Source organism: Callospermophilus lateralis, chromosome 3, assembly GCF_048772815.1.
Source record: "Callospermophilus lateralis isolate mCalLat2 chromosome 3, mCalLat2.hap1, whole genome shotgun sequence".
Lineage (NCBI taxonomy): Eukaryota > Metazoa > Chordata > Mammalia > Rodentia > Sciuridae > Callospermophilus > Callospermophilus lateralis.
Window position 1 is genome coordinate 34,103,491 of NC_135307.1, and position 72,089 is coordinate 34,175,579.

At 37.4% G+C, this 72,089-nt stretch overlaps 2 gene segments (V, D, J or C); both read left to right on the forward strand.

Annotated features, from left to right (window-relative positions):
• The first annotated feature begins 23,902 nt into the window (after positions 1-23,902).
• On the forward strand, positions 23,903-53,596 carry LOC143641527 (T cell receptor alpha variable 13-1-like). The segment is given in 3 exon segments: positions 23,903-23,957; positions 49,932-49,949; positions 53,253-53,596. Coding segments are annotated over 3 exon segments (417 nt in total).
• A 10,573-nt stretch (positions 53,597-64,169) lies between these two features.
• Positions 64,170-64,672, forward strand: LOC143394589 (T cell receptor alpha variable 9-1-like). The segment is given in 2 exon segments: positions 64,170-64,215; positions 64,338-64,672. Coding segments are annotated over 2 exon segments (381 nt in total).
• The last annotated feature ends 7,417 nt before the right edge of the window (positions 64,673-72,089 follow it).

Sequence of the window (72,089 nt, forward strand, 5' to 3'; positions counted from 1 at the left end):
TGACAAGCAACTTGTGAAGGTTGAAACAGTGGGAGTCGCTTTATTACGGGACAGCAGAGGTATATATCCAACTAATTACACATAGCTTAACTTAATTAACATCATCTAGATACAGCAGTCAGTCATTAAGGAATCCACATCATCTTAATGGCTTGCTGGCGTTACTTCACAAACCACTCCTCCTGGCAAACTGCCAGGCGCCATCTTGACTTGGTTGTGGCCCTCAACATCTCCCCCTTTTGTTTAATTAAACAACAAGTATATGGCTTAGGGACTGTGCCTGTTTTAGGTTGTCCAATACTACATATTGTCCTTACCCATCATTGTATGGTCTGACCCCAAATCATCAGCCTCCTGTCTTAGATTGGTACCATTGTAATTGGATCTTACCCGACTTTGACTACTGGCCCAGCACACTTAGCTATACTTGTGGACAACGACCATAGTGGTTTTTACACATACACCATAAATAATCTGCTACAAGCAGAAAGGGGAGGATACAAAATGCCACGATACCAAGCAAATTGACAGCTCCTTTTGGAAAAATTGTACCACTGATGCCACCATCAGCAAAGATACCCTGGTACTACCACAATTCCTTGCATCAACAGATAGTTCACAATGCATATAAGTGATACACAGTCAAGGCAAGTTCTGCAAGCAGTTTAAAGCAGAGGAATCCATTAATATGTCCATTTCCTCCTAAAGTAAATCAACTCTTTGAGCAACACTTGTTGAGTTACATTATTCATTGATGCATCAGTTTATACAGTTTGTTGTGATAGCCATCACAGAAGCTCTAGTCGCAGCAGCAGAAACAACAACAGCTGTGATGATGGTAACTGTAATTCTGAAGTCTCCTTTGGTTTTCAGTAAAGCAGAGGAATCCATTAATATGTCCATTTTCTCTTAAAGTACATTTGAAATAGGCCTTAATGGTGCTCATTATTCATTAGCCTCCAGGTGTGGGAGAACCATTATCGCAGATGTAAGGATCTTTTTGAAATCGCTTGATCTATAGAAATCCCTTTAGTTGGTCTCTCTGGAATCCAAATTGGCTACTCTTCTGCCTGTAGAAACATACAAAGAGACCCCCGACTCCAGACGATCACTGGGTCAGGACCTTTAATGATAATAACTGTAAGCTGATGCAGCTGTGGTGAAAGCTGTAAATGCTATCACCATAATTGAAAACTGGAGTTCAGCTGTTATGGATTTGAGATATTGCTAACCCTGCATTTATCCACAGGAATAGCGAGGAGTCCCATGGAAGCACCTGCAGCAAATAGGAAAAAACTGACGACTCATTAGTTTATTAGCATTGGAAATGGTCAAACTTCAGGGACGCCGGGCGCATCTTCTGCTGCAGGCTATAGCGTACCCAGGCATATTAGAGTCTGCCAACTGAAAGTGCTGTTGAGTTCTTATAAATTCTCACTGAGTTTGTATAGTCATTCTATGAGTCCTTGAGAGTGGTATATTGAAGTCTCTGTCTATATTTTTATTTCTCCTCTCTCTTCTACCACTTTTTTCTTAAACTTAATTTTTAGCTCTGTTGGTTGGTTCATACCCTCTTAGGATTGTTATATATTCTTGAGAGCATGATCCTTTGAAAAGTATATAATTATTTTTCTGTCTCTGTTAATTTTCTTTTTTCAGAAATCTACTTTATTTGATATTGATATAGCTATTCCTACTTTCCTTTGATCACTGCATGATATATCTTCTGTACATATCTATGTCATTATATTAGAAATGAATTTCTTATAGACAATTATAATTGAGTCATGTTTTTAATCTACTTATATTTTAGCTGTTTTTTCATTGGAGTATGTTGATGAATCTCTGCATCATAATGGGTGCATGTAGATACTTAGCATTTAGTGTAATTCATATTTTAAGGCCAAATGATTTAATTTTTTGTTATTTGTTCTCTCCATTTTTTTTGTTTCCCTGTGTTTTTTGTTTGTTCCCTGATGTCCTCATTATTTGGCCTTTTCTAGAATTATATTTCAGTTATCAATACTATTTGGGATGTATCTATTTGTATAGATTTCTTCAGTGGTTGCCATGGGTATCTCATTACATACAAGTATCACAGCATACCAGTGACATCATGTTATCAATCTGAATAATGTATAAAAGCATTGTCTCCCTTTACCTCTATTTATCCTCCCTTATGATCCCCCAATACATATATAAAATTTCATCAGATACTATATTACTTTGGCTTCATCTATCAGACATAATTTAGGAAATGCATAAGGAAAAGAAAAACCTATTATTTTTACCCATATATTTTCTTATTGTGTTCTTTTTTCTTTTCTGTTATTCCAAGGTGCATTTTTGTTATTTTCTTTGTGTTTAGACAGCTACCTCTAAACGTTCTTAGAGAATAAGTCTGCTGGTGACAAATTTTCTTAGTTTGCCTTCATCTGAGAGTGACTTGATTTCATATTGATTCTTGAAGGATCAGTTTATAATTATTTCATGCTAACTGACAGTTCTCTTTTAGCACTTGAAAAATATTGGGCCACTCCTTCTGGCCTCCCTGGTTTTTGTTGAGAAATCTACCATCATTGGAATTGGTTTTTCCCTTGTGTAAGATGTCACTGTTCTCTGCTGCCTTCAAGATTTTTTTCCTCTTTTAAAAAGATTTCAGATTTGTTATGATGGCATGAATTTCTTTGGGCATAGTCTGATCAGGGTGCTTTTAGCTCCCTGAACTATACTTATAACTCTTTGTAAATCTGAAAGATGTTCTAATCAGCTTTTTTTGCTGCTGTGACTTAAGGACCCAACCAGAACTATTGCAGAGGAGAAAAACTTTATTTGGAGGCTTGTGGTTTCAGAGGTCTTGATCCCTAGACAGCCAGGTCCATTTCTGGGGGCTAAAGATGAGGCAGAACACCATGGCAGAAAAGTGTGGCAAAGGGAATCGGCTCACATGAAGATCAGATGGAGAGAGCGAGCTCCACTCTCCAGATACAATATATACATCCCATAGCTACTCCCCAAGTCACTTCCTCCAGCCATATCCCACCTGACTCCAGAATTCTAATCCCATTAAAGATTAATTCACTGATTAGGTTAAGACTATAACCCAATCATTTCTCCTCCAGGGTTCTGGTTCACTGATGCTTTTCTCTGACCTATCCATTCTGTTGTTGAGCTCATCTCCTAGTATTTCCTTACAGTTATTATACTTCCAAAAAAGTTTCATTCCTTTTCTCTTTATATATTCTTTTTCTTTCCTGAGACAATCTATTTGTAATTGCTTGTTGAAGCATTTTCAAATGGTGTCTGTTTAAAACTCTTGTCAGGCAATTGTAATATCTGAGTCACTTAGGTGTTGGTCTCTGTTGATTGAACTTTCTCATTCAGGCTGAGATTTTCCTTGTTCTTACTATGGTGAGTGATTGTTGATTGAAATAATATCAAGGTGAGGCAGAACACCATGGATATCTTGAGTATTATGTTAGGCAACTGTGGATCTTATTTAAAACTGTGTGTTTCTGTTTTTTTTTTGTTTGTTTGTTTTTTGTTTTGTGTATGTGTGTGTGTGTGTGTGTGTGTGTGTGTGGTACTGGGATTGAACCCAATGCCTCATACAAGTTAGATAAGTACTCTACCACTGGCCTACACCTTCAGTCCATAAACCTTTTAATTAGAGACCAGAATGCATCTTAAAATATGTTTTCTTAAAAGTCATCAATGCATCATTAACCCTAAAAAATATTTCTAAGTTGCATCATCTAGACAAATACTTCTCAAGTTTTAACATGCATATAAATCACATTAAAATGTAAATCCTAACTTAGAAAATCTGGGTAGGAGAGATTCTGCATTTCGGACTAGCTCCAAGGTCTCTGATGCCATTTTGTATATTCTCCTTTGTCTAAATTGGATTTCTTATCATTGTTTGTTTTTCCTTTGGCATGAAAAAGGGTTGCCCAATTATACTTAATAAGGTTTTTTAAATTAAGTTCTTTCACATTTTTCATGAAGTATTTACATTTTTAGGGTAATGTAACACACATAATACACCAATACAATAAGAATCTTAACTACTGTGGTAACAGAATTCAAAGGTGGTACCCAAATTCTCCACCCTGTTAAACACACCTAGCATCATTTCCTCCCTTGAGTGTTGTCAGGTGCCACAGTCTGGCTGCAGCAAACTAACTGGGGGGTGACAAGCAACTTGTAAAGATTGATACAGCAGGAGTGGGAGCCATTTATTGTAGGACAGTAGGGGTATATATACATAACTGAATACACAGCTTGTTCTTAATTAACATAAACTAGGTACAGCAGTCAACCAATAAGGAGTCATCATCTTATTGATTACACACAGCTTAACTTAATTGACATAATCTAGACACAGCAGTCATTAAGGAATCTATCATCTTAATGGCTCCCTGGCGTTACTTCACAAACCACTCCCTCTGGTAATGTTCCAGGTGCCATCTTGACTTGTTTACGGACCCTAAGAGTCAGGACCTGGAATACAATGGCTGTCACTCCTGTAATTAGGCTATATTTGATGGCAAAGGGGGAGGTTTTTTCAGGTATAACTAAAGTCCCTGATCAATTTGGCTTTGAGTTCACCAAAAGGGAAATCATCCTTGGTGATCCTGATCTAATCAGCTGGGCTCTTTAACAGAGGGTGTAGGCTCTTCAAATTATAAAGAGTCTCCTGCTAGAGGAAGCCAGCACCAAGAGTTCTGCAACTACAGTAGATGAGTGCTACCAACAACCTGAGCTTGAAAGAAGAGTCCCAGGCATCAGACAAGATTGTGAACTCAGCTGACTGACTGCAGCCTTGTGAGATCCAGCTTAGCCACTCCCAGGCTTCTGAGCTACAGAGACTGTGAGAAAGTGAGTGGATGCTGTTCTGTGTTCCTAGGTTTGTGGTGATGTGATCCACAGCAATGGGAAACTAATACAGACCTAATAAACTGTTCAGTGAGTGTTCTCAATACTTAGCTTTTGTTACAGCTGAAGAAAACTTGATATGCAAAGAAATCTTATATAGCACATACTAACTTGAAGGATATTTGCCCCAATCTAACCATATTTATAAAAATTTATATGACACCATCAGTGTCATATGAATTATAACACTGGAAGATGTTGGTGGGATTAAAGATGACTGCATTACATTTCTTTTCTCCCCATAGAAAATATCACAGATTGTCACATGGAGAGCCAATTAAGAAGTATGGATTCTATCCCCAGCACTGAAAAACAAAAACAAACAAAAAAAACATGGCACCAAAAAGTGAAGGAACAAAAACCATTACAGAATAATATCAAGACAATAAGTACTAAAATATCATATATTTTTCTGAATTCTATGATGTTTGTGGCTTTTATTTTACAAAAGTTCTGATTTTTAAAATTTCTTGATTGTATTTTTCATTCTAAAAATTCTTTTGTGACCATTATCAATTCATAATTTTGCATTTTTTGAAGACTCGTCATATAAGTTTTAGACCTTACAAAAGATAAATACTCTTCTATACACACTATCATAAATATTTGAAATTCAACCCTGGGAGGACTGGAAGGAGGTGTATAAAGTTCACCAAACCTGTAAATTTCTTAGCTCTCTATTTGGCCTCTGGAGGGCACTGTTGTCTCAACAGCAACTGGTTTTCCTGTAGATTGGAATAAACTCAAAACACCTTCGCTAAATTTTAAGGAAGAGCCCTATTCAACTTTTTCAGACAGCTACATATAAAGAATCTCAGAGGCCCAGAGGCAGGTAGATTTCTCAAGAGAGAGTCTCTTCCTAACAGTCCCTTCAGTACTCCCAAGATAAAATCTAAATCCTCTGTTATTCTTCCCTAACTCCAGAGCCACCTGAGTCCATGTCCCCAAGTCATCCAATTCTGTTTATGGGGAATCGCCCAGGAAGGAGCCTGCTGCTTCCTCACAGCTTCCCATGATCTTGGTGTGGTCCCTGCTGTGCTGCAGATGCCCCAGTTCCAAGGAAGTGTCATTGTGCTCTACTCCCTTGTCAGTGGATTCAACACTGTCTGAATAGAACTCTTGCATTAGCTGAGCTCAGTCCAGTCAGTGGCCCGATCAGTCTCCTACAGGAGCCCCTCCATCTGAGCCAAAGTGCAGCTACTCATCTTCTAAGTCATATTCCTACTGAGCTGTTCCAACCACGTCCTGGCCTCCAGCCTCTCTTGCGGTCCCCATCAGGAAATGGACTTGTTTCAGGCATTAAAGGTTTTGAGATGGAATTTGAGAAAAATGCAAGCTCTTTCCAACTGAGGAAACCCTGAGGTCATTGGACAGATGCCTCTGAGTACTTCTGTGCCCTGAGTCCCACCATGCAGATTAAAGAAGCAGGGTCCCAGCCTCAGTTATTTCAGGAATTTGGCATGTTCTCTGAAGGCAAGAGTACAGAGAAAGTAGAATGTTTGCAAATGTTGGATTCCTATAGAGATCTCAGTGTGTGTTTGCTGTTTTGCAAAGAAAGACCCTAAATTCTGAAAGGTAGCATTCTTGTCCTAGAGAGTCAAAATTCTACAGGGCATTAGGCTACAGGATTCTCAACAAGCTGACATGTCATTTGAGAGGGATGGAGCAAGAGAGCCTGAAGTTGGTTATGTGCCTTCGTGTGGGACAACATCAGAGGTTTGCCTTTGTCAAGTAATCAAGAAACCCAGAACAATTATTCCCCCCCACCCCCAACTGCGTTATCTCCAGATTATTTTATTGAGTATTTTGATTTCAATGGCTAAAGTTGCTCTAATGAGACTTCTTTAAAAGATTTCAGCTCACTCACTCAAGTATTTGAAACTGGGGAACTTAATTGAAGCTGGCATTAAGGGATATGTACAAGGCCACCATTCCTAGGACAATATAATAGGAAGAAAAAAAGATCTTCTTTATGCACTGGTCCTAGGAACAGGTATTCCTAGTTAAACACAAAATCCTGCCAAAGATCCAGGTGGAAACTTCAGGTTCGTTGTTTTATGAGTGGCCTGCCCTTTCTTTAACAGACCCACACAGGTCACCTCTGCATTTCCCTAATTCCCCCCATTCTCTCCTTTTTTAAAAGTCTTCTGTTTTTTGTTTGTTTGTTTCTTTTGGTGCTGTGGATGGAACCCTGGGTCTCACATATGCCAAACACATGCTGTACCATTGAGCTACAAACTAGCCTGTTTTTCTTCCTTCCAATTCAATTTCTCTCATACCTTCTGAGTAGCTAAGGACAATTAATTATTCCTTAATCCTCTTTACTTATTTCCTGCACTAGTCCTCAGCATACCTGTAGTATGCGTTGACAGTATTTTTTAAATAGTTAATCTGATATTCATTGTCTGTAGATAACTTCAATTTCTACTTCAGTGAAAATAGAAGCATCCTCATTTTCTATTACCTTTGTCTGCAAATCCATCTACAATGGATGATGATGATGTTGTTCTGGGGTCTAAATAAGAGCCTGTGCATGCTGGGAAAGCATTCTACCCCTAAGCTACTTCCCTGGCCCTTGAGATTATCCTTAAATTAGTTTAGCTTGTGAAAACACACAAAGTAAATATTTTCATGTAAACTTCCATATTCAGTTATTTTCTTTCAAAACATTAAAAAATCTATTAAATATGAAAAGCAAAATGGAAATAATACCTAAAAATCCATATTTTTAATGAAATATATTTTAATTAAACTAAAATTTTATTTCAAAATTTTAAAAATTAACTATATTTTTTTAAAAACACAATTACTCATAATTCTCATTCATATGTCTATATGATTGCTGAAGTAAATAATCAGTATCATCCACATTCAATGTACAAATATGTATAATTAAAAAATAATATTGTGTAACATATCAAAGCTTTACAGTATCATAAGCAATTAATGTGAATACTGTGTTCTTCATTAGCACCTTTCAAAAATACAGATGAGTACAGATGAGTAACAAGAAAATGCATCCTTAGACACAGTGGAAAACAATACTCCATTATGCAAAAATATCTTGTACTCATACCATCTGAGAGGGAAGATTGGGCTAGCTCACTAATTTTTATTTCTCTTCCCTAAAGTTAGTCCAGATTCTAAATCAAGGTGTCCCTTCTACATTAGCAGCACCAAACCCCTCCAAATTTCCTGATGCTCATATGTACTTTCAAGGAAAAGGGTCTGGTATGTGAAGGAGTGTTTTCCTTGAGCCTGAAGGTATGAGTACAGTGGTTGTGTAAGTGAACAGATTGTGTCTGTATGTGAGTGGCAGAGACATCTTCTGCTCTTTGGTACATTTGTGAGTGTGTTTGTGATTGGTTGGTCCTATAAAATATGGGACTCTTGCTAGAGTCTAAGGATGGCACTGTCTACATCCTTGCTCATCTTCTGTGTTCATTGTCCTTAAACAAAGTGTCACTTTTCAGACATCATCAACTCTGTTTTTATCACTGCAATTTTGTCACCTCTACAGAAGGCATTCAGCATCACCCTCTCCACTGAATTGTATAATAGAACCTTGAAGTAACATTCCTGTTCTCTGTTTTACTGCTCCTGACAAGACACATTGTTTAAGGTGTTCAAGGCACATGTTTTTTTTATGGCATCCTTTAGGTCTTTATTATATTTAAGGAGATCTTTACCTCCCCCATTACATCACATGTGCTATGAAGGAAGTTACTGTCTTATTCATTTTGCAGCCTCCAGATCTAGAACATTCTTAAATGTATTGACACAGGATCTTCTTAAACTGAGACACTCTCTTGCAAGATCTAGTAGTAAATAGTTGTTGAATGATGTTAGGAATTCTCTGAGAACGGAGGTAAAGACTAATAACAATAAAGGGGGAGAATGAGTGTGTCTGAGAAAAAACTAAATCATTATAAGAAATCTTCTTTTTGCTGAATATGCTTTCAAGTAATAACTCTGCCTTCTAAAACAATTTCAGGGACTTTTACATCAGGAGGTTTTTCTCTGATAAGTCCTCAAAGCTTACAAGTACAATGCACATACCTAATGACATTGCTATCATAACACGAATCTACATTATTAATTGTATTTCTCACAAAATATTTCCAAATCAAAGAATCTTATAAAGAAAAAATGAAAATGGAGAATTCCAAAGGACAGAAACACACTTTACTTTTATTTCTGATTTTAATTTTTTATTGTTTATTTTTTTACACACCATAGTAAAACCCAAACTTTATTATATAGGTTCAAAATTATTTCAAAACCATTTAATGTCATTTTTTCTTTAATATTCCTTCTGTTCCTTTTCAGTACCTAGAAGAAAGAGAAAGTATAAAGAAAAAGGAGAATATGGAAGTGGGATTTCAATGAAAAGAGAAAGCAGAAGGAAAAGAGGAAGAGGTGGATGAGAAAGAAAAGGGGGTTTACTGAAATTCAAGCATGAAGCCCAGGAAGCTTATATGGAAGAATAAGAAAAAAAGCATACTGCCCATCCACAGTAATAGGGAGAAATGTCTGAATTGATCCTATTTTTCTCTTCACAATTTAAATTCTTGTAAGGGCCATTTGTTTTATATATACACATAGTTTTCTTTTAACTGACATGTTAGAAGCAGAACAATTATACATATTATTTGGGTATCATGTGATGTTTCAATACATGTATTTATTGTGTAATGTTTAAATCAGTTTAAATATCTATTTCCTTAAACTTTTGCCATTTATTATTATTTTCAAACAGGGGAAGCTTCCTGTGTTCCCCAGGCTGACCTTGAATGCCTGAATTAAAGCCATCCCTCTGCCCTCAGTCTCCTGAGTAGTTAGAACTATAGGCACTGGCCACTGTGCCCAGACAGGCAATTGTCATTTCTTTATGGGGAGAACTTTTAAATCCTTTCCTCTAGCTTTTTAAAATGCACAGTACATTACTGATAGCCATAGTCACCCTACTATAAAATACCGTACCTCAAACTGCTCCTAACTGTAACTTAGTAGCCATTGATCAACCTTTCTCCATCCTTCCCTCCTATGATATGGTACTTTCTTAGAATAATATACCACAAACATTGGTTATCACAGAATAGTCCCAGTCCAAATTTTTTATGCAATAATAAGAATTCATCAAATATATACTAGATAGCTTTTATGTTGTTACTTTTGGTTGTTACTAAATTAAGTCACAGGTCAGTAGGTTATATGCCTGTTTTCTGGGTTGCAATATGTGGATGATCTTTCTGTGATCTTTCCCAGGATCTGGTTGGTCCAGTTGAGATAGTTCTCCTTTGCAGAAGCCCCACCCCTTCTTCCCCCATGTCCCTGCATACTCCTTATAATTCCAGGCTTATCAGAAAGTTTCCCTCAGGTAATATAATAATGACCTTGCTCTGTCCCCCTCACTCCATCTGGCTCTACCCAGATTCTCAGCCAGGGTTAGACTGGCAGAGGGCCTTCAGGTAGTGAGGGCTATAAAGGGATTTGCAGTATCTGGGTCTGAGCAGGGTTTGTAGATGGAGCTAATAAGTAGCAGGAGCAGAAACTGTTTCAGAGCCAAGTCCTGACACCCCTGCTCCTCTTCAGAGTCTGGTGGATATGCTCATCTTACACAACCAGGCAAAGTCAGGAAGAGGCTGCTGGGCACTCTGCTGGGGCTTTTGTGCACCCAACTTTGCTGTGAGTTGGGCTGCCTCGAATTTCGGGAATCAAAGATTTTAGCTGTTGCAGCATATGGAAGGGAGGAAGGAAAAGGGGCTCATAAATCTTGCAACCTTTCTATCATTTTCATAATCTATGGGGCATTTTCAGGGCTTTGTTGGGGATGCAGTGACCATCCACTCTGTCCGTTTTCCTTTTACTAATCAGGTGTGAGAGGGATGCAGGTGGAGCAGAGTCCTCCAGCCCTGATCCCCCATGAAGGAGCCAGTTCCACTGTGCTGTGCAATTTTTCTACCTCTGTGATCAATGTGCAATCGTTTTGCCAAAATCCTGGAGGAGGCCTCATCAACCTGTTTTACATTCCATCAGATACAAAACAGAATGGAAGACTAAAGTCCACCATGGTCTCTAAAGAACGCTGCAGTTCCTCTTCCCAGACCACAGACTCTGAGGTGGATGCCATCTGGGGTGCTGCCCAGGCACCTATAGCTGAGCAAACCCTCAGAGGGCTCGCCCCCTCCCACAGCCACAGACTCCTCAGGAGGCCTTGCAGCAGCACCTTTCAGAGTTTCCCGTCTACATTGGCAGTGTTAAGCACATATGTTTTCTGACCCGATAAGTTCTTGACTTTGGTCTTTATCTTGATTTCCCAGTGTACCCCTCCTCCTAAAATGTAAACTTCCAACTTGGAATTAGCAGTGTAGTGGATAAAAGAACTGAATCAAAATAAGCATTTAATTCACCATATGCTGGACCCCAAAAGGGTAACAGGAAAATAAATGAAAAGGAACTTAAATCATTCTAATGAAGATGTTGGCAATGACGCAGCCTTGTGGATGTCTCAGACACATCCAGGCCCACCTCACCACAGCATGCCAACCAGGCACCCACAAACACTGTACCTGCAGCCCATCTTACCTGAGCAGCAGAGAAAAGAAAAGCTTCACAGAATGCTCATATATGATAAATGGACGTGGAGATAACTTTAAAATGCATGTTCATTTCATCTATGTCCCATGCATGTTCCTGAAACTTGAGCAGCCGAGGACCTGGTCTATCCAGTAGATCTTCCCTGAATGCTGGGGAAGAATGTGTCCTGTGTTTGGTGGGTGTCTGTGAAGTCAACTTGCTTTAGAGTGTTGTTCAAATCTTCTGTTTCCTTGCTGTTATTCTATGCAGTTGTCATACCTATTATTCAAGGTGAGGTACCTGAAATCTTCAACTATTGTTGAATTGTCTGTTTTCCTCTGTAATTTTGTGATTTTGTCAGTTTTTGTTTCATCTATTTTGGGATCTATTGATTACCAATTGTTAAACTTAATAATGGACAGATTGACTTTTTTTTTTTTTTTTTTTTTTAAACCTCTTGTTCTGGGGATTGAATCCAGTGCCTCAAGCAGGAAACATAAACACTTTACCACTGAGCTACATCTCCAGCCCTAAGATTTAGTCTTTTATTATTATAAATAGTGCCTTTCTAATCTCTAGTAGTTTTTTTTTCTTTCTTTTTGTTTTTCCTTTTTGGTTCAAAATATATTTTGTCCAACCAACCATATAGCAGCTCTAGCTCTTTTATAGTTGTTTTATGCAATACAAGATTTTTCATCTTTTTAACTTATTTGTTTAGATTTAAAATATCCTCCAAAGGCCTATGTGTTAAAGGCTTAGTTCTGGGTTGGTGCTACTAGTAGATGGGGCCTTGTAGGAGGTGCTCCTATACCGCCTTAGCCAGGGTAGAGGGGACTTGCAAAATTAAATAGAATGGTGGATTTCACTGCAGTGTGTTTGTGTATGCACATAATATAATTTGATCAGTTTATTTCCCACTATCTCCCCTTGCAGTTTCCCTTCTCCTTTCCTCTGATCCCCTTCCTCAGCCCTAATGGTCTCCCTTTTATTTTCATGAGATATTTTTCATCCTCTTTTTCTCTCTAGCTTCCATCTATGAAAGAAAACATACAACACTTACCTTTCTGAGTCGAGTTTATTTTGCCTAGCATGATGCTCTACAGTTCATCTGTTTTCTTGCAAATGGCAGATTTCCATTCTCTATGACTGAATAAAACTCCATTTTGAATACTTTCCCAATTTTCTCTATCCGTTCATTCACTGACAGACACCTAGGCTATTTCCATGACTTGGATATTGTGAATTGTGCTTCAATAAACATAGGAATGCATGCATCTCTAAAGTATACTAGCGTTAGTTTTTTGGATAGATACTGAAGTTTGGTATAGCTGGATCCAATGATAGTTTCATTTTTGCTTTTTGAGGAGCCTCCTTACTGATTTCCATTTTTTGCTGAACTAATTTACATTCCTACCAACAGTGTATAAAGTTTCCTTTACCCCTGCACCTTGCCAGCCTTCAATGATATTTGTATTCTTGAAGATGGCCATTCTGACTGGAATGCAATGGAATCTTAGTATAGTTTTGATTTGCATTTCCATAACAATTAAAAATGCTGACCATCTTTTCATATAATCGTTGGCCATTTGTACTTCTTCTATGAGAAGTGTCTGTTTCCTTCATTTGCCCATTTATTTAATGGTTTATTTATATATTTGGTTGAACACAAACTTTGAAGAAGCTGTAGAAAATTGTACAGTATTACCTCTGCATATGGCCACAAGGGGCAATGCTGTTTCAGTGAAGATTCATGTTTATCTCTCTTACACATGTTTAGCAATTAGGGAGAGATCATTCCTTAAAAATCTAGTAAATTATCTCCTACTCTGCTACAATATATTTGGATATCAAACATGTAGCTGTATGTTTATCTATCCATCTACCTAAATACTATCTGTTTTTCTGGTCTCACAGGGTTGAAATTGACTAGAAAGGGAACAGTTTTTTGAAAACACATGTTGTCCTTCAAGGTCAGGGCCATATTAACTCTTCTAATGTAAGTTTATAATGTTCCCACCCATACGTGGCCCAATCTCCTGACACTCTGAGTTAACCTATGCCTAGAATTCCATATCCTTTTTTATTGAGAAATCCATTCATGGGTTAAGGCCCAATTTAAGCCCCTCCTATATCAAGACCCTTCTCTGACTGGGTTCAGAAGCAGACTTCTTCACTGTTTCCTGTGTCATTTTGTCTAGACACACATGTCTCTTTGGTGGGTTTTACTTTGCTCTTCTTGACTATTGGGACTGGCTAACTGATGATTGGGACTGTGTCTTTCATGACTGAGGTACAAGTACTATTCATTTGTAGGTATTTACTAGGCCCTCAAATAAATATTTAGCAGTCTCTTCTTATTCTCAACTTCACTCCCAGTCTTCCAGGTTCCTATAGACAACTGTTGTCTGAATATTAAATGGGAAATTCAGATATATGCAATTCATAAGTTTTAAATTGCTAACATTCTGAGCAGCATGACTAAATCTCCTCCCATCCTGCTCCATCCCACCCAGGACATGAATCAGCCCTTTGTCAGCACATTCATGCTGCATATGCCACCTGCCCATTTGTCAGTTAATAGCATCTCTGTTATCAGAATGAGCATCCAGTATCACAGTGCTCCTGTTCAAGTAAGTAATCCTTATTTTATTTAATAAGGACTCCAGAGTGCAAGAGTAGTGGTTCTGGCAATTTGGATAAGCCAAAGAAAAGTCATGAAGTGCTTCCTTTGTAGAAAAAGAGGAAAGTTTATCATAAATGTATAAATGTACAGGGAAAAAATAGTACAGAGAGAGTTCAATATTAGTTGCTGTTTCACACATATACAGGGGGTCTTGAAACATCTCCTATAGATAAATGAACACATGAGTAGATGACAAAGAAAACATCAAAACTTAAATAAGCAATAAAAAATTTAGGACATTAGAATGAAATGGGAATAGATATACAATAGACCCTTGTCTCTTATGGCACTGTGATGAAATATCTCTTTGACTAGATTTGAGAATACATAAAATATAGATACAACAAAATCCTTTGTCTAATTTGGTAATAATAATATCTTCCTTAATTTTTTAAACTTCTTTTACTTATAATTAGCCCATTCCTATGTTTTGGAATTTATTATTTATTTATTCATTATTTATTTCCTAGTTTTTTACATCAGGGTATATTCTTAGAAATATTTAACTTACCTGATCCGTGTTTTATAATACAAAGACAATGACATTTATTTAATCATTTTCTAGGGTAATGTAAAATATGGACACATTTAAATGCCCTGAGGAGAAAGGGACCATTTATTCTGTGTGTTCTGATCCATGTCTTAGCTTTCAAGGGAATATTATGCCCATTGTGTTTCCAATAAATTTTATTAATATTTGTAATAAAAATTAAATTCCTCTATTCATGCTAATCTGTGGCTTCAGGGGATTCTCTCTCTTCCACTACTGTCATATAAAATGATTTCTACTGATGTACCCAACTGTCATAGAGTATGATTTTTAATATTCCAGGAGAAATGAAGTAAAGGTAGAAGGAGATTAGCAGAGAGGAATTTTAAGCCAATCCTTATCCATGTGTAAGGAGAGGATTTTGGTTCCCCTTAAATGTATTTTCAACAATTCTAAATTTGGACAAAACAGGAAGTGCTTCCTTGTCAGAAAGGTTTCAGCAAACTTACTTGTAAAAAGGTGGAGCCTGTTGACAGAATTGCAGAGCTCTCAAACTTAGTGAAGCTCAGCTGTCTGGGGAGCCTAGAAGACCAGCTGGGTTCTCACTGGGCTGTGCTCCTGGAGGAATGGACAAGATCCTGGGAGCATCACTTTTAATCCTAGGCCTTCACCTCATCTGTGAGTTGTGGAGGAAAAGCCCCAGCTCATGTGATTAATATGGGGAAATGGAAAATTGAGACACAGACAAATCTTATAGGTAGGAGTTTTAAGAGGGAAATATAAATTTGTTGGCCTAATGACTTTTTGTCATCTTTCCAAGCAGGGGTGAGTGGCCAACAGAAGGGAAAAAGTGACCAGCAGCAAGTGAAGCAAAGTCCTCAATCTCTGACTGTCCAGGAAGGAGGGATTTCAGTGCTTGACTGTGTTTATGAGAACAGTTTATTTGACTACTTCCGATGGTACCAGCAGTTCCCTGGAAAAGGCCCAGCATTATTGGTAGCCATCAGTTCAGTTACGATAAAAGAAGAATTTGGAAGATTCACAGTTTTCTTCAACAAAAGTGCTAAACATATCTCCTTGAACATCACGAACTCTCAACCTGGAGACTCAGCCACCTACTTCTGTGCAGCAGGAGCACAGTGCTCTCCAGGCACCTGCAGCCTGAACTCAAACCTGCAGCTTGAGGCCCCAGCCAAGCCCTGCTGTAGGGCTTAGACTGACAGAAACACAGACTGGCTTTCACTTGCACAAATAGGTGATGAAGTAAATGTATGGATTCACTAGTGCAGGTGCATGGAAGGGTGGTTGTTAAAGTAAATAAAAGAAATTCAGTTTAATGATAACCAACTTGCAAAATTTATTCATTATAAATAAAGCATTTGTGTTTGTAATCACCATTCACTCAGTTCTAGGTCAAGTGGCTCTTTATACATCACTGTTAGAATACAAGTTGGTCTGACCATATTGGAAAGTCTTTTGACAGTTTTTTATACATTTTTATACTTTTTATACATCTTTGTATAAAAAGATGTGTCATATGAAAATAATTATCTACACAAGGACTTTTTTTAAGGTAGTATTATCCACAATACCCTACATTCCCAAACTGAAAACAACAAAATGTTCACTAACTGGTGAACAAAGTTATGAATTGTGGTTTATTTTTATAATAAAATCCTATTCCAACAGCAATAAAATGGGTTAAACTAATGATACAGGTAACACATGATGGATCTAAAAACGTGTATGCTTCATTGGATGAATGGAAACATATATTGTGCTACACCCATATGGTAGAAACTATTTACCAAGGACAAAGAATTGACTGTTGATAATAAAGGACATTATACTGAGCGAAAAAAGTAATGTTCTAAAGTAATTAAAAGTAACCACATAATTCGTGATTTGACTTATATAAAATAGTTAAATGGAGAAAATATAGGATTGTAGATAAGGGCAGGGGAGCCACAGTTTGTGTGTGGGAAGGATGTGCATGGGCAGTGTTTTTAGGCTGATGGAGCAGTTCCGGGTCTTGGTCTTGATTGTAGTGGTGGTTACAAAGACCTATGCATGAGACAAAGTTTCATGGAATTGTATATACACACACACACACAGACACACAAAGAGAGACAAAACCAAATGAGTCAGAATAAGGTCTGCATTTTAATGAATAATATTGTATTGATACCAATTCCTGGTTTTTATAATCGTACATAAGGGTAATGGTGTGTATCTATGGTTACATATTGTGTTATTAGTGCAGAAAAATGGATGTACAAGACCACTCTGCATTGTTTTTACACTTTCTGTGTGAATCTACAAGGATTTCAAAATCCAAAGTAAACATGTGAAACACTTAGATTCTTGTACATTTGGGCAACCATTTCGCAGATTCTTATAAAAACAATGTTAGCAAAGACACATCTATCCTAACCCAAGGATGCCACTTACATGCATTTTCTAAAAGGAATTGAAAACATGTATTTATGAAATACTTGTTTAAAAATATGCTTTATAAGAACAATCAATCAAAAGAGAAACTACCCACAAAGAAGAGATTAAATCAATTGTGGAATATTAATCAGCTCTAAAATGCTCTGAACAATTAATACACATAATTATACACAAATAAATCTCGACCACATTATGCCTAGCAAAATTGCCAGACATAAAATGATGCATACTATTTGATTCCATTTATGTCACATTCTAGAATAGGCAAACCAATTCATAGAGAAACTAATCAAAAAAGTAGTCGTATTCATGGAGCAGGAGTTGCTTGGACACGAGGGATCTTGATGGAATAAAGAAAGCAAATATTCTATTTCTTGAAAGATGTTTGTTTTTTAAAGGATGTTTGCATTTTTCAAGTCTCTTATAACTTGATACTTACCTACTTTATTTTCATGTATAATTCATACTTTGATAGAAAATAAAATGTACAGATATTAATCAAATAGGGAACAAAGCAAAATAATAGAAGGGGAAATTCAATGCTGATTATTTTTGAAGAAATAAAAAATAAATAAATATACTTGGTAATGTTGATAATGGAAATCAGAAAACAGACAATGTGATAGGCTGATAATGGCCTCTAAACTGCTCATGTCACAATCCCAAAGTCTGTGAATTTGTAGCCTTACATGGTGTATATTAGATTCCTTGGACTGTCATAACAAAGTACCACAGATGGGGTGAGTCAAAACAATAGAAATTAATCATCTCACAGTGCTGGAGGCCAGACATGTGAAATCAAGGTGCAAGCAGGTCTATCCCCCTAGAAGACTCTAGGGAAGGTCTGTTCCAACATCTCTTCTAGCTCTGGTAGTCTCAGGCTTGTAGATGCTTGTGTTCTTTCTGGGTGTCCTCCAATCCTCTTCCTTCTGTGTGTTTCCCTGCCTCATCACATAACTGCTTTTTTTAAAAAAAAATAATAATAATAAGGGCACTAGTCGTATTAGGGTTTAGTTTACTCCAGTATGACTCATTCAAACTAATTACAGCTGCAACAAATTTATTTTCAAATAATATAACACCCATAAGTACTCAAAATCAGGACTTCAACATATGAATTTGGAGGGTCACAATTCAAGAGAATAGCATATAGCAAAAGGGACTTTGCAGGTGCAATTAACTCAAAGATCTTGAGATGGAGAGATTGTCCTGGATTACCCAGTGGACCCAAACTAATCACAGGGATCCTTATAAGAAAGAGGCAGACAATAGATCAGAACAACAACAACAAAAGCCCTATAAAGAATGTGGAAATGAAGACATACTCTAAAGCCAAAAAGGCAAATACTGGATTTTTCCTTGATTTTAGCCTAATGAAACTGACTTGGATTTGTGCTCTTTAGAATACTAAGAGAATAAATTTGTGTTGTCTTGTGCCACTGAGTTGATGGTAGATTATCTTAGCAACAATGGAAAAATAATAAAAACTGTGATACAAAATACTGAAAAGCAAGACCTATATGCAGTAGAAGTTAAAATTTATTAAGAGGAAGTACATAAAATTCGAACCAATAAAATTTAAAACTCTTAGGAAAAGTAACAACTTTGAAGAAAAAAGTATATGTTACCAAAAGGAAGAGAAGTAAATTATAAAACTGAATAGATTTATACTTATTAAAATTATTTGATAATCAGAAATAAAAACCCAGTGTTTGTGAGTGATTTCAGGTCAAAACATAGCTTTCCTGAAAAATTAGAATTTTTAGTAGAATTGACTTTCTCTCCTGTCACTTCATTTATATTAAGGGACAACAGGAATGACTGTAATTTCTGCATCTCATTTCATCATGAAATGGAGAAATTACATAGAGTTCAGACACAATTAATACTGATGATCCTGGCTTTGGTTCAAGGAAAGAAATATTGCTCATCTTGGTGTTCTTTCTCCTCTCATTTTCAAATGCTGTCTTGTTTCAAAAAAATTCTGGCATCTGATTGGCCTACAAGTTTCAGAATTCATCATTGTGTTTTCTCTGGTATGCATTGGTGCATTGCATTACTTCTGAGGAAAATGGGTGAAAAGTTTAACTGTGAGATATGAGGACATGGCCCCATATGGTATTACAGCTTGCCGTAGGAACACAGCAATCAGGCCATCTCACAACATGCTGATGACCACTTTGTCACCTTGCATATATCTATCTATGCTTTGTTTAAGGTGAAGCTGAGGACATACTAGAAACAGAAAAGAGTATGCTGCAGCTGCCAAAAGGAATGATCTCTTTTGAAAGCCTTGAAAAAGCCAGAAGGGAACAGAGTAAATTTCTCATGGACAAATGAAGCAGGGTTTATCCACTGACTCTCAAAGCACAGAATTGTTGGCTTGAATCACGGTTTTTCATAATTTTTTTAAATGCTCAAGATTTTGATATAATGGATTTTATTTTGAAATAATAAAATGCAAGATGAATTTTGTTGAAATATTTTAAAATAAAGTTTATAATATTCAACACAAAATCATGGGGGTACTCCAAAAAATTTTACATTTCATATATATGTATGTTTTATAACTGTCTAAATAAAAAATAAAAAATTATAATGCCTGGAAGCAAAAAAAAAAAAAAAAAAAAGAAAGAAATAAAAACCCAGGGAATTTATAAGAAAAAGCTAATTTCTAAATCTGCCTGTGTGCCCTAGCACAAAATTGAAAACAAGACACATTCTTTTATATATTTGCCAACCACATAACCAAGATAAGAGTAGGAATTAAGCCTAGATAAGGAACTGCTATAAATAAATAAGGAAAACATTCAAATAGAAAAAAAAGAAACCCAAGATTATAAAAGGCAGTTCAAAGATGTGGAAAGAGAAATGGTTGTGATATATAAAACATTCATTTCCACAGTTATTACAAAAAATTAAAGTGAAAGAGAAGAAATTACTGTTATTTCTATCAGATAAACAAAATCAAAGTCTGATATAGTTGTCAAGCATATGGGAAGATGGGGCAGTTTTATTTTTCCAGAGGAGAAAAACAATCATATGGAGAAGAGTCTATGCAACCACTTAGGGAAACAATTAGCCTTAACTATTTAAAAAGATACAAATCTAAAAATCCAGTCAATCCAATTCCTGATATTTACTACACCAAAGAAATTCATATTTGTGAACAGGAGACAATTATGAGGATACAGTAGTATTTAAAAATAACAAGAAAAATCAATCAATAGTGGAATGGTCAAGGGTAGTTTACTCATACAATGCAAATACACAGCTATTTCAAGCAAAGAAGTAGTTTCCCACAAATTTTCATAAGATGACTCTTAAAAATATCGTGTTGAGTAAGTAATGTCAAAGAGTTATATATTGTGTGGAACTATTTAGGAGAAACCTCAAAATGCAAACACAACTCGAGGTATTGTTTAATGACAAATGGCTGTAAGGGTGAAATGTGAAAGGACCTGTAGGGAACCTTCCCAATTGTGACTAATTCTTTGGAAGAGAAGACATTCCATTAGCTCTGTCTGTAATGCTTGAGAAAACAAAACAAAATTAACTATGTATTTACTCATGTTTCTAGATAAAAAGGAGTCCATTAAGTTATTTTCTATACTTTTTTTATGTGGGACTTATGTAATAAAATTAAAAAAAACGTTAAGTGGATAGCAACAACCACAATTTTTATGATCTCTATCTGCCCACCAAATTGAGAAGGGAATCCTTATTAACTATCCTTTTGCAAGATGTATTCTCATTAGGCTACATATATATAAAAAAAGTTTTCTTTGAGAAAAAATTTTAATGAGTTTATGAATTAAAAGATATTCAGTTGGTGGGGTGGAGTGCCCCTGTAGTTCCAGCCATCCTGGAGGCCTAGCCAGGAAGATCTCAGGTCCATTGTTCCAAGGCCAGCCAGGTCAACAAAGTGAGAGCCTGTCTCAAAACAAAACAAAATGTGAAGACTGGTCCACCTGAAACACACAAACCAGAAGCTCCCTGCCCAGTCCCAGTGCACAGTTTTTTAATACACAGAAAGAGAAAATGAAAAAGAAAAACCAAATCAATTGGCTCTTACCAATAAGAGATGTACCATAGACATTGTACTGTGAAATTCCTTGACTCGCAGTTTGTTTTACAGTTTTTTCTAGGAGTTTTAAAAGTCAGATAATGAATTTGGAATAATTTTTACATATGATTGGAGTAGCTTTCATTGGTTTGAAATATATAAGAATAAAATAGGATGCAATGCTTAGTTGGAATTTGTGGTCAGCATTAGAGCTGAGGCACTACCAAGGATGTAAAAGGTGGGGAGATGTGAAAAGGTGGGGAGATTTGAGATGATCTGGGAACCTTACTACTGATTCTGTGGCTTCATTTGGTATGTGGGTTGGGAACTTTGTAAAGGAACCAGGGAGGGGCTGAGTACAGATTTCCATGGAATAAGTTAAGTGTTTCCATTTGGGCTTCTTTATGGGGCAGTCAAACAAAAGTAAATCTTTGAAATTTGGAAGTTAACAGAAACTTCTTCTCCAGATGAATTTTCAGCTTAAACTGGAGGAGAATCTTTACTCAATTCAATGTCCAAAGAAGGAAATATTTTTGTTTTGGACAATATTTACACAATTATCAGTTTTGAATGTTTCACAGATGAAATGGCATTTGGGGAGAGGTTTTGTCTCCCAGAAAACTCTAACAAGAGTAGCAGAATTGTTGCAGACCACAGACGTGCACTTGGAATCAACATGGCTGCATGTTGGGATTCAGGGGTCCACCACTCTCCCTTCCCTCTTCCTTCCAGGACTTCTAATTAAACTAAGAAAAAACAGAGTTACATTATAAATAATATGACTGTACTTCTGCTGTCATTGTCACTTCTGACACTGGAGAGATTTCAGAACCCAGGAACCTGTTGGATCTCCTTTGTCTGAGCAGATGCTGTGCCTCTGTGAAGGTTCCAGTCCCCATGGTTTGGGTGAGTGGGAAGGACAGGGCTTCTGTTGGGAAACCAAGAATTGGTAAGAGTGTTTCACCACAGGATGTGACAAGAGATCAATCAAAATGAGTGAAAATTTGCAGTCACAGCCAGAATTCATATTTTATTTCAGAGAAGTCCCTGAGATCTCAGGTTAATTAACTAATCTTATAGATTTTTCAATGATCATTTTCCTTCAAATACTTTCTTAGATATTAAGCTGTTTACTTTACCAAATACTACCTGTCAATTACATCACAAGAAAGGGCAGCACAGTGTCAAGGATGGGACAAACTCTGCAATTGAAGTGTCAGCACATCCAAACAAGACCCTCCTGGAAACCACATTTCAGAGGCAGTTGCCACTTGCTGCTGAGACCCTGCACCTCCAACTACCAGCAGCATAGAGCAGGAACAGATCAACAAAGGGTAATTCTGCAGTCATGCTGCTCTCCTGGCTTTGGTGGGCATCCCAGTGTCCACCTGCTTCAGGACAAATGCCATAAAATTGCAAACCAGCTGCTTATGCATATCTAGAGAGGAATAGGACAGAGGAGTAGAGCTCAATTTATTATACATTCTTCCCTGCACCACAAACTGATCTGATATTTAAACCTATATCCAGGAACTGGAGCTGTTTTAGAGAACATGTCTGTAACTTTCTTCTCTTTTGGCCTTTTGGTCTCTTAATATTCATTCACCCAGTAAAGCAATGGGACCAAAAGGAAGATCAACAGCTGTGTTCCACACCATCATATAGCAGCATGCAGAAATTCAGTCAAGTTCTTCGGTGTTGACTGGCCCCTAAGTCATTGCAGTCAATCAGCACATTCTGCAGGATTAGATTATAGCCTTGTGTCACAGAAAGACTTGGCATGCTTATGAGGATGTTATTTTACAAATAAAAATGTAGAAAAAATATACAAAATTTAGCAAGTGAGGGTGAATTATTCAGATCAATGGGATAGAAAGTGTGGTATAAAAACAGTTCTTCAAAACACAATATAATAAGTTAAATTCCTTTTGTGGAGGTAGCAGGATTAAACATCTTCATCTTTTTAGAATCTAGTAAATAAAATGCAACATCACATTTTGAAAAAATAATAATTTATTCCTGTTGTACTTTAACAAAAACATAATCAATGAATACTTGCTAAAAGTCAGAAGGACTGACCTTTATCATTGACTTAGATGTGTCTTTATTAATTCTAGAATTTAAATAGGCTCCAGAACTCCGTAAGGAAGAAGAAAGTGATTCTGTAACTATTTTGGTTAACATTGCCTTTCATGGAGAAAGACAGAGGCCCAGGAGGATTTTCTTCTTCTAAATTTCATTAGGTTCTCAATGGAGAAAAGTAAATATGTGTTAAATTAGTGACCTGTGAATAGATTACAAAGACAGTCCATGACTCATAATAAATTCTACTTTCAATGGATGCTCCAAATTATTCCACTGAATAACATCAACGTGTGTAAACCTGTTCTGTCTGCAGCTCCCTCAGCTCTAACCCTCAACACTAATGACTTTTCTCATGCTCCCTGTGTAGCTTCTGTCTAACTTAGTTACCAGGGAAAGAGAAGCAGGCAAAGTAACAGTTTGGGGTGAACCACAATTTTTCTCTCATCTGTGCACAGACCTTGTGGTCTATAAACGTAAGAACCCCATTTCCTATTGGGGGTATAGCATGGGAACCCAGGAAGTACATATGTACACTGCCAGGCTCTCAGGCACTGAACTCTGGGTCTGAGGCTGAAATAACACTTTTGTGCAGAGGGATATGAGCCACATGCCGCTCTCCCACCTGCTGTGGGTGTCCATGGCCTTTATCTACTCCTACTCTGGTAGGTTGGGTTCAAACATGGCTAAGGATGTTAAGGAGGAAAGGACTGCACACGGGCATATGGTGCTCCACTTGCAAGAAAGGGGGAATGCAGGAAAGCAATCTCTGGCTCCAGTTTGTTTTGGTTTTGTGTCCTATATTAGTCTAATGTTTATAATGTTTTAATCACTACATCAGAGGATCAGCCCTGTTTTCTGATTGTTCCCACAGGATTCAGTGTGGCCCAGAAAGTGATTCAAGTCCAGCCAGCCACCTCTGGTCAGGAGGGAGGAGCAGTCACCCTGGACTGTTCATATGGAACGAGTTGGAGTGCATACATTTTATTTTGGTACAAACAACTTCCCAGTGGAGAGATCATTTTCCTTATTCGTCAGGGCTCTTCTGGTGAAAATGAAATCAGAGGTCGCTATTCTGTCCAGTTCAGAAGAGCAGTTAAATCCGTCAGCCTTACCATTTCACCCTTACAGCTGGAAGACTCAGCAAAGTATTTCTGTGCTCTCTGGGAACCCACAGTGTTTGAATTGATGGTAAAAGCTGAACAAAAACTCAGGAGCTCCATGGGAGATGGGTCCTGCTGCAGAAGCCAGCTGAGATGCACCTGCAGCGCCCAGACAAGAAGGTAGTGACTGTGGCTGCCTACTCTGTGGTTTAGATCAGAAGATTCAATTCTAAGTAAAAGTTGCTTCTATCCCATTTGGAAAGAGGTCTCTGCAGCAACTTTCTTCTATGTTTGACTTAAAATAAATTATATAGAACATGCTTAAAGTTGTCTAAAGTTGAAATAACTTGCACCATCATAGTTTACAGAGGTAGTTTCACTTAAAATTGCTCACAGCATGAATCTTGATCTACATATTTGGAATAGAAAAGAAAATTTATTTTTTAGCCCTTTCCCCTTAGGCTATGTGTTAGCTATTTCATCAAAGAATAACCACCATGGATGTTGGAGAATAAGATTACTTGTAAGGATTAGATGTCAGCCAATATCTGGCTCTGGTGGTAGAGTCTGTGCAAAGCTGTTGACATTGCAACTATTATTGAGCCTCAGTTTACCAAAGGTCTGCTGGACTATATTTGGGAAGGATAGATGAAGGAGGACATGAACTTGGTTGTACTGTGACTTGTAAGGATATAGTGGATCCCCTGAGGACAATGGGAAGGTACAAGAACAAACTAAAACTTATCTGTCCCTTAACTCCTTCAGTCTTATTTGGTCTATGACTTTTAGGTGAAGCAGTTCATTTGCCATCACACTACAGGACAAAGAGGAGCTGCAGGAGGAAGTGTGGTGGGAAGTGAAGCAGCTGTGAATCCAGAGTAAGATGAGCTGGCAGATCACAGCACGTGTTTGAGCTGCCCCTGTGGCTAATTAATGCTCCAAACCTGCAGTGACTATAGGGAAGGGCTGCTGCCCACCTTCCAGGTCTTTTGCATTTCTTTTGTGGACAATGCTAAGCCAGAACAATATTGGGAAGCAAGTATTGAGAAAATATTTCCATATACTTTAGCTGAGAAAATATAAAGCTCCCATAACACCCCCTTGCCAACTTGGCATCCATATGAACCTTCTTTAATGACACTTATTGTTCAAATAGACAATGAAAAAACCATTCCACCAGTTTATATGATGTAACTACTCCTCACTCAATCAAAAACAAGCTAACCCTCTCCCCAAAGGATACAGAGTTCATTAGTCTATCTCAGGGTCATAGTTATTTCTCTTTTCTCTGTATCACACTGTTCCACTGATATTCTACAGAATAACTAATAGATATAAAAAGATATAAGATTAACTCTCTTTAGTAAATCTTATGGCGGTACACGAAAGAAAATAAAGCATGCTCTCTATATATCAGAATATATTCATGTTAAAATAAAAAATAAGTTTCACAACTCTTATAGTCCTTGGTTCCACAAATGGTCATGTGACTTGATCTGGCTTTATAATTATCTATTATCTTACCCATTCCATAATCTTTGCCCATAACCAGCATCTCCACCCACAGACAAACTTGATCTTCTTCAGTCAGGAACAATCCCATGTGTGAGATCAGAAAGTTGAATAAGAAATTCTTTAAGTACACTACTCTGGTTTTAAAAAGAGAATGAATTCAAATCCACATTTGGGGTACCCAGTTAAGACAAAATGACAACTAAAATCTTGACAACAAGGCAGAGAAAGTTTGTACAGTATATTCTCAGAAACAACATTATGAATAATGCCTGTCTTCTCATTAGAAGAAGTAGAAGTCATTGTAGAAACGTTGTTTTTGTAGAAACACTGTTTCTACAAAAAAGCATTTTTAAACTAATTAAATAAAGATAACTAAAACATTCAAGTTAACTTCCTATGAACATGAAATATGTTTTAAATTGTCTTTTGTTAGGAATTAGTCTTTAACCAGGGCACAGCAGCCCATGTTAGCATATGCCTGTGCCAGTTCAAATCCAGCCTGAATAATTTAGCCAGATTCTGTATCCAAAAAAAAAAAAATCACTTTTTTCACTTTTAAAATTAATTCATTTTAGTTATACATAATAATAGGGTTCATTTAGACATAATTATACATGCATGGAATATATTTTGCTTTAATTCAATCCCTAGTACTTTGCCTTTCCCTCCACTCCTCCTTCTCCTTGTTACTTTTCCTCCACTGATCTTTCTTCTACCTATTTATAGTTTTCTTTTTCTTGTAATTAGTGCCTTGTAGATATACATAAAGGTAAGATTCACTGTGGTATATTCATTTATGTACATAGGAAATTTGGGTCAGATACATTACACAGTTCTTCCCCTCTCCCATCTCTCCTCCTTCCCCCCAAATCCCCTTCCTGTATTCCATTGATCTCTCTTCTATTCTCACAGGATTTCCTTCTCCTCCTTTTTCTTTCCCCCCTTATTTTGGTTCAACTTCCTCATATCAGAAAAAAAACTTTTGACCTTTGACTTTCTAGGTCCAGCTTATTTCACTTAACCTGATGGTCTTCAGTTCCATCCATTTATTGGCAAATTCCATAATTTAATTTTCTTATTGCTAATACTCCATTGTATGTATATATCACATTTTCTTTATCCATCTATTGATGGGAATCTGAGTAGTTTCCATAGCTTGTTTATTGTGAATTGCTTTGCTATAAACATTGATGTGCCTGTATCCCTATAGCATGATGATTTTAGTTATTTTAGGTATGTATCAAGGTTAATACCTGTCCCATATGGTGGTTCTATTCCTTTTTTTTTTTTTTTTTGAGGAAATTCCAAACTTCTTTCTAGAGTGGTTGTACTAATTTGCAGTTTTACCAAAAATGTAGGAGTATATTCACTCCCCAACATCCTCACCTACATTTTTTTATTATTTGTATTCTTGATAATTGCCTTTCTGACTGAAATGAGATGAAATCTCAGTGTAATTTTTATTTACATTTCCCTGATTGTTAGAGATGTTGAACATTTTTTCATATATTCATTGGTCATATTTATATTTCTTCTTTTGAGATGTGTCTGTTTAGACCTTTTGCTCATTTATTAATTGTGTGTGTTGAGTTTTTTGAGTTACTTATGTATGCTGGATATTAATTACCTATATGAGGAGTAGTTGGCCTAGATCTTCCCCCAATCTGTAAGCTCTGTCTTCACACTCTTAATTGTTTCCTTTGTGGTGCAGAAGCTTTCTAATTTCATGTACCATTATGATTCTTGGTTTTATTTCTTGTGCTTTAAGAGTCTTGTTAAGGAAGTTGATACCTGTGACAAAATGTGAGCCTATGTTCACTTCTAACAGTTTCAGAATTTCCGAACTTATTCTGAGATCTTTGATTCACCTTGAATTGACTTTTGTATAGAATGACAGATAGAGGTCAAGTTTCATTCTTTACAAATAGATGTCAGTTTCCCCAGCAACATTTGTTAAAAAGGTTGTCTTTTCTCTAACATGTGTTTTTGACACCTTTATGAGCATCAGGTGACTGTATTTACATGGGTTTGTCTGTTTGTCTTCTATTCTATTCCATTGATCTTTTTAATCTGTTTTGGTGCCAGTACTATGCTGTTTTTGTTACTATAGCTCTGTAGTATAATTTGGAGTCTGGTATTGTGATGCCTTCAGTCTGGTGTTGTGATGCCTTCAGCATATTTTTGCTCAGAATTGTTAAGCTATTCTGGGTCTCTTATTTTTTTGTTTTAAAACTGTTTTTTTTTCTAGTTCTGTAAAGAATGTCATTAGTATTTTTAAAAAATATTTTTAGTTGTAGTTGTACACAATACCTTTATTTTATTTATTTATTTATTTTTATGTGGTGCTGAGGATTGAGTCCAAGGCATGTGTGAGGCAGGCACTCCATCACTGAGTTACAACCTCAGTCCACCATTGGTATTTTGATTGGAATTACATTGAATCTGTATAATGCTTTAGGTAGTACAGCCTTTTTTGACAATATTGATTCTGCCTATTCAAGAACATTGGAATTCTTTTCATCTTCTAAGGTCTTCTTTATTTTATTTCTTCAGTGTTTTATAGTTTTCATTCTAGAGGTCCTTAACTTCCATTGTTAGATCAGGTTCCAAGTATTTTATTTTTTATTATTGAAGTTATTGTGGATGGGATAGTTTTCCTAATTTCTATTTCAGCAGATTCATTATTAGAGTATGGGAAAGCAATTGATTTATTTATGTTAACTTTATAACCTTATAATTTTATAACCTGTTACTTTACTAAATTTGTTAACAAGGTGGAAAGTGCATTCATAGATTGGAAAATGGTATTTGTAATGCATCTTACTTTCTTTGTGTAAGACAGGTTCTCACTAGGTTGCCTATGATGGCCCTGAACTCCTGAGCTTAAAGAATCCTCAACCCTCACTTTCCCCAGAGACTGGATTTAGATATATAACATGCCTGCTCAGTAATGCATATTTTTGAAAAAGAACTCGACTGCAGAATGTTCTTAAAACAAATAATAAAAGAAACAATAAAAATGGCAAAATCTTAGCCATTTTAGAAACATGATCCTCAGTATCTTATAAGTATACACAAGCACCAATTATTACCCATTGGGGAAATGAAAATAAAACTCCATTTGAGTGTTCATCTGTGTTCTTTCAATATCCTGAGTGTATTTGTGTAGTCAGGAGGAAACTGAGACCCCAATAAGATAGGGAAAAATAATGATGACCTTCAAGGGAAGGTTTTCCAGATGCTTCCAACATAAGGAAAGATGAAAAGAACAGTAGCAAACCATAGAGTTGGGCAGGTTTTACTAAGAAAAAACAATGTTGATGTTTGTTGAGCTACTAAATGTGAGGCACTGTATGTATTACACATTTCAGAATCATTATCTAATTTACACATTAAAACCCTATGTAATAGGTTTTATTTTTCCTATCTTTAATATTTTGGAGACAAAAACTAACTCTTCCTGATTTTGAAGAGCACCTCTAAATTTTCTTGTCATCTAGAGTGTCGCATCTTGGAGGGCTCCTGAAGAGCAAAATTTGGCTATAGAGAACCAGTGTCTCCACAGCAGACGGCTGGATGTTTCAGTGATGGTAATATTACTGATTTCAAAAGGATCTCAAGGGAATTGGAGAAAAAGATGCCAAACCAGGTACAAATTCCCCAAAGGGAACTGTGAGCCCCTAAATAAATCTTCCTCCTTTATAATTGTTCTGGTTGGGTCCTTTAGTCATTGTAGTGAAAAAGTTGACTAAAACACTGGGCAAGACATGTCACCTCTCACATATTCAATTTCATTTTCTTTAAGGAACCTGTCACTTTCTGTGGGCACTGGGCTACGCATTGACATTCATCATCTTTTTGCTTCATTTTGGTTTATACTACCAATACCCACAGGAGAAATGAAGAAATCAAACATTAAAATTATTAAGTAACCTTTCAATATCACTGAACTAATGAAAAACAGGCTAGAAAGGCAACCCATGGTTATGTTGTCAAGAATGTTGCTGCACTGCTGTGCTAAAGGAAGATATAACTGACCTCAAAGAGTTCCAATAAGAATTAAAGAATACATACATGCAGGTACTCAACCAGATCCTCCCTGTAAAATATTGGGGATTGAGAAACTCAATCAAATATTGCAGTGGAGTCTATTCAAAAGGCAAAGCTCACAATATTCTTCTGAGGTGTATTTTGCAATTACAGAGCAGAATCCAAATAGATTTTTATGATGTATCTTGCTTTTTACTGTGAGAACTCAGTGAATTCAAATATTAAAAATTTGGGAGAGGTTGGGAGGTAGAAGTGCCTACAACACAATGTTCCCTATAATGGTTCATTTTTCTCCACCAAAGACTTTATTTATTTATTTTGGTACCAGAGATTGAACTCCCAACTCCCAGGGATTGAACACCCAACCACTGAGCCACATCCCCATCCCGTTTTACTTTTTATTTAAAAACAGGGTCTCATTAAGTTTCTGAGGGCCTCACTAAGTTGCTGAAGCTGACTTTGAACTTGGAATCTTCCTGTCTCAGCCCACCCCAAGTCCCTCAGATTACAGGGCATGCACTGCTGTGCCTGGCCATCAATGACTCTTGTTCCCACTTCTCAAGATATCTCTTTAATACAGTAAAGAATAGAATAATAAACACAATTTCACTTAGTAGAGAAAAATCTCGCAACTTGTGCAATATGCCAAGTTTCATTTACAAAGTATCCAACTACTCTGCAGCCCAAATCACCTCATATATTGCATCTGTCATTTCAAGTCAATCACTTTCACATCAGGCAGGGCAATAGTTCAAAAACCAGCCAGCTCTCCTGAATCTTCTATGGCATGATTACTGCTATGGGAAATTTACTGGCTTTGGTTCAGCAAAGGTAGCCCCTGTTGCCACCATTTAACCCAAGAATAAGAGAGACAGACAGGAGTGGGCGAAAATCACCAAATATTTTAGCTGAATACCAGGTAGTACCGCTTCAGCCAGGAGCTGCTCCCTTTCTCCACACAGAGATGGTGCTAGAAAGAAAATATATTTAGGCAGTTTTCACAAAGTAGTGACATTTGAGTCAAGACAAAGAGGGAGTACAGAGGTACACCATAGGGATATTTGAAAGGCTAGCATTGCAGGCAGAGAGTAAAGGCAAAGCGCAAAAGTACTGATATGGAAACATGCCTGAGAAGTTTCAGGAATAATCTTTCCCTCTAGTCCCTTATACCTTCCAGAACACTGTCATAAAAGAGACTGGCTAATGCACACAGCACTGCTAACTGGTTAGTTGATGACTGTTTTAATTACAGAAATAGAAATAGTAATTATAAAAAAGGGAAAGAGAATTTGGAAAGGAAGCACTGAAATAGGCAAATTTGGTGGGAAAGTAAATTTATAAGCCATTTGGCAGTTAATTAACTGAAAAGACCTGAAAACCAAAGTGTCTAAGATTATAAGGAAAGCCCTAATGACCTAAATTGAATATTATGTAAAAAATAAATGGCGTTCACAAAATGCATCCATAGTGATTATTGAGAAGGTAATGAAAAATAATCACATCAACTGTGGCATTGCTGCTTGGTAGAAATATAAACAGTACCACAGTTGTAAAGTGATCTTCTAAGATTTTTTCTAAAAAAATTTATATATATTTTTAGTTGTTGATGGACCTTTGTTTTATTTATTCATTTATATATGATGCTAAGACTGGAATCTAATGCATCACACATGCAAGGCAAGCACTCTGCCACTCAGCCACATCCCCAGACCTATTCTGTATTTTATTTAGTGCCAGGGTTTCACTAAGTTGCTTAGCACCTCACTTTTGCTGAGGCTGGCTTTGAACTCATAATCCTCCTGCCTCAGCCTTCTGAACCACTGGGAGTACAGGCGTGAGCCACCTCACCCAGCCTAGCACATATCTTTGATTGATAGGATAACTAGTGATTTTACTCATTTTCCAAAATATGAATCTTATTTAATTAAAAGTATTTCTGGGGCTTGGGATATAGCTCAGTTGGCAGAGTGCTTGCCTCACATGTACAATCTCCTGGGTTCAATTCCCAGCACCACTACACACACACACACACACACACACACACACACACACGCACACACACACACTCACATGCACACGCATACACATATATGAGGACTTTCTAATGCATCTTTTTGTAAATTTTTTAAAATTCCTCTTTGCTTTGAAGTTTGGTAATGCCGCTCCTGTTACTTAAACTTCAAATGAGAAGAGAGAGATACCTCCTGACTGGTTGTGCAGCTTACACTGAAGTCATAGTCTTATACGAATTGTTCACATTTACTGAGTTCTTACTGTGTATGATGCACTCTCAAAGCATTTTATGTGCATTATCCCATCTAGCCCTCTTCATAGCATTCTATTTTACAGAAAGAACATTGATACTTGGAGACTGTTAAGTGGCTTTTCCAAGCTCACTCAGAGAGATTAAATGAAATAGTTGTGTTTCAAAACCAAGTGTGTTTGAGGCTGGAGCACAATCTCTTAACCAATTCTTCCAGTGCCCATCAACTTTTCTCTCCCAATTATTCTTATGGACCAGCACTAAGTGTATAGAATTCCACTTTTATAACACTACTCACTTACTCAAAAGCCTCAGTAATTCTTTGATAATAAGTAACCTACAAACTCACTCAGTATTTAAAAGCTTCTGTTTTCTGGATCCGAACTGAACTCTCCATCCTTCTTGATTTCCCACTATACTCCAGCCCACTCTTTTTCTTCCATCCATCCATCTCTTCAGCCATCTCTTCAGCCATCTCTCCTCAGAAGAACTTAAATGTATTTGAGGAAATGACAACAGTACATCCATCCTGGCAAAAGTGAAGTAGAAAGAAAGAAATTCTAACATAAACCATCAGAAGACTGGTATATTAAAAAAAAAACATTTTGAAATACTTCTTCAGAAGGAATTTTGCATGAATTGGAAAAACTCTTACTGATTTGAATTCTTGGTGGATGCAAACTGAGTTTCTATTTATGCTAGTCCAGTAATATCAAGAAAAAGTGTTTTGAAGTCAATGAACTTCCTATGGGAGTCCAGGAGTGGTGGCAAGAGGAGGTTCACTACCAGGATCTGAGATTCTGCCATGGCCCCCCCTGTGCTTTTCATTATCCAGAATACATGACAACCTCTCATGTGTGGTTGGATCAGAACAGTTCAACTGGGCAATGGAATGGAGGCTCTGGGAAACCTGGTCACTTGTCCTAAGTCCAACCTTAATACTGCAAATTCCATTTCAAGTGCTGAGACTCAGCAGGCTTGCTACTTACAGATGTGATCTGAGAACCAGCATCATCAGAGTCTCCAGAAAACTTGATAAAACTTGAACTGTCCAGCCCACACCAGACCTAATGGAATAGGATCTTCCTCATAACAAAATCCTCAGGCGATTCCTATGCTCATCCTTTGAGAAGCCTTGCTCTAGAGCCTATTCTGTTAGCCTAACAACCCTCTGAACACAAGAGGGCAGAGTTTCCTAATACCCCAGAGCCTTTCTCAATTTTTAAAAATTGTACAGACTCCTTGGGGTAGAGTATTATAATTGGATACATAGACACAGTGTGCTATGATCAGATCAGGGTAGTTAACATTTCCATCAGCTTAAACATTTAAAACAGTTTTGATTAATAAGAAATAATTGGACATATGTGGAAAAGTATGATATTTCAATTCATTTGTATAATATATACTAATCAAATCAGAGTTATTTATATCTCCAATCATTACTTTTTATTTGAAACTTTTGAGCTTCTCTCTTCTAATTATTCAGAAAATACGTAATAAGATATGGTGAACTAAAGTCACCCCACTGTGACTACTACCTCAACATTATTGTATTTTGGTACCCAATATCCAACCCCCCTCTATTCCCTCACTCTTCCCAGGTTTTTGAAAACACTATTATATTTTCCAAAGGACTTTTAAAGAAATCTACATATAGAAGAGAGCATTTGGCATTTTTTCTTTTTTTTGTCTGATATATTTCAGTTAACATAATGTCTTCAGTTTCATCCATTTTGCAAATGATGGATATCTTTGCTTTTCATAGCTGAATAATAATATATTTTGTATTCATACTACATTTTTAATCCATATAACCATTAATTCTTCTAGGGTGATTCTGTTTTTTCACAATCTGAATGATGCAGCAATAAAAATGGCATATAGGTGTCTCTTGATTACCTGATATCATTTATTTTCAATATATACTCAGAAATGGGATAGCTGGATCCTACTATAGATCTATTTTAGTTTTTGCAGAAACATCCACATTGTTCTCCATAGTGGCTATTCTAGTTTTCTACACAGCAGAGGAAACCATTCACAATGTGAAAAGGCAAACTAGAGAATAGGGAAAAATGTTTGCCAACTATTCAATTGACAAAGGTGTATATAAAGAACTTAATAAAAAACAACAATTCAGTTCAAAATGGCCTAAGGATATGAATGGACACTTGTCAGAAAACATTCAGTTGGATAAGAAATTTATGAAATATGTTCAATTACATTCACAGTCCAGTAAATACAAGTCAAAACCATGTTGATATATCACGTCAGTCCATTTAGAATGGTTGTTATAAAAAAGATGATAAATAACAAATGCTGGTGAAGAAGTGGAGATAAAGGACTCTGATACGCTGTTGGTGGGAATGTCAATTCAGCCAGCCTTTCTCAAGTTTGGAAAGAAGCTCTCTCTGGAGTTGTATTTGGCCAGTGAGTGTAAACATGCTGATTGGCTGGTAGGAAGACAGAAGCTTCCTCCTAGGGATAGAAGAACCTCAGTAGCACCCACAGCTGAAGACCATGGCTTCTGACTGAGGCTGAGTCCACAAACCAGGCCACAGCTGGGAGCAGCATGAAGCCATTCCTGGGAGGTGTCCTGGTGATTCTGGTGATGCTGTGGCTTCACGTGCACAGTGAGTTGGCGGTTTCCTGGTGAGGGGACAGAGAGATCCAGGGACATATCACCACACAGAACAGAGGGGAAGGACCAGGATTTGTTGTATTTCATCTTTGGCTGTATCTGGGATGGTGGGAAGAAAGCTGACTCCTAGGGTTGTTAAATGTGGTGACCAACCCTCCTTTCTGGCATTATGCTCTCTCCAGGGGCTGATGGCCAGAAGGTGGAACAGAATCCTCAGGTCTCCAGCATCCAGGAGGGTGAAAATTCTTCTCTAACCTGTCACTATACAAATTATTCTCCAGAGTCCTTCCAATGGTACTGACAAGATACAGGGGGAGGCCTCTTCTTGATACTAGTGCATAAAAATGAGGGTGAAAAACAGAAAGGAAGACTGAGAGTCACCTTTGATACCACACCAAACAGAGTGCCTTGCATATCACAGCCTCCCAGCCTGCAAACTCAACCTCCTACCTCTTTGATTGCCTGATATCATTTATTTTCAATATATACCTCTGTGCCCTGCCTCACAGCAGCATCCTGGCAACAGCTTCCTATATGCAAACTTGTAACTTCTTCCAGTCCACAGAGCTGGTGACTGTGCTGTCCCCAAAGACTTGCCACATCTCCTGCAAAATAAAGGGGGGGGGGGAAACTCATTTGAAAGGTACAAAGTGTGGGGGAAGGGCTTTGGGTTGTCCAGGAGCAGGGGATCCTTCATCAGTCTCAGAATTACAATGCTGACTGTATGACTGAAAAACTTGTGAGGTTTGGAGGTCTCAGCTTTCTCATCTGAAAATAATGGGCTCAAATATGTGGTTCTCAAGTAGCTCTGAGGTTCAGAATCTAATTTTTCTAAAACAAGCAATATCCTGAAAAATGCCAGAGAGCAGGAAAGGGATATGATTTTTTTCCCCAGTAAGACATTTTTTTGGTGAGTTATAATTATACATGATCATGGGATTCATTATGTCATATTCATGTATACATATAACATACATGATCAATCATCAATCATCAGTTTGATAAATCTTTTTTCCCAGGACCTCCCCTTTCCCTCTCCTTCTCCTTCTCCTTCCCCTAATCCATTACTTCTATTCTACTGATCTGCTCTCTATTATTATTTTTTAATTAGTGCATGATATATATTCACTATTCCTTGTGGTCAATGTGTCAGATTCATTGTGGTATAGATATCCATAGACATAGCATAATTTGTTAGATTTCATTCCCTAGTTACTTTCCCATGACCTCACCTCTTATCCCCTTCATCTACTCCTTTGGTGTTCTTTCCTCATTTTCACAAGGACCCTCCTTTTAAATTCCATTTTCTCCATTTTTCTCTAGCTTCCACATTTGAGAGAAAACATTTGACCCTTGTTTTCCTGAATCTGTCTTATTTCACTTAGCATGACATTCTCCAGGTCCATTTATCCACAAATGACAGAATTTCATTCTTTGTTATGGGTGAGTAAAACTTCATTGTGTATATATACAATAGTTTGTTTTTCCAATCATCCATTGACAGGCACCTAAGTTGATTCATATCTTAGGTATTATGAATTTTGTTGCTATAAACATTGGTATGCATAAATTACTATAGTGTGTTGCTTTAAGATCTTCTGAGTAAATACCAAGGAGTGGGAGAGCTGAATCATGTGGTGGTTCTATTCCTAATCTTTTGAGGAATGTCTACACTGATTTCGAAAATGGTTGTCCTAATTTACAACAGTGTATAAGTGTACCATTCCCCCCACATCCTTGTAAGCAATTAATGTTCTTTGTATTCTTGATGGTTGCCATTCTAACTGGAGTGAGATGAAATCTGTGTTGTTTTGATTTGTATTTTCCTGATTGCTTGGGATGCTGAATTTTTTTTCATTTATTCATTGATAATTTGTATTTCTTCTTTTGAGAAAATATATTTAGAATTTTTTCCCATTTATTAATTTGGTTATTAAATGGGTTTTTTTGGTGTTAAGTTTTTTGATTTCTTTATTTATTCTGAATTTTAAACTCCTGTTGGAGGTCTAGCTGGCAAAGATTTTCCTCTGTTTTGTAGGTTCTATCTTAATGCTCTTAATTGTTTCCTTCACTGTGCAGAAGCTTTTAAATTTAATTCCATCCCTCTTATTGAATTTTGATTTTATATCTTGAGCTTTAGGAGTCTTTTTAAGGCGGTTGATGCTTATGCCAATATGTTGGAGTGTTGTCTTTATGCTTTCTTCTGGCAGACACAGTGTTTCTCTTAATTCATTCATCATATGTTCTTTTAATTTCTTTTTATTAATCATTTTAATAATCTATTTTTGGTAGTGTTTCTCTGGATTTTCATACCTCTTCATATGTTTGAATCCTTTGTTGAAGGATTGTAAATTTTATGGGGAGATTTATTTGCATATTTCCAGAGTTCTTGGGTTTGTGCATCTGTTAAGATGGTTTTCTGTTCCTCTTTTATGAGGGTATCTTTTGATGTTGGATATCTCTTTTGCAATAAGTCCTGCACTGTTGCTCTAACTTAATTTCAACACCTAGGAACAGCATAATCCAAGTTTTATTGCCTATCTCTCAATTTGCTACTGCAGTACTGCTAATTTAATTCACTCTTAGAGAGCTGCTGCAACATGTGAGTTCCTCTGAGCCTGTGTCTTGAAAACTCTGTTTTTGTTGTAGGATCAGATGCCTAAGAGTGGGGCCTGAGGTCCTCCCCAGCTCTCCCGACTTTATTCCTGGTTGTTGCTTTGGGGTTTTCTTTATTTCTTTTTTTAATCTTCCCAAGTCTATTGTTGAAGCTTGAGGTGGGTTGATTTGTTTATGGAACAAGTGTGCTGTCCCCTGGCTGAGCTGTGGGTAGAGCTCAGCAGCAAAGTCTCTACCCTATGTACTTGTATTTTCTCAGTCACTTCCCAGCCTCCCTCAGAAAAAAGGAAAACAACAGCAACAAACAGCGGTGAACAACATACAGCATTAAAATAAATACCCGGTGCCCACTATGACATCTAAAAAAGAGGAATGGCAGGGTCATTCATTAAAATTCCAGCTGAAGAAAAACACACTCACATTTTCAATCCCCATTACCTTGTTCTGCTTTTTCCACAGCACTTACTACTAACAGGCTATAAAATTTATTTTTATCACATTTTTTGTTTACTCTGTTTTCTCAGTAAAGTGAAAGCTCTAGGAGAGCGGAAATTTCCGTCTGATTTATTCACTAATGTATCCTATCATACATAACAGAGCCTGGTGCTTAACAGGGCCTCACAGGAACTCAATGCTGTTTATTGATCAGTCTAGTCGGTGATAAACAGATAGATTATATATACTGATTCAATCTATCCTTATTTGCTGATGACATGATTCTATATTTAGAAGGCCTGAAAATGACACTAGAAAGCTTTTAGAACTCATGAATGAATTCAGCAAAGTAGCAGGATACAAAATTAACATCCTATCATGAGTGCCCTTGGAGGATCTAGGCTAGAATCAGGTGCTTTTCAAATGCAGGTATATTGAACACACTCTTAAAATACACAGAACAGTACTAGTCTCATTCCTCCTTGGCAGCAAGTACCTCAGAATTAACAGACCACGTTCCACTGGGAACTGGACATCTCTTGGCTTCTGAGGTGTCAGATGCTTATAGCTCTGTGGGGAACAGGAGTGGCAGCTGATTTCGCAGTGACAGCAGAGCAGCAAGGAAGGTACTGTGGAAGAGTGCATCTGTAGTCGCCTCCCTGAGGGCTTCTTCCCTCCCCATGAGTTGACCAGACAGCAGTGCTGGGGGAGAGTGCTCCTGCCATGGTAGCAGGCTTCAGGGAGTCTCCAAGAGTTTGGCCTCCCTGAGTGATTCTCTCCAGGGAGTTGTGCTTTTGTGAGGCTTTTATAGGTCCCCTCCCAGGCTATATTACCTCGCTGTCATAATAGTCGCCATCCTACCTTCTGCTACTTGCAGAAGGGGCAGAAGGATAAGGGGCAGGTGGGTTGTCACATGTCTAAGTTAGCTGTCAGCTCCTGCTGTTGCGTGCTTGCTTCTTAGAGTGCTCCTTACATACCCATAAATGAATTGTGTTCCTGTAAATCACTGATGAATCAACTGAAAAAGAAATTAGGAAAACTATTCCCTTTACAATAGACTAAATAAATAAATAAATAAAATACGTAGGAATCAATCTAACAAAAGAGGTGGAAGACCTCTACAAAGAAAACTACAGAACACTAAAGAAAGACATTGAAGACCATAGAAGATGGAAAGAGCTCCTATGTTCTTGGATAAGCATATTTAATATTGTCAAAACGGCCATACTACCAGAAGCACTATACGAATTTAATGCAATTCCTATTAAAATTCCAATGATATTCTTCATAGAAATAGAAAAAAAATTATGAAATTCATTTGGAAACATCAGAGACCCAGAATAGCCAAAGCAATCCTTAGTAAGAAAAGTGAAGCAGGAAGCAAATTTTTACCCCTCGCATATCAGACAGAGCACTAATCTCTAGGGTATATAAAGAACTCAAAATGCTAAACACCAAAAAATAAAACAAACACACACACACACACACACACACACACAAAACAAAACAAAACAACAACAAAAACAAATAACACAACCAATAACCAATAAATGGGCCAAGGACCTGAACAGATACTCTCAGAAGAGGATATACAATCCATGAACAAATATATGAAAAAGTGTTCATCATCTCTAGCAATTAGAGAAATGCAAATCAAAACTACTCTAAGATTTCATCTCACTCTAGTCAGAATGGCAGCTATTAAGAATACAAATAATAATAAGTGTTGATGAGGATTTGGGGAAAAATCACACTCAAACATTGCTGGTGGTATTGCAAACTGGTGTAGTCAATATGGAAAACTGGGAATGGAACAACTATTTGACCCAGCTAACCCTCTCCTTGGTCTATACCCAAAGGACTTAAAAACAGCACACTACAGGGACACAGCCACATCAATGTTTATAGCAGCACAATTCACAATAGCTAAACTATGGAACCAACCTAGATGCCCCCCAGTAGATGAATGGATAAAAACAATGTGGCATATATACACAATGGAATTTTACTCAGCAATAAGAATAAAATCATGACATTTGCATGTAAATGGATGGCATCAGAGAAGATAATGCTAAGTGAAGTTAGCCAATCCCCAAAAACCAAATGCCCCAATTTTTTCTTTGATATAAGGAGGCTGATTTATAGTGGGGTAGGGAGGGGGAGCATGGGAGGAATAGACAAACTCTGGATACGGCAGAGGAGGAGGAGGGTAAGGGAGGCGGCAGGGGGTTAGAAATGATGGTGAATGTGATGAACTTCATTATCCAAAGTACATGTAGGAAGACACGAATTGGTGTGAATATCCTTTATATACAACCAGAGATATGAAAATATGTTCTCTATAAGTATAATATGAATTGCAATGCATTCTGCTGTCATATATAAAAAATCAGTTAATAAAATAATAAAAAGAAGAAAAAAAAGAAAAGTGAAGCAGGAAGGATAACAATACTGGACTTTAAATTATGCACAGAGCTATAGTTACAAAAAGGGCATGGTATTGGCACCAAAATATACACATAGACCAATGATATATAATAGAAGACGGAGAGACAAACCCACATAAATACACTTATCTTATACTAGACAGATGCACCATAAACATACATTGGAGAAAAGATAGCCTCTTGAACAAATAGTGCTGGAAAGACTGGAAATTTATATGTAACAAATTGAAATCAGACCCCTATTTCTCACCTTGCACAAAACTCAACTCAAAGTGGATTTGGAACTACAAATTAGACCAGAGACCCCGAGCCTAGTAGAAGGAAAAGCAGGCCCAACTCTCCATCATCTTGGCTCAGGGACTGACTTCTTCAATAAAGCTCCTAATGCAAAAGAAGCAAAACCAAGAATCAATAAATGGGATGGTATCAAACTAAAAATCTTTTTCACAGCAATGGAAATAATCAATAACATAAACCAAGAGCCTTCAGAATGGGAGAAAATATTTACCACCTGCACCTTGGATAGAGAATTAACCTCCAGGATATCCAAAAAAACTAAATAAACAAACTTAATGCCAAAAAAATGTCTTAATCAATACATGGACAAAGGAACTGAACAGGCCCTTCACAGAAGAAGAAATCTGAATGGTCAATAAATATACAAAAATAAATGTTCAACATCTCTAGCACTTAGAGAAATGCAAATTTATACTGAGGTTTTGTCTCACTCTAGTCAGAATGGAAATTATCAAGAATATAAGTAACAATAAATGTTGGTAAGGATGTGAGGAACAGGAACACTCATATATTGCTTGTGGGAATGCACATTGGTACAACCACTCTGGAAAGCAGTATGGAGATTTCTCAGAAAAATTAGAATGGAACTTCCATTTGACCCAGCTATACCACTCCTCAGTTTATACCCAAAGTTTCAGCATATGAACTGGTGTGGCTACATCAATGTTTATAATAGTAGCTCACCTCACAATAGCTAACCTATGGAAACTATTTAGGTTTCCTTCAAGAGATAAATGGATAAAGAACATTATATATATATATATATATATATATATATATATATATATATACACTGAATATTATATACTCAGCCTTAAAGAAGAATGAAATTTGGCATTGCCAGTAAATGGATGGAACTGGAGATTATCACACTAACTGAAATAAGCCAATCCCCTTAAAACCAAAGGTTGAATGTTCTCTCTGATAGGCAGATGTTGACTCACAATAGGAGGAGGGAGTGGAGATTGGACAAGGTAGATTGGGGGGACAAAGGGGAGATGGGAATGGGAAAGATAGTAGAATGAATCAGACATAAATTTCCTATTTTCATATATGATTCACCACCAGTGTAACTCTACATGATGTACATTCATAAAAATGGGACATTATATTCCATGTATATATGATATGACAAAATACATTATTCTGTCAGAAAAAGAACAAATAAAAAAATTTAAAAAAGAATCAGCTGCTTGGCTGACACTCACCTCAGATCAATGATGTCAGAATCCCCAGCACCTGGGCCCTGGCATGCTGTGCTCCTCAGAGGTGTACATAATATGAGGGCAGGAGAACTCTGCAATTGGCAAATTCTTCAACCACAGCTGCTGGAGGCTCTTGGAGTTTCAGATGTGGTGCTGAGGCTCTTGTTTTAAGTTGATTTTTATATTAAAAGCAATGTGAAACACCAGTGGAGGCTCAGTTGATCATTGGGCTCAGCCCTGGGAGACCTAAGAGCATTAAAATAGGAGCCACAAGTCTAAAGACATAACAGATCAGTAACATTGAATGGTTTCTGATTAATAATTTCCAAGTAAGATGATGTGCAGGGTCAAAATGAGCTTGTAAAAAAAAACACTATTCTTTAGAATCACAAAGGACCAATTGACAGCTGACAAGTGTCTTAGAAAAGAAGACAGAGGCAGAGTTACAGTACTGACTTGAGAGAATAGGTCAACAATCTGCTGAGTTTTTAACCTTACCCACAAGGGGGTGCATCTTCCAAAGCGCAAACACACACACACACACACACACACACACACACACACACACAATCCTGTTTCACTTCTGAGCTCACGTGCATCCTTTCACTGTGACCTGAACCTTTCCTTACACTATGAAGTTAAGATACAAGGATTGCAGAGGATGTGGGGGGAAAAGTACACTTGTATATTACAGGTGGGACTACAAATTGGTGCAACCACTCTGGAAAGCAGTATGGAGATTCCTCAGAAAACTTGGAATTGAACCCCCATTTGACCCAGCTATCCCACACCTTGGTTTATACCCAAAGGACTTAAAATCATCAGGCTACAATGACACAGTCACATCAATGCTTATAGTAGCTCAATTCACAAATGCTAAGCTATGGAACCAATTTAGGTGCCCTTCAAAAGGTGAATGGATAAAGAAAATGTGGTATATATACACAATTAAAAATTACTTAGCCACAAAGAAGAATAACATTATGGCATTTGCCAGAAAATTGATGGATATGAAGACTATCATGCTAAATGAAATAAGTCAATCCCCCCAAAACCTAAGGCCAAATGTTCTCTCTGACATGCAGATTCTAACACACAATAAGGATGAGGGGAGAATAGGAATTCACTGGACTAGACAAAGGGGAATGATGGAAAGGCAGCAGGGATGAGAATAGGAAAGACAGTAGAATGAATTGAACATAATCTTTCTATGTTCATATATGAATATGCCACCTATGAAATGCTACATCATGTACAACTGCAAGAATGAGATCTTAATTAGAATAAGTTATACTCCATGTGTGTATAATATGTCAGAATTCACTCTACTATCTTGTATATCTAAAAAGAATAAATAAAACTCAAAGAATGATCATTTTAATAGAAATGATCTAGTTTCAATTTAATCCCCTTCAAAATACCAATGACATTAGAAAACTAATGAACTAGAAACAACAATCCTAAAATTCATATGGAAGCACAGAAGACCCCGAATCCTGAGTAAAAAGTGCTGGAGACATCACATCATCTGACTTCAAATATCCCACAGAGTCATAGTAACAACAACTGTGTAGTATTGGTGTAAAAGCAGATGTAGACCAATGGAATAGATTAGAGGACCCAGAAAGAAACCCACAGTCTACAGCCAACTGGTTCTCAACAAAGATGACAAAAATGCTCACTGTGGAGAAGGCAGCCGCTTCAACAAATGGTGCTCGTAAAATTGGACATCCACATGCAGAAGAATGAGACTAGATCCCCCTCTCCTACCCTCAACAAAATCAACTCAAGACCTTAATGTTAGATCAGAACCTTTGAAACCACTAAAGGAAAGCAGGGGAAATACTTCAAGATATAGGCACAGGCAAGTATATTTTGAATAGCACTCCAATTGTTCATGAAATAAAATCAAGAATTGACAAATGGGATTACATCAAATTAAAAACCTTCTGCATAGCAAAGGAAACAATCAACAGAGTGAAGAGTGTAGACACAACATGCAGAATGGGAAAAATATTTGACAGCTATTCATTCACTTCACTGGGGATTAATATCCAGAATATATAAAGAACTCCTGGAGTTCTCAATAACTCCACAAGCAATTCAGACCATAAATGGACAAATCATCTGACCAGATACTTCTCAAAAGAAGAAGTACAAATGGCCAGTGTCGCGAGCCATCCATGGGCTGTGTGTGTGAGCTATGCGCATTGGAGAAATATGAGGGGACAGGTGTGGCTTTGCACGCTGATTGGGATGTGCAACTCAAGTGCACCTTTCCTCTCACTCTGCCTGTGATCCCACACAGCATCTGAGATGGGTGTGACTTGCCAAGAGGTCAATCAATCTGCTGACCACAGACATCAGGAAGCAAGCTTCCACCCTTTGAAGCCCTATCCTTCCATTGAAGCTCCTTTGTGTGTTGCCCCTATAAAATAAAGAGATCCCTGATATATTCTCTCTCTTTCCAGTGCTGTCCAGTGTGGAGGCTGAGCCTTAAGATTGCAGCACGGTCCTACCCTCGACCTGAGAAACTCATGTCCATGTGTTGCGTGGTTTCTTCACCATTTTCTTAGTTTAATGTTGTAGCCAGCTCCTTTGAGCCCAGCTCATCTCGGCAGAGCAGGGAGCTAGAAAAAGGCCAGTAAACACAGGGAGAAATGGTTAACCTCTTCAGCCATCAGGGAAACGGAAATCAAAACTGCATTGAGATTCTTCCTTATCTCAGTTAGCTTGGATATTATCAAATAAAACACAACACAACAAAATAACAACAACAAGCATCACCATGACCATCCCTAATGATAACAAAGATGGGAGAAAAAGGAACCTTCATATGTTGGGAAGAAAGTGGTGGTGAAATGTAAACTACTACAGCCATTGTGGAAAATAGCGTGGAGATTCCTGAAAAAACTGAAAACAGGATCCAGGGTAAAGTCACATACAAAGAGACACCTGTATGCCTATCTCCACTATCCACAATAGCCCAGCTATGGGATCAGCCCAGGTGCCCATCACTGAAAGAAGCCGTAAAGAAAAGATGGTGTGTATACACAATGGGTTTTTTAAAATTAGAGCTTCATGGTTATACAGAGTAGTGGGGTCATCCTGATAAACTCATGTGTGCATGGAAATAGATTTTGGTTCATGATCCCCCCTTTTTGACTCCGCTCCCTACAAACTCCTCCCTTTCTCCTTCCTCTTCTCTACTAGGCTTCCTTTCACTCAACTGTTAATTTGATTGGTTCTTTGTGAAATCTTATCTTTCCCTCCCCCTTTCCTTTATTTTACTCTAGCTTCTACATATGAGGGAAAACATTTGGCCTTTGTGTTTCTGAGTTTGGCTAATTTCACTTAGCATGGTATTTTATTCTTTTTAATGGCTGAGTAGAACCCCATTGTGTGAGTGTGTGTGTGTGTGTGTGTGTGTTTCTCACAATTTCTTTTTCTTTTCTTTTTTAATTTGTTCTACTTAGTTATACATGACATTAGAATGCATTTTGACACATTGTACACAAATGGACACAACTTCTACTTCCTCTGGCTGTACACAGTACAGAGTCACAGGGGTAGTGTAATCATACATGTAAATAGGTTAATAATGTTTGTCTCATTCCACTGTCCTTCTCATCCCTATAGCCTCTCCTCTCTCCTCAGTCCCCTCTGCACAATCCAAAGTTCCTTCATTCTTCCCTACCCTGCCCCTCATTATGGATCAGCATTCACTTATCAGAGAAAATATTCAGTCTTTGAATTTGGCTTATTTCACTTAGCATTCTATTCTCCAGCTCGATCCATTCACCTTCAAAGTCCATGATTTCATTCTCTTTAATATTGAGTGATATTCTGTTGTGTATATCCACCACATTTTCTTTATCCTTTCATCAGTTGAAAGGCATCTAGATAGAGCACCTAATACTTGAACAAGATAATAAATGATTATATTATTGTGTTTGGTAAAGTGGTTTGTTTTTATTCCCATGCAATCTAAGCAGTCATTTTCTTTTCTGACCATCTGCATCTTTTGCATCAAGGAATTCCTAGTGCATGGAGGTGGGTTGAGTGACTGCTGAAGACTTGGTTGGTCTTTAGTGACCTGTGTTGATGGTTTCAGTCCACCAGGGGGCACCCCAGGCTACACCAGGAATGACTTATCTGAAGATCTCAGTGAGCTGAACAGAGAGAGAGGAGACCAGAGCACATGGGATCTAGTCAGCTCAGAGGCAGGGGTAGGGAGTGCTAGTGTAAATTCATCTCAGGTCTTCAGCTCTTCTGTTCTATATAAAAGCTCAGAAGGCTGGAGCCGATTTTTATATTCATTGGAGCCCTTCTGTGTAAATCCATTGGGAGAGTATCTTTCTGAGCAGAGGGGAGGGAACTGGAATTTTTCTGGGCACTGTGAACACAGAAGCTTGATAGAAATCATCACCATCGTCTGTTTTCATTAATTTTTTATGAATAAAATTCCCCAAATTTGATGATCTAGAAATTATTCTAATAAACCTGATATTCAGTCTTTTCCTGTACCTTCTTAGTGAATAGAAGGAACATGCATAAATAGATGAGAAGAATAATAGGAAAAAAAAGAACAAATCTAGAAGAAGAAAAGGGAGAGGACACTATTAACTTGTGTCATGGTCAGAGTCTGCTGAGTATAGGGAAAGGGTTGGATAGGAAAAGGGGAAAGGTAGAGAATAAACAGGGTGGACATCATACACATAATCGGTTTTTATTTTAATTAACCTAACTCTTGTGGCAAATTTTTCCTATGCAGATCATGAATTTTGGGTGGTTGAGGGGTACCAGGGATTGAACTCAGGGGCACTCGACCACTGAGCTACATCCCCAGTCCTATTTTATATTTTATTTAGAGTCAGGGTCTCACTGAGTTGCTTAGTGCCTAGCCTTTGCTATGGATGACTTTGAACTCTGGATCCTCCTGCTTCAGCCTCCTGAGCTGCTGGGATTACAGGCGTGCACCACTGTGCCCAGCAGATGATGATATTTTGATTTCAAGAAATTATGTTTATTTATTAATTTTATATAATTCATTTCTGAAAATTACTGTCAATCTACATACCATGAGCAATGGGCTTACACTTCCTGTGATTCTTATAGGCTCTACTTAGTTTCCTGTTAGGGAAAGGACAGAGCTCAGCTGTGACTGGTGCTCAGGGAGTCAGGTGGAACCTGTTGCCTGGGAGAACAAGCTTGTCTGGCCCAAGACCTGACACCTGCAGAGCAGGGAGAAGACCCAGCAGCCAGGCCAGCAGCCATGCAGAGGGGACTGGGGGCTCTGCTGGGGCTTCTGTGGGTGCAGCTTTGCTGTGAGTCGGGCTCCTTCCAGATGGGGCTGGGGGTGTTGTAGGGCTGACAGTGTGAGGGAGGGCAGGGAGAACTGGCACCAAGCCCTCTCCCTGTCCTCCATCCTCAGCATGTTACCTGGGATACTCTGCAGGTTTGTGAACTGGTCATGGATTCTGCAGTGACACCAGCTGTGTTTGCTTTTCTCTTTCCAAGCAGGGGTGAGAGGGCAGCAGGTGGAGCAGAGTCCTTCAGCCCTGAGGCTCCAGGAGGGAACCAGCCCTACTCTGAAGTGCAATTTTTCCACCTCCATGGACAGGGTGCAGTGGTTCCGACAGAATCCTGGGTGTGGCCTCCTCAGTCTATTTTTCCTGGCTTCAGGGACAAAGCAGGAGGGAAGGTTAAAGGCAACAATGAATTTTCAGGAGCGCTACAGCACCCTGCACATCTCTACCTCCCAGCTGGAAGACTCAGGCACCTACCTCTGTGCAGGGAGACACAGTGCTCCCAGGGGACCTGCAGCCTGTCTGCAAACTGCAGCTGCACCTGCAGCCACAGCCACTGCCTCAGGGAGGACTTTCCCAGCAGCCTCTGCACAGCTACGAGTGTCCTGATTCATGTCATAGCACTGTCACCTCTTCTAACAGGAGACTTCTCAGCAGTGTCATCACGCTTGGGATGGACGCTTTTTCCTCCTAGAAACCTTTTGCAGGAAAAATTTCTAATAAGGAAACACTGAAACAACTGATGAGGATGTCAGAACCCAATGTACTATTAAAACAGATCCCCTGGCTGAGCTTATAAATGACATCTATAAATTACTGTGATGAAAAAGACTTGATAACAAAATTAAAAAGGGATGTCTCAATGCATTCTAGCAAATAGAAGATTGTTCAATTTCCAGGAGAAAATGTGCACTTTTTCTCGATGTCTCTATGTACATGTATATATTTGTTCTCAATGTTAGTATTCAGATTTTTCACTCCTGAAACCCATAACATATATAAAATTCCTACCTGTCTTGGAGTGTTAGGCACTCTATCTAGGTTGTTACATATATGACTCTAGTACTGACAATATTTGTTTACTTTGCACACAAACCAGGAAAGAACAGAGGTGATTTCCCTGAATTCCTAACTTGTAAAGTTGGTGTGGGATTCCCCCTCAGAAATCTGAAAACAGAGCGTGTGCTCTGAGCTAGCTAGTGTAGAAGACTCAAAAATGTAAATCATAACTATTGACAAAATTTTAAAATGTGTTCACATACATCACTGATGAAAATATTCTTTTAATTATTTCTAAATAGCATCCTTTAAGGGAAAACTGCTGAAATTTTTCCTTTTGTTATATGAAAATCCACTGCTCTTCCTTGCATTTGTGAATGAGTCTGTTACTCATGATTTTCTGACCTCATTTAGGGTCTGGGAAAGGGAGGAAAAATCTTCCAGCACTACCCCCAAAGCAACTTTCATTGCCATAGTCAAATTCCAAGACTTCTCATAAAACAAAGTTTAAACCTGCATTTGGATCAATTACAATGTGAATCTAATTTCTACCTCGCTGTCTTTTATGGTAACCTAAGGGATCAACTAGGAAGCAGTTGGACCCTTAGATTCAGGCAAAGACATTTAGGTAATTCCAGTGATGCTGGAAGCAGGATCAGCTTTCTGGGCATGTGACCTGTAAGGTTTCACAGGGCCTGCCACTCAGAAAGGGGTAGATGTATGATTTAATGTTCTGTTATTGCTGTCCTGCAGCTCTTAATAATTTTGTCTTTGAAAGTATGTTTTGTAACTGAAGTCTGTTAAGAGGATGGAGCATGTGTATGAGCAGAGGAGATTCATGGGCTTTGGGACAGGAGCACATGGAAGTTCATGTTCAAGGGCTCAATTGTTCCACCTATTCCAAGTGCAATGGCCCACTATAGGCTTTCTGGTGCTCTGCAGGTCCTCAAAGTGTTTGGCAATATATGCTTTTAGTAAATTTGTACACAATGAAAACATAAAAATGAACATTGCAATAAAACATTTAGAATTGTTAGAATACTTGGAAAAGTTTAGAAACTCTAATTTTGTAAATTGAGGCTGCATTTCACAATGAATATCTATCGACTTAGAAACAGAAATTAAATTTAATGACAGCTTGATAAAGAATAATGTTTTCATGTGAAATTTTGAATGAACCAATTATTAGCACAGAAGATAACCTCAATATTAATTTCACTGGAATTGAAGGAACAGTGATGGGATGCATAGACAAGCATTATTTATTATACACAAATCATCAAGTTTCTTTCAGTTTCTATAAATTACAGAAAATGCCAGCAGAAACATTAAAATGCTGCCCTACAAATCAAATTGCGGAACAATCCAGAAATATCTTATGGTCAAGATATAATATTTACAAAGTAACATCAGTTATTTTTTATATAAGCTTATGACACAAAGTGTTTTTTGTACTTTGTAAATTGGTGTTGCTACTTGTGTATCATTGCAAACCCTATTGTGTTTATAAATAATAGAATATTTTGTAAAGCAGACTTTGTATTATTTTACTCACTTGCAATTTTCCATGCTTTTTGAACAATGGACTCCAGATTTTCACTTTGCATTGGGTCCCACAAATTTATAACCAGCCCTGGTTGGGAATCTTGGTACCCCAAGCTATACTTGGAAGGATGGCACTTTGAAGTCAGAAAGAGATTGGAATGTTTCAGGAAGTGTTTTTTTCTCAGGTTTGTTTGTGTGTTTTTTCCTACAGGAATAACACATTACAGAGGTAAGTATAAGAGATCTTTAGAAAGGAGCATTCTGTTCACCCATGGCTCAGTCATGGAGTCACCCTCAGATCACTATCTATAATAGTTCTATACTTAGTAAAGTCCCAACTTATTCCATTATACTGTGGATGTAGTCTTTCCTTGATCTGGCATCCCTTATTGATGTTACAGGAGTGATGGAAACCCAGAGAGGGACTCATCCTGAGGATCCTGTTTATTTCTGCTTCTGTAGAGGCCCAAGAACTGTTTAAAGGAACTTCACACACAGTAGGTTGCATGTGAACATGAAAATGGTGCAGGACACTCCACTCACAGTCTCATACCAACCCACACCTCACACACCCAGTCCTCAATGAACAATTTCTCTGTTAAATAGTGTAAAAAAGTTTCAGAGTCAGAAAAACCTGTAGAAATCCTTCAATGAACTTCATTTTTCAAAGACAGAAACAATGTGCAAGGTGCTAGTATAAAATAGCTAGAGAATGGGTGGAATTAGAAGGAAATGATATTTTCTCACTTCTCCTTAGCATATTTTTCTCACTTCTCCTGTCCCATTTCTGTAGAACCAGATTGCTGAGCAAAGAAAAACTCTCCCATGGATCCCAGGCTTCATGAGTTTTGCAGTGTGGGTCTGGGAAAGCCTTGGTTCAAACAGTTTGACTTGCAAAATAGAGAGCTCGAAATTGTAAAAATGTTTGACACTTCAGGGACTAAAGGAGACTCAGGTTGAACTAGTTTTTCTACCATAACCTCAGTCCACCACACACTGCTGCTGTTGAAGTGAGCAAGTGGTGGGTCATCCTCAACATCCAGACGAGTCTAAGGCCTTTCCTAAAATGAGTAATCCCAGGTGGACAGCTCTTGGAAGAGGTACACCAACATAATGAGATCACTCAAACACTGTCAGCAAAAATGGTCAGTGAAATCCAGAGACTAAGGGGAGGGAATCCTGTCCTTCTGCAACTGAGAGTCTGTGAAGATGCTAGAAAAATCCTTTTCTTTGTGCCATAACTGAAAAGGGTAAGCATTGACCTAAGTGTCTGCATCTAGCTGGGGAGGGTTGCACATGCCTGTAGGAGGTGGGGGCAGGAGGATCACAAGTTCAATGCCAGTCTCAACAATTTATCAAGACTGTAAATAATTTAGTGAGACTCTAGGTAATTTAGCAAGACTGTCTCAAAGTAAAAAAAAAAAAATGTATCCAGCAAGACTGTAAATTATTTATTGAAACTCTAGGTAATTTAGTGAAACCCTATCTCAAAGTAAAAAAAAAAAAAAAAGAAAATCTGAGAAAGGGGAAATTCACCCAAGGAAGGATTTACTAATTCTATCATAAGTTGAAGGAGTGATAAAATAGAAGAATCTTAGAATAGAAACACACACACACACACACACACACACACCACACACACACACACACACATATATATACACACACATATATAGTATGTAAACACATAACATATTATATATAATATTTTATGTATGAACACATAGTATACAAAATAGATACATAACATATTTTGTATATACACATATATATTTCGAGTTGAGGGTTTTCATCACAGCTGTCCTTAATCTTTAAGCTTGTGAGAGGTGACCAAGTGATTAGATTTATTTTCTGTAGATCTTGAGTACTAGTGAGTACACGTACAGTACAGGAAAGAGGCCTTGACTTCTGAAATGAGGTCATCTTCTTTGGGCAGAAACTATTGATTATGGTTAGTTCTTGAGGTCTGTTTCCCATTTGCACTATCCTATAGCAGACACAAGTAGTAGTAAGGCTTCCCCGGATAGAAACAATCAGAAAATATCAAATTAAAGCATATGAGAAAAGGTCTTTGGCAGAGGGAGATAACCCTAAAAATTTATAGAACTGAAGGATTCTTATAATGTTTTGGGGAAAGAACTTTATAGTGGAAAGTGGGAGAAAAATCATTGGTCATGGCAGCAGAAATCCATGCCAGGAAGATTGGCTCATGATTTAGAGGAAATTCCAGTGAAGATATGTCAGTCATTGAATTTAAGGACATATAGTATGTTTTGGGAGCAGAAAATGAAAGCACATCAAGAATAAACTTACATGTGGTCATATATTTTGAATCTGTAGCCTGTAGTGTTTTTTTGAGAATCTCTACTCTTTCTTTCAGGACTTTGCAGAACACAACTCACATGGCAATATAAAGATTTCTTCAATCATTTCATATTTCTCATTGTAAATCAACCCCATCTATGGGTTAAACATTCCTAAAGGGTGGAATACTAATAACTATAGAACTTATCTCCCTGCTCCCTTACTTTTGAACTTGATCATTAGTTTTTTATCATCTTTGCTGAGGGAAGACACCGTGGTTTAATTGTTGGTACTGTCCATGTTTTTGAGTTGCAAGTCATGGGCAAGATCAGGCTTGGACTAGTCACTTGGAGAAAATATGCATTTTAATATTAATTGCATCAATATGCAATGAAATATCCAGTAGTCTTCTTTCTCTAATCCTTGGATTACACATTGCTTTAAGAAAAAGATTGTCTTTGTAAGAGAAAAATCTCAAAGGCAGATTTGGTTGAAAAGGAAAGTATTATATTTTTCCTTGTGAACATGAATCACGGTGCTTCCTTGATTTCAAACATGTAAACTGAGCCCATCATTGTATAAACACCAATAGCATCTACATTTTTCCAGTTTATTAAAAATGACCCAGTAGTGTGCACAAATATCAATATTGATATCTCTATACTTATTTTGCATTCGATTTTTTTATCTGAGACTTTCTTTATTATATATATTGCTGCATTTATGTGTCTGAATCACCCATGGGGAAAGAGAAGACCACTTAACCTGAGAGTTCAGTAGTTAGGGATGTGACCACAAGGTGGCAGTCTACCCCAGCTGGTGCAGAAAAAGTGGTGGGTTCATTGAAGTGAACTCTGAAGAAAGAGGTTTATAGTAGAAGCAGAACCTTTTTCTTATTGGTTGAGTAGTCAATATGAGAACCTGCTATAATTGTTAGAGACAGAAAGTAACAACCTGATAACAGAAATAGCTCTCCTGGCTAGATATATCAAGTCTATGGTCCAAAGGGAAGAATAATGAAGACATTGATTTATGCTTTATTCATATTCTTGTGGCTGCATCTGAGCTGTGAGTTGAGGACTGGGGGATAATGGAGATTCTACTGGATGTTCTTTTGATGTCCAGGGAGAAGACTGGCTTTATTCATAGCTCCTCCATATCCTGTAGAAAAAGAAATTCTAGAGAGTAATGACCTGACAACCTTCTTGTTTTTCTTTTTCTTTCCCAGGGGTCAGCCAAGGAGAGAAGGTGGAGCAGCACCCTTCTACTCTGAGTGTCCAGGAGGGAGACAGCGCTGTTATCAACTGTACTTATTCAGACAGTGCTTCAACCTACTTCCCTTGGTATAAGCAAGAAGTTGGAAAAGGTCCCCAGCATATTATAGACATCCGTTCAAATAAGGAGATAAATCAAGTCCAAAGATTCATTGTTGTGTTGGATAAGAAAGCCAAACACTTCTCCCTGAACATCACAGCCACCCAGCCTGGAGACTCAGCTGTCTACTTCTGTGCAGCTGATGCACGATGCTTCCCAGACACCTGCAGCCTGTACTCAAACTTGCCACTGGGCTGAGCCTCACCTGCTTCCTTTTTGGCAAAGACCTTCTAGTGTTGCTTTTTCCACATTGTGTTTTTGCAAGTGGAAACTAGCATATAGGCATTCAAAGTATAGAATACATACAGGGGGTTCAAGATGACCCAGAGAGGGTCAGAACATTTTGTTAGCTGATTGTTACTTGATGGATTCCTATTTTTTTCTTTGTTATTGTACATATTTAAAGTACACAATGTGATGTTTTGATATACATATGCATTGTGAAAGTGAATGTAGGTGAAGTGATGTGAGATGAGGAGGGCAAGGTCTGGCACAGAACTTCATGCCTACTCTGGGCTCCTCATACCCAGGCACCCTCACATCTTCAGCAATCCTAAAGCTGCACATAATGGATTCTTCCAGGGAAATAATGATGCTTTGTTTTGCAAGCCAGGTTTTAAAGATGAATTAACATTTGCTATTTTGACTCGTCTTCTATAAATATCCCTTTAGTATCATAATCCTTGTCAGATATGGGCTACTGACTCTTTAGAAAATTATATTTGTTATTTTTCTGATTAGAAAACACTACATGTTAAACATAGAAAATATGTAAAATATAATATATGAAATTCCTTATTCTATACCCTGATAAGTGTTGCTGATATTTAGTCAAAGGTTACAATGCAGTAGATAGATAGAATCATCACATTTGGAGATGTAATATAAAATCTAAGGACTATAGTTAATAAGAGTATACTGTGCTAAATAGATTTTTAGCTATTGTCAACTGTACAAAAAATTATATAAGATGATAGATCTGTAAATTTGTTTCACTATATAACCACTTCATTACCTAGGTGTATCCTATAATATCCTGTTGTAAATCTTGAATATACACAACAAAATTAACTTAAAGAAACTTATTATTTCTTTCTACTTATTTATGTCTTTCTTGATAAAGTTCTATTGTTTTGAGATGATTAAATTTATTCTTAGATATTTATTTTTATTGCTTCCTTATAATTCTTTCTGGTGTGTATGAGAAAATTTTTACATATATAAAAATTATATTAACTGCCTTATTAAACTCTTACTAGTAGATTACAGAAAGAATTTGGATTAATGGTGTATTTACTGATAGTTTTTACAGAGATTTCTGTTCTGATAGTCTTTGATGTGCTGTTGTGCCAGGGCATGTGTGTTTCAAGGATCCTGGGTCAGTGTTTATCTTCTGTGGACTGTCTGCTTATGGAGACCCTCTGAATAAGTTTACTTAAAATCTTTAAAGTGAGTTATATTTTAATTCTTGTCATTTAAGTATGGATAATGTCATGCTAGTTGCTAAATGCAACTGAGATTCAAATCCTTATACTTTATCCACTGAACTGGTAGTAAAGATTTCCTAATGAGTTAATTTCCATAAGATTCAGAGGCAGAATTTCTCTGGCATTGTTTTTGGATTACCAAACCTTCAGGGTTTAGGTCACATGATGGCTGATTAAATGAGAGGCCAGAAAAGGCAAACTGTTGGCATGTTGATGAAAGGGTTTATCGTGTTAATGAAGTTTAAGAAAGTGTGGAGTATGTATGGTTTGGGAGTCACATGTGACTAGAAATGGTCAGTTCACAGCAAGACACATATGACTTTGTGTCGGGGAAGACTGCAGGCCCAGGAGGGCCAAGGGTAACCACGGTTCATAGACCACAGGGCTTCAGGGGTATCTCATACAGCAATAAATGGGCAAATGAATAGACAGACACTTTTCAAAAGAAGAGGTAATAATAGCCAATAATTATATATGAAAAAATATAAACACCTTTAAATCTCAGGGAAATGGAATTCAAAACTACATTGACATTCCATCTCACCCTGGTCAGGATGGCAATCATCAAGATTATAAAAACAAATCCTAGTGGCTCAGGAGGCAGAGGTAGGAGGGTTGCTAGTTCAAAACCAGTCTTAGCAAATTAGAGAGGCTCTAAGCAACTTAGTGAGACCCTATTTCAAAATAAAAAAATATAAAAAATAATTTTAAAGAAAGGGGTGGGAATGTGGTTAAGCATCCCTGAGTTGAGTCCCTGGTACTCCTGCCCCACCACATACCAAATTACAAACACAGTAAATGTTGGTGAGGATGTGAAGAAAAGGGACTCACTGTTGTGCTGTTGGTAGGAAAGCTGCTATGGAGATCACTATGGAGGGTCCTCAAGAAACTAGAATTACCCTAAGATCCAGCTATACCACTCCTGAGTATATCCATTAGCATACCATTCAGATACCTGCATATCCATCTTTATTGCACCACAATTCATAGTAGCCAAGTTATGTAATCAGCGTAGGTTCCTGTCAATTGATATATGGGAAGAATGAAATCATATTATTTGCAGGAAAATGGATGAAACTAGAGATCATAATGTTAAATGGAATACACCAGGCTCAGAAAGGAAAGTATTGCATAATTTCCCTCATATGAGGGGTACAGACAAAAAAGAGAGGAATTAGAGAAGAGGAAGAGAATCTGGGGAGAAGAGGGTAAGAAAGACTAATAGAAGGTAGATATGATTCACATGGTTTTTGCTTATAGGAATATGCCACAATGATTTAGTCAGAGTGGTAGTTATAATTCAAGCAACAATAAGTGCTGGTGAGTATGTGGAGGAAAAGGTACACTCAAACATTGCTGGTGGGACTGTAAACTGGTGCAACCAACATGGAAAGTAGTATGGAGATTCCTTAAAAAACTTTAAATGGAACCACAATTTGACCCAGCTATCTCACTCCTCAGTCTATACTCAAAGGACTTAAAAATAGCATAATACAGTGACACAGCCACATCAATGTTTATAGCAGCACAATTAACAATAGCCAAACTATGGAATCAACCTGAATGCCCTTCTATAGATGAATGGATAAAACAACTGTGGTATATATACACAATGGAATATTACTCATCATTAAAAGAGAATAAAATTATGACATTTGCAGGTAAATGGGTGAAGTTGGACAGTATTATGCTAAGCAAAGTATGCTAATCCCCCCAAACCAAAGGCCAAATGTTTTCTCTGGTATGTGGATGCTGATCCATAAAGTGGGGGACCTGGGATGAGTGGAGGAAATTTAGATTGGGCAAAGGGGAGGAAGCGGGGAGGGAGCATGGAGGTATGAAGGATGGTGAAATGAGAAACATCACTACCCTAGGTACATGTATGATTGCATGAATGGTGTGATCCTACTTTGTGTACAACCAGAGAAGTGAAAAACTGCTCCATTTATTACAATGAATTGAGAAGCATTCTGCTGTCATGTATAACTGATAGAACAGGTAAAAATAAAATAAAAAAAGAATATGCTACAATGAAAGACATTAATCTATATAATTGAAATACACTAAGAAGATGCCTGATATAGTAATAATTTCAGTTTTAATAATCTATTTGTTGTTTCCAAATTTTCAGAGGATAGTGAGGTGATATTAAAAAAATGGAGTTCCTGAGTGAGGGCAAAGCCTTGCACAACTGTCCCAGAAAATTATTCTTCATATGAATTGAAGTGTCACAGGCAGGGAACACAAAATCAAATTGATTTTTGTCCATTGCAAGTGCGATTGCTTTCTGACAGGAAAGTGCTTCAACTTATGTACAAAATGAAAACTGTATACTCAGAAACTGTACAGGAATGTACAGAAATTTTATAAAATCCTTGGGAAATAATTATATATTTCCTTACTTTTTGATGCTGGGGATTGAACCCAGGGCCCTATGCATTCAAGGCAAGCACTCTACCAACTGAGCTATATTCCCAGCCCTGGGAGATACTTAAGATGTTTCATAGGACTCTCTCCTTGTTAATGTCCCATCTTTACAGTTTTTATGGATTTTTCTTTTGTTCTAGGAAAGGCACGAACTGGCCACATCCTCTGCTATGCTGGGAAAGTTTTCCTAGAAATGTTCATTTAATGTTGCAGTCAACATGTCCCTATTGTGATGTGTTATCTCGGGGACTTAAGCAGTCACTAGTTATCAGTTGGTTCCTCCAGGTGTTCTTTCTCACATTGCTGTATCTTGTCTCCATCAATTAAACTAATCAATCAGTCTTTTATAGTGTTTCTTTACAAACATGGGGTTCAAATTTTATAAAAAATTGCAAAATATAACAAATGCTCATAAAAGCATATAAAAGCTACAAACAATGCATATATGTTATTTTCATGTATGCAAACTTAAGATCATAATATCCTTATCAATATTGTCTATAAAGATGTGTTTCTGTTCTATCTATGTATCAATTTATTTTCAGGAATTAGTTTATGCGTTTTTAGAGAATGACAATTCCAGCCTCTTCAGGCAAGCAGCTAGGCTGGAAACCCAGAAAACTGATTTTGCAGTTCAGGTTTGAAGACCATCTAGAGGCAAATTTTCTCTGATAAGTGGGGTTCAACTGATAAGTGGGGTTCACCCACCATAAAGAGTAATCTGCTTTACTCAAACTATTCATTTAATATCTCTTAAGAATGTCATTTCAGTGAAATCTAGAAAAGTTGTAGAACAAATATTTGGGCATTTTGGCCTAGCCAAAAACTCTAGTAATTCTCTTCTGAAAGCCTACTTTGTTTTATCTAAATATAATGTACAAGTATTCTTTTGATTTTTCAATGGTATATATTTTTCCCTTTATTTAGGTATCAATTATTTTGTGCACTAAACCTCAAACTTACAATAAATATACACACATCCACACTTCCACCTGTTCATTGGCTTCCTATTTGACTGAGAAAATAGAAACAATAAAATGGGAATATTCAAAAGCTTCAATACTTTCCACTTAAGAGCATTGTGCTCAGACACTCTTTTTTTTTTCTTTTTCCTCCTCAGACTGTAATTGCATGATTCTCAGCACATATTACTAAACCTGACAAACAGTAAGCCTTTAAAAAATTGTTAAATAAGTCTTTATTGAATGACTAATTGAAATATATTACTATCACTACTAGAAGAAAAATTACCACTTATTCAGTAAAAATTAATTAGGTCCTTATTTCTTTTTTATTTTGAGAGAGAGAGAGAGAGAGAGAGAGAGAGAGAGAGAGAGAGAGAGAGAATTTTTTAATATTTATTTTTCAGTTTTCAGTGGTCACAACATCGTTATTTTATTTTTATGTGGTGCTGAGGAGCGAACCCAGCGCCCCGCGCATGCCAGGTGAGCGCATTACCATTTGAGCCACATCCCCATCTCCAGGTCCTTATTTCTTTACAGGCTGCATTCTATTCATTCGGTGGAGAGTAGAATAGAGGAAAATCCCTTTTCCAAGGAGTTTATGTTTTAGTGAAATGCTTAGTTCACACTAGCCTCTACCATTGCCTTTACACAAATTATCTGTTTTAAATCTTTCAGAAGTTTTCAGGTCTGTGTTACCATATCTATCTTCAGATGAGAAAGCTAAACTTTAACTTTCTTATCCAATATCATATGGGGACAGAATTTTAACTGAGGTTCTCAAATACATGTCTTAATTGCTAAAATACTGTGCTTATATGGACATGTAGAGGCTGACATTGCATTTCCTTTTGCAAATAGTGAAGAGAAAATCTGCTAAATATGCATGGTTTTCATGTTATTGCCTTTCATAGCATTCACATTTGGAAAACAGATGTCTAGAGACTGATATGCAAAGAAAAGCACCTTTTTTATTTTTTTATTTTTGTGGTACTGGGGATTGAATGCAGAGCATGGTAGGCAAGTGCTTTACTACTGAACTACCTGCTAAGCCAATGAAAAGCATCTTTAATAGTGGAAGTTTGGTTTTGTGTTGGTTGGCTTGGGTGTTGGGTACCTGTTACTGGGCTGGGCTTCTGTCATGCCTCTCAACTGACCCCATATAAAGCCACCCTGAAATGGTGGGCAGAGAAACATGCCCTGATTTCTTAAATTTAAGTGAGAGCTCTGCTATATTATTATGTATTTCATTTTAAAAATGTTACTATTTATATTCAAAATTTATTCTTAAGTTCAGAAAAATGAAGGGCAAAAGTTGTAAGGTGTTGTGACCATGTTTGGTATGTAATAGAGTTCTGATCCACTTAACAATATTTGGATAAGAATATATTGTATTTTATGTATCTATTTATGCCATATTAACATAAAACCCATGAGAAAATTAGGTTAGCTCTATGTTTCTAATTTTGGAGCTGAGAAAGCACATTCAGAGGCCTTATACCATATCCAAGTCATATATCTAGTAAGTGAGAAGTCTTGCTGTATACTCAGATAGTCTGACTCCTGCTCATGGGTTCTTGTCATACTGCCCTGCAAGCAGGTAAAGTTAAAGGGCATAATGATTCCATTACTTAATCAGGCTTGGAGGCCTGATCAAAATGTACATCTACAGAACCAATGGCCTGGGTGAAAAAATCTGGATGAGTTGTAGAATAATTAAATGTTGCTAAAATATAATTCTTGTTCTGGTAGGAAAATGGGGATGAGAACCAACAATTTAATTAAACACTATGTACAAGTAATGATGGATATTGTATGTCATGAAATATTAATGTTTGTTCAATGAGGCAAACATTATTAACTCTAATCTGAGCCTCTGAGGTGTTTTGACAATTGTCCATAGTCATATGATTTGTAATTGGAAGAGGTGATTTTAGAGCCTGTGAAGTCCATGCTTTTTTTGAGCATGTCTCAAAGTTTTGCAGGCAATAGGCTTTTTAGCATGTGCCTGACACACCTGGTACAGAAGTGTTCCCAGGAGGAAAATAGTTCAAATGAGATTCTGGCATAAAATTATTCATGACCATATGGCCACAGGGATCCTTTTATTATTTATGGGTGTTTAGGATGGTGATAATTCCCAAAGATTGCAGCATCAGGATCACTAATTCTTTGTGGAATTGTGTGGGATTCAGGTGTTGTTGCAGTAGTTTATGTAATCCCTTAGCATTTGAGAAGCATTGTGATGATGGTAATTTATGTGCTATGGAGTTTGTTATTTGTTGTTAGGCGCCATCAGGGAAGAGTGAGCACTAAATTGAACTAGAGAGAATCCTGTGCTTTCCCCATCTCTGACCAAGGATAATGTTCAGAAGACAATGGGATGCTACTTCCTGTCTTCCTCCCAAATATTTTGTAAGTTCACTTTTGTACTCAGAACCATAAGAAGTAGGGGGTTATGGGAAATATAATTATCTATAGCAATAGGAGTTTTCTACAATACAAAGAATAAGGTTGAATTCAAAATTAAAGTTGATAATAAAATAACTCAGTTTAGAAAAACAAGAGCCACTATAAACAAAAGGAAAACTTAACTTTATGCATATTATGCTCTCCTAATTCAGATTCTTTAGTTTTTTGTTTTATTATATTCAGTGATATTTATTCAGAAATAATAATGAATATGTGAGTGGACAAAGTGCTTAGGTCTTAGCTCCAAGCCATAAGATCATTTTTATTGCAAATGGAAAATCTGGATGAGAAAAACTAGGGATAGAAGGCAAAATTTAGGAATAGAAGAAAAGGAATCCAGAATTTTTTAAAAGTTAATGAACTAAAAAATGATAGTCACAGGATAGTACTAGGAGATTGTCACTCTTTACCTCAATGAAAAACAATTTTTTTTTGTTTGTGTGTCATTTATTGAAAACTCATTCAGTAGCATTTTTTGAGCCATTTGTGATATACATAGGGTGCATCTTTAGGGCACCTAGAAAGGTCTTAATGTTTCTAGAACTTTAATAAAGTTCTTAGAACTTTCATGAATAAATAACAGAAATTAGCTCAATTTCCTGTCATTAGCTTAATTTGTACCTTTAGGATATGGTCTTTCTTCTCATGTTCAGAACCAATTTTCTGAAAAACTCTAAAATTTCCAAAGAGGAATTTATATAACCCAGAGGGGTTATAGTCTGCAGTCAACTACTGTCTACTTATTACAGAGATCAATTATAAAACATAATTCTGCTAGTTTCTCTCATTTTCAAGAACATTTCATTTCATACAAATAAGAATGTAATTGATTGGTTTTCCTGGCCAACTCTTGACTAACATAGCTGGATAAAACTGAGTCCCTGAAGCAGAGATTCTGTGCTCTGGAAGTCAGGCTGTCTGAATGAATCTATTGTTAGCTGTGAATTAGCTTATGCAATTTTTTCATTGATCTCTAAGTTCTACCATATTCCACTGAAACCTCTGCTACAATTTCTCAATGACACTCATCATTGTATGAACTCATGCTGTGACACTAGGATCTTCCAGAGAAACAGAGTGTTGCTATAACTCAAGGATCAAGGTTGAGTTGGAAAGTAAAGGAGCCAGATACAGTGGTGCACTTCTGTAATCCCAGAAGCTCAAGAGTCTGAGACAAGACGATTGCAAGTTCAAAATTAGCCTCAGCAAAAAGCAAAGTGCTAAGGAACTTGGTGAGACCCTGTCTTAAAATAAAATACAAAATGGTGCTGGGATGTGGCTCAGTAGTCCAGTGCCCCTGAGTTCAGTACTCCATACAAACAAACAAACAAACAAACAAAAAAACAGTAAAGGAAATTACAGAAAGGGAAGCTGCTCACTCTATTTTTTTTTAATATTTATTTTTAGGTATAGTTGGATACAACACAATGCCTTTATTTTTATGTGGTGCTGAGAATCGAACCTGGGTTCCGCCCATGCTAGTGGATCTCTACCGCTGAGCCGCTATTTGTGCTTAGACTTCAGGTACACTGGGTTAGGCATATGAGCCTAAAACACCAGGAAAGGAGAAAGACACTGCTTTCTCTACCACAGGGGAGTAACAAGAAGAGGGCCGAGTGACTTTGAACCCAAACAACATCCAGACCTAATTTTGTACCCCAGTCTGGAGCCCGTAAGTGTTTACACCTTGCATGGGACCATGTAGATACCTTCTCCAAATTCATGGAGAGCTGGTGTTTACAGAAATCACATTAAAGAAGGTTTTCCAAGTCCAAGGATAAACACTGGCAGGGCTTGGCAGAAAAAAGTCATCCTGCCTTCTCTCCCCGTTTGTCCCTTGACCCTTCAGGCTTCTTGTTCTAATTTAAATGGACAAAAACAACTTAAGGAAGTGGGTTTTGTTTTTGCTACTGTCACTTCAGTTCTACCATGAAGGAGAGTGGTTTTAAAGCCCTGTGAGGATTCGAGGCTCCTTCAGTGCTGACCCCAGCAGTGCCTCACTGAGACCTTGACTGTCTGCCTTGGTCAGTGTTCCCAAAGGTTATTGTGTAAACTTGTGTCACTATGGTGCAATAAACACAACCTGAAGAGATTGTTTTTCTAATCCTGAAGATCTTGTTTTATACATCAGTGGATAGATCTACAAATATGTATTTTAAATTTAATCATTATGTAACTCATACACGTCATCCGGCTATGAGATGATAATCTACAATAGCAGACTTGTCTATCAATCCTTGAAGCTGAAATTGAGCTCATTTTTTGGTTTCTTAAGAGAAATTCACATTCTGTGAGTATACTATTCTAAAATGATTATGATTTTTATTAACCTCTATTGATTAATAATGTTGGGAAATGGATACATGTAGAGAGCACACTTAAGGCAAATTTCCATGGAAATTTAGCATCAGAATAACAACAGTTTTGGAGACACACACAAAAGAATTTGCCTGATATTCATAATTCAATCACATTATCTAGGCATCATTAAATTCCTAGGGCAGAAGAAACTGGTCCCAGAAGAAACTGGTTGAAAATCTTTTATTCCTTATTGCATTTATTCAATACTAAGAATTCGATAGTTTTCTTTCTTTTTTTCCTTTTTGTGGTGCTAGAGATCAAATTCAGGGCCTTGTGCACAATAGGCAAGTGCTCTACAACTGAGCTACATCCCCAGCTGTTTTTCAATTTTAATTGGTATGTATAAAAAATTATTTTCTTTGAAAGACTTTTGTTAAATTGTGTCTCTTATAGTTGATGTTATAAATATGAAACAATATGATATTCTAATAGTGACATTTCCTCAACCAAACAAATTTCATTTTCACATTTAAGAAATATTAGTTAACCACCTGCTAAGTTCCTGACATTGTTCCAGGTGTGGGAAGAGTGTGGGTCTAGTCCCTGCCATCTAAAGTCATCTACTGATGACTAAATGTGTTGGCTTTCCTCTGATGTTATATAACTTGCTCAGATGATTTTTCAGTGGATCATATAGTTGCCATAATGACTGAATAAGGGAAGGTAAAATTAAATTCTTCTTAGAAATGTCATATCATGGAGTTTCCAAGGAATCTGATGTTCCGGGTAAAAATGAACTTATGAAAAATACCAACTATTCTTTAGAATTATGATGGACCATCCAACAGCTAACAGGTGTCTTAGAAAAGAAGCCAGAGCAGAGCTACAGTACTAACTGGAGAGAGCAGGTCAACACTCCCACTGAGTTTCCCACTTTGCCCACAAGGAGGTGCATCTCCTAGCTCATTCTCATTCTCTCCGCCCCCCGCCCATCTCTATCTCTATCTCTATCTCTATCTCTCTTCCTCTTTTACTTCTGAGCTCACAGGCATCCTCTCACTGTGACCCAGACCTTTCTTTACACTGTGAATTCAGGATCCAAGGACTAAAGAGGTTGTGAAAATGAACTTTGCCCCAGGACCAGTGATTGTACTAGTCTTAATGTTTGGTAAGGAAAGTGGCTCATAGATCTTAGAGCCTTTGGTTCTACTATGCTGATGAATAACTTTCTCTAAAAGGAGATCATGACTAAGGTAACCTGCACTAATTTGTTATTAATTTTCTTCTTAGGAGGAAGTAAAGGAGACTCGGTGATCCAGACAGAAGGACAAATGACCCTCTCTGAAGGGTCTTCCCTGACTGTGAACTGTTCCTATGAAACCTCACAGTACCCAGCCCTATTCTGGTATGTTCAATACCCTGGAGAAGGTCCACAGCTCCTCCTGAAAGCTGTGAAGGCCAATGATAAGATCATCAACAAAGATTTTGAAGCTACATATGATCAAGAAACCACCTCCTTCCACCTGGTGAAAGCCTCTGTCCAAGAGTCAGACTCGGCTGTGTACTACTGTGCTCTGGGTGACACAGTGGCAGAAACTGCAGGGGGAGCCGAGCACAAACTCTGAGCAGCACCCAGGGGCCTGGCTGCTGAGCATCTGCCTCTGGAATCACTTTGGTTTAAGGACCAGGTACTAGTCTACTATTGTAGCCACCTACCAGGCACTGCTATAAAAGTCATCCAGACCAACCCTAAGGACCCAGCAGGAGAACATAAAGGAAATTTTCCTCATATAAGATTCTTCAGAGTTTAGGGTGAAAACTGTCATCGTGGTTCCTCAAATGCTCCTGAAACTTATGATTTTGAAAGCATAAAACCTCAAGGTGAATGAAATGATCTATATGTTCATCATTGCATATAATTTTATTCCCTGACCTGTCTCAGGTCATGCAGGAAAATATTGTATAGAGACACAGCTTTGGCTTCTGAGGGTGAAAATGCTTAATGTCTCATGAGAAACTCATGATTTCTGATGGAAGTTTTAGTGAAAGAAATAGTAAATTCTTAATGAAAGAAAAAAAATGTGAGGAATGAAGGGGGAGTGTAGGGAGTTTCACATTTGGAAAGATAAGATGAACATTTTTTAGTTTCTTTGGGGAATGTACATGCACACACACAAGGGGAGTTCTCCGAAAAGGATTACTGATGACCAAAACCCATGGAGATATCTCTCTCCATAGTTTGTTAGCAAGCTGCCTTTCTATCAGCAAGGTAGTACCTGAGATAAATAGGAAGTGCCTAGGATGTGGAGTATGAAAATTCTACTGAGATGAAATTCTTTCACTGTAGTTTGGTGGGAATTCCTTTAGTCCATGGCCAGCGCAGACTGGAATGGTTCCTTCACACGGGATAATTCTCCGTGAGTTTAAATTGAAGACACAGACACACAGTTTTACCTTTAAACAAGCCCCAGGATGGCTCCTAGAGCTCTCTGTCTCAAGCTCCCCAGGGGGGCAGCGAGGTTTTACAGAAGAGGCTAGTGAGAGAGAGCAAGCACACTAGGGAGTGAGCTTTTGTTGGGGAACCAAAAATTCTGGGGAAAATCATGTCCAATGAAGGTCAAGCGTGGGGCAGTGTGACAGGGTCAGATGCGATGATTGGATCTTTGGGGCAGTGGTAAGACATGCCTCCACAGGGACACGTTCTGAACCCAAGAAGGGTGGGGAAAGCTCTGCCACATTGCTGCGGCTGAGCACCTCACACCCAGCCGGGGAGGAAACTCAGTCATGTGCAAGGATGGTCTCCCACCAATTCCAACTTCCCCAATATCTTTGCATCATTTCTCCCACAGAAGGGGAGGAGTAGCTACATGGAGTGGTAGATGATGGCCAGGGATATGAAAGAGGAAGGATGGCAAAGAAGAAGAATCTTTGGATTTAATTGCAGATAATTTGGTGTCTTTGCAAATATTGGAGATTTTCTTTTGTTTCATCTGTTGCAGGTGCTTAATGTATATCAGTTTATTGACCCATTAAGAGTGCATTTTGCTTGTGGGAAGTCTTCTTGAGCACAATAAATGAGAGTGAGGAGGTGGTGTCCATTGTTTTCTGTCTTAGAGTCTGCAGAAGAATGCTTTTTGGCAGATTACTGACACTGTCATTGTCATTGAAAGAACATTGTACATAAATCTTTGCTTTTTCATCAATATCCATTTTTAGGCTTCCCTCCTATCTTTTTAGTTTTTTTTTTCAGAGGCTCATCTCTAGGTCTTATTAATTAGTTGATTGAATAACTACTCATACAACATAGGATAAAACAACTTCAAATAGGATCAAATAATATACAGAAAAGACCAAATTTTTGTGAAGTATGGAAGATTGAACATGTGTTACTTCTGTCTCTCTAAAACTCCAACATGAGGATATTTAAAGAGAAATTCCACAATCACAATGACAAAGGAAAAGAAGGACATAGGAGATGGAATGCCAGAAATACCTGAAAAATTAAGCAAAAATGTAAATATAACAGACTTCAAAGAGCTGAGAAATGTGAAGCCAAAGCTTGCAGAAGGGGAATCCAGGAAGAAGCCATCCAGATCCACTGTTATGCTTGGCCCAGGAACTCGAGGCAACAGACTTTACTTTTGAATACTGGGAGATGAGGAAGTGCTTAAAGAACTTTATAAGTAGCACTTCAACCCCCATACCCTCCACCACCTCTACAACAATGACTTTTACTCATCAACTATGAAAATGAGCATACATTTAATCTCTGGAAACAGCCTCTGTTTTGGGGGACACTAGATAAACCTATTTGTGATGATACCAAATAAATCTGGGTCAGGGGAGGTGAAGTGACAAGTTGAAAATGGGTGAATTTTAAAAATTTCTGTTTCTGAGTATGAGACTTTTGGCTTCTCTTACATTCAGCTTTTATTTAGCTTTCACTAAATGAATGTGTTGCAAGAGAGTTATCTGAGTATTCATTTATTTAAAACTAGTGAAAGTCCTGCTTGGAAGAATGAGGCAGGAGAACTGTGAGTTTGAGGCCAGCTTGCAAAACTTATGAGACCCTTTCTCAAGACAAAAGTAAAAAGGACCGGGGGTGTAGGTCAGTGCTAGAGTGCTTGACCAGCATGTGCAAGGCCCTGGGTTCAATCAATAAGACACACACACACACACACACACACACACACACAAAACAAACCAACCAACCAACAAACAAAAACTGGTAGCAGAGTTGGGGCTGTATCTCAGTGGCAGAGCACTTGCCTCACATGTGTGAGGCACTGGGTTTGATATATGGCACTACATAAAAATAAATAAATATATAAATAAAATAAAGTTATTGTGTGTTCATCTACAACTAAAATCATATTTAAAAAGCCCAGTGGTGGCAAAATAGTTTTTTGTTAACCTAGAAAAATCATAAATTTTAATTAGATTTCTGTCCCCAATGTAAAAATGGGCCATCAGGGATAGAACCAGTTTGTTCATGATCCTATATTTTAGAAGACCACAAAAACTCCTCCGGAAGACTTCTGGAGCTGAAAAATGAATTCAATAAAGTAACTCGAAAAAAGTCAATATATAAAAGTCAATAACTTTGCTAGCTCCAATAATGAATCTTCTGAGAAAGAAATCAAGAAAACTCTCCCATTCACAAAAACCACAAAACCCCAAAATACTTGGGAATAAATATAACCAAGGAGTGAAAGAGCTCTATGATGAAAAATATAAATGCTGAAGAAAGAAATTGAAGAAGATCTTAAAAGATGGAAAGACCTCCCATGTTCATGGATAGGCAAAATTAATATTGTCAAAATGCTCATGTTACCAAGAGCAATAGACAGATTCAATGCATTTCCCATCAAAATACCAATGGAATTTCTCAAAGAACTAGGAAAAACAGTCTTAAAAACTTATTTGTAGTAATAAAAGGCCTATATGTTTGTTGACCATTTGTATTTCTTCTTTTAAGAAATGTCTGTTTCTTTTGCCCATTTATTGATTGGATTATTTGAGTTGTTTTTGGCATAGGTACTGCCTTATCAAGATCCCAAAAGTGCAAGAAATACAACCAAGAATCAATTAGTGAGATAGAATAAAATTAAAAGCTTCTATATAGCAAAGGAAATAGGAACATGAAAAGAGAACCTAAAAAAATAGGCAAAAATCTTTGCCACATACTCCTCCAACAGTATCGATACCCAGAATGTATAAAGAACAAATATATGAAAAAATGTTAAACATCCTGAAATCATGGAAATGCAAATCAAAATTACATTGAGATTTTATCTCATTCCAGTTAAAACTACAATAATCAATAGTATAAATAATAATAAATGCTGGCAAAGATATGGGGGAAAATATACACTCATACATTGGTGGTGAAATAGCAAATTAGTATAACCATTTTGGAAAGTAGTATGGAGATTCCTCAAAAAAACTAGGAATGAAAACAACATATGACCCAGCTTTTTCCTTCCTTGGTTTTTATCTAAACATTTAATCACTTAATCAGAGTACTATAGCCATACAGGCACATGAATGTTCATAATAGCACAATTCACAATAGCCAAGTTATGAAATCAGTCCAGGTGCCTATCAACAGATGAATGGGTAAAGAGAATGGAGTTTGAAACTTATCCATAAAGAAGAATGAAATTATGTCATCTACGAATGGATGGTACTAGAGAACATCATTTTAAAGGAAATAAGCCAGACTCAGAAAGTTAAGAATCAAGCGTTTACTTTCATATGCAGAAGTTAGAGTGCAATAAGGAAAAAAGGAGGAGGATCCTATGAAAACAGAAAGGAGATCAGTGGAGTAGGGGAAAGGGATTGAGGGTAAGGGAAGAGGAACAGGAAAAGGGAGGAAACATGGAATGAAATTGAACAAAACATGCTATGCACATATGTGAATATACCACAGTGAATTTCACCTTTATGTATATCTATAAAACACCAAATAAGAAAAAGAAAATAAACCAAGAAAGACCAGTAGAGTTGGACAAAAGGAGAGACAAGGGGAGAAAAAGAGGAAATACTAGGGATTGAAATGAAACAATTATATTTTATGCATGTATGATTATATCAAAATGAATCCTATTATTATATATTATAATGCACTAATAAATATTTAAAAATGTATCATAAATATCTACTTATTTTAGCAAATTGATACACTCCTTTATTTAAGCCATGCATCCTATCATATGTGTATAAAAATACTAAGGATGTACACTGTACAAAACAGTTTTTTGTAGTTATTTCACACCCTTGTGAGTCATACACTTAAGAAAGAAATGGTTTTAGTCTGACCAATAGTAACAGCAATTCAGTTTCTTGGGTTCATATTTGTCTCTGTTTAAAATCCTTAACCATATGACTAGATTTTGTGTAGATCTAAAAAAAGAACTAGCAAGTTCAAGAAATGTCACAAACTATAAACTACAGGGAGGTAACTGCCGATTTAAATATTTTATTTTTATTTAAAAAAGTATGTTATATCTCTTAGTCGCCTGTAAATCATAACCAAGAGCAAGATAAGAAGATTCTACTGTAGATAGTATCAAGGGTCGCAGCACAGTGTGTGCATTGAGGTGTGGTGTGTAGCCCCTGCAGTTAATAAGGAAGGTCCTTCCTTTTGTGGTCTAGGAGAAGCAAGTGGCCCCTGCAATAATAGTCAGTTTTAAGAAGCCAGAAATCATGTATGGAAAATGGAAAAACATATTGGAATAATGCTATGGAATTAGTGGAGAAAACAAAACAGTGAGCAATCCTCCCAGAAAACCATGCAGAAGTGACAATTTCCTTCAAGGTGGCTGCATTATGATAAGAGGTCAAACTTCAGGACAACTAGTATGAGCTGGAGTCCTCAATGTTTGAACTGTACTTAGGATGATTGTAGGTATCACATTGTTCCACGTGCCAGGATCCAAAACTATAACTGTGGGAAAACAGGGAAGTTTTGGAATCTCTCTCCACATACCTTCTGTGTTCCATTATGCCTCAATGCCACCCAGCTGACATCCTGGAGTGAAAAGAAGGGGTTCTTGAAATTGAAGCCAAACCCACACATTATTTGACACTGAAAAGCCATGGAGAGGATGACTGAGCCCTACACATGGCAGGGGGCTAAGGGCGGTGGCCAACCTGGGACACTGTTAGTCCTTCTAATTAATCTTCAGGCAATATCCTTGGCCAAGGTTATGGAAATCACCATAAGATGTAGGGAAAACCCCCAAACAACAAAAATCCACATGCTTAGTGTACTGTTATGCTTTCCCACTGAAGGACAATTTCTCTGAAGGAAGCCAGTCTTAGCTTCTTTCTCTTCCTATGTTATAAGATGAATGCAAGACAACTTTAAGGAGAAACCTAGTTTATTTTCTTGTCAATGTGGTACATTCAGCAAATTCTAAGTGAAAAAAGAATTAGATTACAGATGTAAGAATAGACTACCAGGGCTGGGGCTCAGGCTCAGTGGTAGACCACTTGCCTCACATGTATGAGGCACTGGGTTTGATCTCCAGCATCACATTAAGAAAAAAAAAAACAACAATAAAGGTATTTTGTCCATCTACAACTAAAAGTATTTTTTTTTTTTTAAAAAAAGAATGGACTACCATTTACTGTAACTTCCTACTTATTACTAAGGATAAAACTTACTCAAGTAGAAATACAAAAAAATTATATAAACTCTGTCTGAATATATATTAGCTGCCTTATATCTTCCCCAGTGGCCGCCCACCACCAGCAGTGGTTCCAGAGCTCTAAGTCCACACTTCCAACCTCAGGAGGATGACATCTGCATATGAACACGATCCATCCTATGTCAAAAGTCACTTGCTTTTTCATTCAATGCAGTTGAAATACTATGTCCTGCTGTAGTCTTCTGTTTGGTAGCTTTCAGTTTATTTAGAATACATTTCCTTGATCCCTCACAGGGTGGGATGCCCTCCTGATTGTCACAACATGAAGCCCTCCCCTTGAGCTTCATAGGGTGCTTTAGAAAATGTCAGCTCCCAGCTCCACAGGTTTTAATCTGAAGTTCACCATGAATGAAGGAGAAAGACGAGGTTTGCATACACGTCCCCTCTCTGTTGGGATTTGGAGACGGGAATATATGCAGAGAAATAAAAGCTAAAGGTGTTCTTTTTTGTTCTGTTTTGCCTGCTGCTTTACTTCAGTGATAAATGTATTTTGATTAGAATAACTACGCCAGGTTCTTATCCTTCACTGCCTACTTTGTAAATACTCTCAAAGTGTTCATTTTGCCAAATAAAGTTCATTTCTCATCATCATTCTAGTCTCAACTTTCTTCATTACATTTTGTTGCCAGGCTGTCCTAGCATTTCACTTCTCAAGTGAGAAAACATCAATATTTATTTGTTTCATTGAACCCTTTGCACAGAATTGGGGATTTTTTCATTTCTAGCACCAAGAGGTTAAATGATAGTGTCTCTTCTCCCAAAGGCAAATTATAGTCAATCAGTACAATTTCTGAGCCTTGTCAATTTTCTTTTACACAGGAGAAAAAGTGCATGATTGTCGTTGATGTATTGCTAATTCTATATATGGCCTCTGATTCAGAGAGATGGCTCTGGAGCCATGAACCTTGACCTCTGCCCTAGTTGTCCCACACCCCAAAGCTCAAAGACTCCTCAGGGGAGCCATGGGCTCTACTTTCCTTACACTTCCTAGTAGGAGAGGCATGTCTTTGTCTCTTTTCTTGGAGTAGAAATTCATTTTACCTACTCCAAGGTTAAATGTGCCTCTTCCTGGTTCTTATTGAAAAGTAATGTCCTTTGGCTGTTGCTTTCATAACTGTACCAGGGTGGCATTAGGTTGTCTATTATTTTCCTTTCATCCACTCCTGTTGCTATTAAATCCACACCAATCTACTCATAGGAGACTCAGTCCTCCTACTCTTGGCTGAGTTTTACAGACTCTTTTTCTGTTGCCATCTTTGTGTCTCCACTGTGTCCACAGTCAATTGTGCTGTTTCCTGGGGGGGCGGCCCTGCTAGTGGGGATAATA